The sequence below is a fragment of the Ranitomeya imitator genome, chromosome 10 (assembly GCF_032444005.1).
Source record: "Ranitomeya imitator isolate aRanImi1 chromosome 10, aRanImi1.pri, whole genome shotgun sequence".
Taxonomy (NCBI): Eukaryota; Metazoa; Chordata; class Amphibia; order Anura; family Dendrobatidae; genus Ranitomeya; species Ranitomeya imitator.
In genome coordinates this window covers 17,056,676-17,128,334 of record NC_091291.1, presented here as the reverse complement: position 1 = coordinate 17,128,334, position 71,659 = coordinate 17,056,676, and the positions used below count along the sequence as shown (strand labels likewise).

The 71,659-nt window shown below is 44.9% G+C and overlaps 3 protein-coding genes across 5 annotated transcripts; 1 reads left to right on the top strand and 2 right to left on the bottom strand.

Annotated features, from left to right (window-relative positions):
• Positions 1-8,046: 8,046 nt before the first annotated feature.
• LOC138651872 (guanylate-binding protein 1-like) lies at positions 8,047-30,459 on the top strand. Of its 3 annotated transcripts, none has more exons than XM_069742446.1 (11): positions 8,047-8,281; positions 11,866-12,077; positions 16,178-16,305; positions 17,099-17,208; positions 19,424-19,611; positions 19,914-20,150; positions 21,085-21,365; positions 26,252-26,464; positions 26,799-26,901; positions 28,988-29,181; positions 29,398-30,459. In XM_069742446.1, the coding sequence occupies exons 2-11, from the start codon at positions 11,888-11,890 to the stop codon at positions 29,527-29,529; spliced, it is 1,776 nt and encodes a 591-aa protein (XP_069598547.1). In that variant the 5' UTR covers positions 8,047-8,281; positions 11,866-11,887; the 3' UTR covers positions 29,530-30,459. The 3 variants fall into 3 exon arrangements, with proteins under 3 accessions (XP_069598547.1, XP_069598545.1, XP_069598546.1); XM_069742444.1 differs by lacking the exon at positions 8,047-8,281 and adding an exon at positions 8,484-8,573; XM_069742445.1 differs by lacking the exon at positions 8,047-8,281 and adding an exon at positions 9,737-9,810.
• A 4,173-nt stretch (positions 30,460-34,632) lies between these two features.
• LOC138652157 (fish-egg lectin-like) lies at positions 34,633-37,300 on the bottom strand. Its single transcript, XM_069742928.1, has 4 exons — positions 37,246-37,300; positions 36,475-36,702; positions 34,982-35,315; positions 34,633-34,801 (listed from the first exon to the last, which is right to left on the bottom strand). Exons 1-4 carry the CDS (start codon positions 37,298-37,300, stop codon positions 34,633-34,635), a joined length of 786 nt encoding a protein of 261 aa, XP_069599029.1.
• Positions 37,301-43,002: 5,702 nt separating this feature from the next.
• LOC138650883 (fish-egg lectin-like) lies at positions 43,003-68,396 on the bottom strand. The gene is made up of 4 exons (XM_069740739.1): positions 68,225-68,396; positions 62,045-62,272; positions 49,566-49,899; positions 43,003-43,281 (listed from the first exon to the last, which is right to left on the bottom strand). The coding sequence occupies exons 1-4, from the start codon at positions 68,292-68,294 to the stop codon at positions 43,116-43,118; spliced, it is 798 nt and encodes a 265-aa protein (XP_069596840.1). The 5' UTR covers positions 68,295-68,396; the 3' UTR covers positions 43,003-43,115.
• Positions 68,397-71,659: the final 3,263 nt, after the last annotated feature.

Sequence of the window (71,659 nt, the reverse complement as noted above, 5' to 3'; positions counted from 1 at the left end):
AGAAATAAAGGAGGCTATGATAATCAGCAGGTTGAGTAGACATCCTACTAATCTACACATCCCACTTATCCCATGCTAATCCCCGTCACCCTAAAGAAATTTTAAAATTGTTTTTGCCTCCTTTTTTTCTCATAACAAGTGGCCTAATTTTTGTCATTTTTGTTTTTTTTTTGTCTTTTTTTTTTTGTTGTTATTGGGGAATGAAAAAAATGCCTCGAGTTTAGAAAACCTCCTTTCATTGGCTTCTTAGCTGTTTACACAACAGCTCTGCCCTGGTTTCGGTATCTTATGTTACTTGAATATCCCCCCAATAAAGGACACCCAGAAAAATGCAGAAATGTTTCCAAAATTGGCAGTTTTTCAACGTTTTATTGACTTTCCTAGACCCTTGCTGTGAGCATGTCCTGTCTAGTTGGGCAACAAGGAGGATTATGAAATGGTGCATGGGATTTACCACTGGCGATCTAACTGGACACCTCATAGGAAAGAACTTTCATCTTTTCCAACTTCTAAAATATTGAGAAAAAATGGGAAATGAAAGTGGACATTAAAACCTCAAAAATTCCCTTCCTGCATTCATGGTAACATCTGAAACGGCAAATAAGGATACAGTATATTCTACGATTATAAGTAAAATAAATATTGTTGACTACTTAAAGGGCAATTTGACCTGTCAATCTATATAAAAAAATAAATGTTTCAGTTTTGAGGCACACATTATAGGCTGACGTTCCCTGCTTTCTGTCTTTCAGCTTTACTGTGTAGACAAGGACAGAGTCTGCAGAGTCATCTCATTATCCCGTTATTCACTATACTGACACAGATTAAGTTCCTGGGCGACAAAGAAAAATGTTTTTGTTTATAATATGGTGATCTGAGTATTTTTATCACAATTTTATTATGCTTCTATTGTATTGTATTTTATTTTTGGCTGACGTCACTGGTGAACCCCTATGAAAGTCATCTGTCACGTCCCGTTTATATATTCCTGAGGAAAGAGCTGGATCATTTCCGAAACGCGTGGTTCTATTAATGATGTTTTTTTTTATCCATTTGGAATCTCCGTTAATTGGCAGCGCTCTTTACAGCCAAGGAACTTTGCTTATCTGTGTTATTACTTCCGTCCTGGAACACATCCATTGGAGATCCAGTGGGTGCAGCCGTGGGAGAGATGTGTCCTGTGTTTCTCAGTCTTGTGACTGTTAGCTGCACCCGCAGGTAAGTAATCACATTCACCTTACCAAGTTACCAGCGATCCAGCCCCATTGCTCCACACTAGCAGCGCTTTCTCTTAATAATTAACTATGTGCATATATATAGATAATCATGTTAGCCAAACAAGTAGCTGTTTAACCCCTTAACCCCTTTTTTTTCGGTTTTGCGTTTTCGTTTTTCGCTCCCCTCCTTCCCAGAGCCATAACTTTTTTTATTTTTCCATCAATATGGCCCTGTGAGGGTTTATTTTTTGTGGGATGAGTTGTACTTTTGAACGACATCATTGGTTTTACCATGTCGTGTACTAGAAAAAAGGAAAAAAAAATCCAAGTGCGGTGAAATTGCAAAAAAAGTACAATCCCACACTTCACTTGTTTTTTTTTGTTTGGCTTTTTTACTAGGTTCACTAAGTGCTAAAACTGACCTGCCATTATGATTCTCCAGGTCATTACGAGTTCATAGACACCAAACATGTCTAGGTTCTTTTTTTATCTAAGTGGTGAAAAAAAAATCCAAACTTTGTTAAAAAAAAAATTGTGCCATTTTCTGATACCCTTAGCGTCTCCATTTTTCGTGATCTGGGGTCAGGTGAGGGCTTATTTTTTGCCTGCTGAGCTGACGTTTTTAATGATACCATATTGGTGCAGATACGTTCTTTTCATCGCCTGTCATTGCATTTTAATGTAGTGTCATGGCGACCAAAAAATGTAATTCTGGAGTTTTGATTTTTTTTTTCTCGCTACGCTGTTTAGCGATCAGGTTAATCCTTTTTTTATTGATAGATCGGGCGATTCTGAACGCGGTGATAACAAATATGTGTAGGTTTGATTTTATTTTTTTTTTTTATTTTGAATGGGACGAAAGGGGAGTGATTTGAACTTATATATTTTTTTTAATTTTTTTTATATTTTTAAAAACTTTTTTTTTTAACTTTTGCAATGCTTCAATAGTCTCCATAGGAGACTAGAAGCTGCCATAGCCCGATTGGCTCTGCTACATAGAGGCGATGATCAGATCGCCTCTATGTAGTAGAATTGCTGATTTGCTAGGAGCTCCGACCACTGGGTGGCGCTCACAGTAATCCGGCACTGACAACCATAGAGGTCTCCAGGAGAGCTCGGGTTATCATTCCGACACACCGGTGACCCGCGATCACGTGATGGGGTCACCGATGTGTGTATTTCCAACCCGATTGCCGAAATAGCCATTTAAATGCCGCTGTCAGAGTTTGACAGCGGCATTTGACTAGTTAATAGCCGTGGGTGGATCGCGAGTCCACCCGCGGCTATTGCGGGCACATGTCAGCTGTTCAAAGCTGTTTCATCACCAGGTGTCATTGTAATCAGTATAACGGCGCCGACCTGACACTGTCTGTAGTTACTGGGCACAATCCTGCTGACAGGTTCTTTTTTACAAAGTTACTGGTAGTGACAACTGTATTGAGGAACTCACATTCTTACGAAATCTTTCACTTTCAGTTCTTGGTTGGAAAATACAACCAGTGAGAAATAACAGAAGAAACAGAGGAAATATCATTAGACTGTGCAGTAACTTAAGATGACCAACATTCACATCCAGTCAGAGATGAGCAAATCTTACGTAATTCAAATCAGATTAAATTTGCCACAAATAATTGAATAAATTCATCACAAATGGTCAGTGACCCTGCTTGCCATAAAATCAAGTAATCCACAAAAGATTTAATTATTTATGTCCCTTTCGTTGGATAGGAAATAACTTGCCGATCAGCGGGTCTCTGATAGGACCACACATCCAGCGATCTCAAAATTGGGGCTCTAAAATCCCCAGTAAAGGACTATGTAGCCCTGTCCTGAATGAGGCTGTGCATGCTCCATGCATTGTCTATGGGACACTGGAGCATGCGCATCTCCGCTCAATTTAGGACATGTCTGGTTTGGGTTCTCCTATGCCATTGGCAAGGCTTATTAGAGGGTCAAAATTGACTATTAGGGTTACTGGAGATCTAGTACTCTTCCTCTCTGAAGAGACAATTAAATTCCCAGATGTATGCATTGCCTGTAGGTCTCCTTACACCATCATACATCAATATTGACTATTAGGATTACTAGAGATCTAGTTCTCTTAAGGTACTGTTACACTAAACGACTTACCAACGATCACGACCAGCGATACGACCTGTGATCGTTGGTAAATCGTTGTGTGGTTGCTGGGGAGCTGTCACACAGACAGCTCTCTCCAGCGACCAACGATCAGGGGAACAACTTCGGCATCGTTGAAACTGTCTTCAATGATGCCGAAGTCCCCGGGTAACCAGGGTAAACATCGGGTTACTAAGTGCAGGGCCGCGCTTAGTAACCCGGTATTTACCCTGGTTACCATTGTAAAAGTAAAAAAAAAAACAAAAAAACACTACATACTCACATTCCGATGTCTGTCACGTCCCCGCTGTGCTCTGCTTTACGGCCGGCGCTGACAGTCAGTGCAGGGAAGCTGACAGCGGGGGATGTGACAGACATCGGAATGTGAGTATGTAGTGTTTTTTTTTTTTTACCCTGGTTACAAGTGAACACATGACAGCGGGTGATCAGCGACCAAAAAAAAAGGTACTGATCATACCCCAACGACCAGCGATCTCCCAGCAGGGGCCTGATCGTTGGTAGCTGTCACACATAACGAGATCGTTAGCGGGATCGCTGCTACATCACAAAAAGCGTGACGTTACAATGATGTCGTTAACGAAATCGTTATGTGTGAAGGTACCTTTACTCTCTGAAGAGACAATTAAATTCCCAAAAGCATGCATGGTCTGTAGGTCTCCTTACACCATCATATATCAATATTGACTATTAGGATTACTAGAGATCTACAGTAGTTCTATTAAAGAGGTTGTCCACTACTTGTTAGATCATCAATATCTAATCTTCTGTCGTCCGACACCTGGCACCCCCACCGATCAGCTGTTTTCGGCGCCCGCCAGCAGGAAGTACTCACTTGCCAAGCTGCTTCATCTACTTGTAGTGGCCGGGACTTGGTACTGCACATCCTCCTCCTATTCAAATCAGTAGGAGGCAGATGTTTAGTGCCCTGCGGAAGCCACTACAAGTAGACGGAGCAGCTCGGAAAGGCTACGTTCAGATTTGCGTTCCGCCGGGCTGCGTCGGGCGCAGCCGCGGCGACGCATGCGTCATTATTATTATTATTATACATTTTTATAGCGCCATTTATTCCATGGCGCTTTACATGTGAATACGGGGCAAATATAGACAAATACATTAAACATGAGCAGATAACAAGGCACACCGGTACATAAGGAGGGAGGACCCTGCCCGCGAGGGCTCACAGTCTGCAGGGGGTGGGTGAGGATACACTAGGAGAGGGAAGAGCTGGCTGTGCGGCTGTTCAGTAGGTTGAGGATCACTGCAGGCTGTAGGCTTGTCGGAAGAGATGAGTCTTCAGGTTCTTTTTGAAGGTTTCTATGGTAGGCGCAAGTCTGATGTGTTGGGGTAGAGAGTTCCAGAGTATGGGGGAAGCACGGGAGAAGTCTTGGATGCGGTTATGGGAAGAAGAGATGAGAGGGGAGTAGAGAAGGAGGTCTTGGGAGGACCGGAGGTCGCGTGTAGGTAGGTACCGGGAGACCATGTCACAGATGTATGGAGGAGACAGGTTGTGGATGGCTTTGTATGTCAGTGTGAGGGTTTTGAACTGGAGTCTCTGGGCGATAGGAAGCCAGTGAAGGGCTTGACACAGGGGAGAGGCTGGGGAATAGCGGGGGGACAGGTGGATTAGTCGGGCAGCAGAGTGTAGGATGGATTGGAGTGGTGCCAGAGTGCTAGAGGGGAGTCCAGAGAGTAGGAGGTTGCAGTAGTCGAGGCGGGAGATGATAAGGGCATGCACTAGCGTTTTTGCAGTGTTGCGGTCAAGGAAAGCACGGATCCGGGAAATATTTTTGAGTTTGAGACGACAGGAGGAGGCAAGGGCTTGGATATGTGGCTTGAAAGAGAGGGCAGAGTCGAGGATCACCCCGAGGCACCGGGCGTGTGGGACTGGGGATAGTGAGCAGCCATTGACATTGATGGATAGGTCTGGTGGAGGGGTAGAGTGAGATGGGGGAAAGATGATGAATTCTGTTTTGTCCATGTTCAGTTGTAGAAAGCGAGCAGAAAAGAAGGCTGAAATGGCAGACAGACAGTGCGGGATTTTGGTAAGCAAGGAGGAGAGGTCAGGTCCGGAGAGGTAGATCTGCGTGTCGTCAGCGTAGAGATGGTACTGCATACCGTGGGATTCTATGAGCTGTCCCAGGCCGAAAGTGTAGATGGAGAAGAGTAGGGGTCCTAGAACAGAGCCTTGAGGAACACCGACTGACAAGGGGCGAAGTGAGGAGGTGGTGTGGGGGAGGGAGACACTGAATGTTCGGTCTGTCAGATATGACGAGATCCAGGAAAGGGCCAAGTCTGTGATGCCAAGGGATGAGAGGATTTGTAGCAAAAGGGAGTGGTCTACAGTGTCAAAGGCAGAAGACAAGTCCAGGAGAAGGAGGACAGAGTAGTGTTGCTTGCTCCTGGCAGTTAGTAGGTCATTGGTGACTTTAGTTAGGGCAGTTTCAGTTGAGTGATGGGAACGGAAGCCCATATTTAACATGGGGGCGCATGGACATGCGTTGTGCTGCGTTTTGCGATGCATGCGTTTTTTTTTGCCGCACGCGTCAGGGCGCAATGGACGCAGCAAGATGCATTTTTTTTGCGTCCAAAATTTGGCAAAAAAGGACGCATGCGTCGCAAAACGCAGCGTTTTAGCGTGCGTTTTGGTGCGTTTTTATTTGTGCGTTGTGCACCGCTCGCTTTGGCTGTGAACGTAGCCAAAGCGAGTACTTCCTGCCAGCTGCCGAAGACGACACTAATAACAGTTGATCAGTGGGGGTGCTGAGTGTCGGACCCCGGCCAATCAGATATTGATGACCTATACTAACGACAGGTCATTAATCTAAAAGTAGTAGACAACATCTTTAATCTCTGAAGAGATAATTTGCATATTTGATTTTCCAGAAAAGCAATGCATGGCCCATAAGTCTCCTCACACAAGAAGAGATGTTTCCATTTAGGCCACAGTCAGAGGTCTCTTATCCAGCCCAATCGGACTTCTTTTCTGGTTTGGCTTTGATCCGAAGTTATGTGGTAAGGCTCAGTGAAGGGTCGATATTGATTTTTGGGACTGCTACCCCAATAAGTGGCGCTACAGTTCTTGTCCACTTCCTCTGTGAATTGTTGCATATAGCAAGTGGGAATAAAACAGCTAGGAGAATTTTTTTAATTAAAATACATGGACTGGACTTTAGTGTATGGGTGCAGTGAATGTGATCTACTGGTGGAAGGATTAGACCCTGTATAGTGACAGGAATGCAAAGAACGGTCATTATTTTCGGGTTCTAAGATATTGAGCAAAAATAGATAATGCAAGTAGGCACAAAAACCACAAGGTCGCCCTCCTGTATTCCTAGAAGCAGTGCGTGAGTATAGCAACTTTTGGGGTTTATTTTAACCACCCCAAGCTCATAGATTGAAAAAATGTAATTACAGAAACCCCTATAAAATAATTCACTTTTCACAGAGACCATAGACCGCACTGAAGCAGCTGACATGTTGTGTTTTTTTTGCAGATAATGTCAGATTTATTGTGAATCTCTGGGGCCAGGCCATCAAAGTTGTCTCATTGGTGGGGTGTGGGGATCAGGAGTCTGTTTATAGGGTTGGTATAGGTCTGTATATAGGGGGGTCTGGTTTCAGGTCTGTATATGGGGGATCTGGTCTGAGGTCTGTATACAGGGGGGTCTGCATACAGGGGATCTGGTCTGAGGTCTGTACATAAGGGGTGTCTGGTTTCAGGTATGTGTACAGGAGGTCTGTCTGAGGGCTGTATACAGGGGATCTGGTCTAGGGTCTGTATACAAGGGGGTCTGGTCTGGGGTCTGTATACAGGGGTCTGGTCTGAGGTGTGAATCCAGGGGATCTGGTCTGGGGTCTGTATACTGGAGGTCTGGTCTGGAGTCTGTATACAGGACATCTGGTCTGGGGTCTGTATACAGGAAGGGTCTGGTCTGGGTTTTGTATATAGGATGTCTGGTCCGGGATCTGTATACAGTTGGTCTGGGGTCTGTATACAGGGGGTCTGGTCTGGGGTCTGTATATAGAGGGGTCTGGACTGGGGTCTGTATAGAGAGGGGTCTGGTCTGGGGTCTGTTCGGAGATTTAGTTTTCATCACCTCAGCTGAATGATTTACAGCTACTAGCCAGGCTGAGTACATGTGGGGGTTGCCTGGTTGCTAGGGAATCCGCACATGTAATCAGGCTGGGTAGTGACTGTGAGGCTATGTGCACACGTTGCGTATTTTTTGCGGATTTTCCCGATAAAAACGCTATAAAATCGCTAAAAAAACACAAACAATATGCATCCTATCATTTAGAATGCATTCTGCATGTTTTGTGCACATGTTTGCGTTTTTTTCCGCAAAAAAAAAAAAACGCATTCTGCAAAAAGAAGTAGCATGTTCATTATTTTTGCAGATTTTTTGCGGATTTCCCATTAAATTGGAATATCCAGAAAAAAACGCAAAAAATCCGCACAGAAAAACACGTAAAAAACGCGCAAAAAAACACATGCGGATTTCTGGCAGAAATGTCCGTTTTTTGTCAGGAAATTTCTGCAAGAAATCCTGACGTGTGCACATAGCCTGAGGATCCGCATGAAATCCTGAATGTGTGCACATGGCCTCTATCATTCAGCTGCGCAATGAAAACGTAATCTCCGAACACTAACAAATACTCGGAGGTCACCGGAGCGTGCTGAGGTAAACCCGAGCAACGAGTACACTCGCTCATCACCAGTCTGTAGATCTCCTCAATGACTCGGCGTTCTGCCTCTCCGAGGACGGTCGGCCATTAAACAGTTACTAGTCGGAGGATTGTCTGATCATGGAGTTTCCTCACTTGTGAAATCTTCTTTCGCTTTCAGTCTCCGCTGTTATATCAGCTCAGAAAGTACAAAAGCGACCAGAAGACTTCACCGAGGAGGGAGACGGCGGCCATAACCGGTAATGTACTTCATTATACACTATTAATAGGGGGTCCGGTGCAGATGGCAATGGTCAGGTCTGAAAACAAGGAAGGACGTTTCAGCCGATGCGAATTATTGATTGACATTGACGTCTCTATCCTGTACGGGGTTAATGACGGGACACACAGCTGCTCGGCTCGTTACAGGCACACGGCGGTCACATGACTGGGGCAGGTCTACATGTGTTGTTGTGAACAATGAAGACCATCCCTTTAAGGGTTTTGTACCAAGATCCGACCTCTGTCCATAGTGGCAGCGCAGTGGGGCACGTGAGTTGGGGGTCCGGCACCGGGTCCCACCTCCTGTCATCACAATATCAGGGCACAGACACCATTGAATAGAATAGTGGATCAGGCAGCTGAAAGCTCTGGGACCCACCGTATAGCCTGCACCTGTGAGACTGAGACTCCGCGCACTGCAGGCGCCATGGCATCACTACCCTGTGCCTGTAGTGCCAGGGGGGACAGGGCGAGGGGAGGCGCGTGCCAGGGGAAAGGAGCGAGGGGAGGCGCGCGCCAGGGGGAATGGGGCGAGGGGAGGCGCATGCCGGGGGGGGAACAGAGTGAGGGGAGGTGCGTGCCAGGGGAGCGGGGTGAGGGGAGGCGTGTGCCAGGGGAAAGGGGCGAGGGGAGGAGTGTGCAGGGGGAATGGGGCGAGGGGAGGAGCGTGCAGGGGGAATGGGGCGAGGGGAGGAGTGTGCAGGGGGAATGGGGCGAGGGGAGGAGCGTGCAGGGGGAATGGGGCGAGGGGAGGAGTGTGCAGGGGGAATGGGGCGAGGGGAGGAGCGTGCAGGGGGAATGGGGCGAGGGGAGGAGTGTGCAGGGGGAATGGGGCGAGGGGAGGAGCGTGCAGGGGGAATGGGGCGAGGGGAGGCGCGGAACGGGGGGATGGGAGGCGCGTGTCGGGGGGAACAGGGTAAGAGGAGGCGTGTGCCGGGGGAGCGGGGTGAGGGGAGGCGCGTGCTGGGGGAACGGGGCGAGGGGAGGCGCGTGCCGGGGGTAACAAGGCGAGGGGAGGCGCGTGCAGGGGGAACAGAGCGAGGGGAGGCGCGTGCCGGGGGTAACAAGGCGAGGGGAGGCGCGTGCAGGGGGAACAGGGCGAGGGGAGGCGCACGCCAGGGGGAACAAGGGGAGGCGCACGTGCAGCGCCCCAGAGTCCTGGTCGTTGCAGTAATGTCGCTCTGCCACTAAGGGGAGTGATGTTATATCTGATTGCACTAAAGGAGTTCACCTGACCAGGTATCACCAGCACACATTACACTTCACACTCCGGTCACCAGGGGGAGCAAAAGGCTTTATTTATTGGGCCACTCCTCACACTGGTAAAACTGGGGGTCGGATAGAAAGTTAGCACAGAACGCTGCCTGGGAGAGCTCCAGGGAGGACCTGTCAGGGGTGGGTTCCTGACAGGGGCCTAGCAGAAAGGATAGAGAGTGACGGAACCGCGGCTGCACTACTTCCTTGGGATACCGCCGGAAGGACACGAAGAGAAGGATATTGTGGAAAAGTGAGAAACTAGATCAATTGCACACGTACATTAGCAGCAACGGTCAGACTTCGAGCCTATTTTTTGTATTGAGGCATCTAATGAGCGTGTGCAAAGGTCATTGAGAAGGAGCAGGGTCTGCTGTGACCTCATCTATTGCGATTAGTGGATCCTATTTTATCAGCTGGGCACAGTGGTGATAATTGTCACTGTGATTCTGTCTCTGATGATAATGAGCCTGCTGAAAACAAACAAAAAAACTAAATTACTATTTTTTCTTTTTAAACAAAGCTTGTGATACAGAAAAAAAGAAAAACGTTGCCAATTTATTTTGAAAAATACACCACAATTTGGTAAACGGGTTATTATGACACATTACCTTTAGCCCCTTTACGACATGCGCCGTACTATTACTGTGGAGGTCGGGTCCCCTGCTTTGATGTGGGCTCCAGCGCTGAGCCCACCTCAAACCCGGGACATGTCAGCTGTTTTGAACAGCTGACATGTGCCCGCAATAGCGGCGGGTGAAATCGCGATTCACCCGCCGCTATTAACCAGTTAAATGCCGCTGTCAAACGCTGACCGGCATTTAACCAGCGCTTCCGGCCGTGCGGCCGGAATTGGCCTCATCGGGGGTCGGTGATCCATCAGGATGGTAACCATAGAGGTCCTTGAGACCTCTGGTTACTGATGCCGGCCTGCTGTGAGCGCCCCCCTGTGGTCGGCGCTCATAGCAAGCCTGCAATTCAGCTACATAGCAGCGATCTGATGATCGCTGCTTTATAGCAGAGCCGATCCAGTTGTGCCTGCTTCTAGCCTTCTATGGAGGCTATTGAAGCATGGCAAAAGTTAAAAAAAAATGTTTTAAAAAATATTAAAAAAATGAAAAATAAATTTAAAAGTTTAAATCACCCCCCTTTTTTTAAAACAAAAATCAAACCTACACATATTTGGTATCGCCGCATTCAGAATCGCCCGATCTATCAATAAAAGAAAGGATTAACCTGATCTCTAAACGGCGCAGCGAGAAAAAAATTCGAAACGCCAGAATTACGTTTTTTTGGTCGCCCCGACATTGCATTAAAATGTAATAACAGGTGATCAAAAGAACATATCTGCACCAAAATGGTATCGTTAAAAATGTCATCTCAGCACGAAAAAAATAAGCCCTCACCCGACCCCAGATCACGAAAAATGGAGACACTTCGGGTATTGGAAAATGGCACTTTTTTTTTGTTTTTTAAGCTAAGTTTGGAATTTTTTTTACCACTTAGATAAATTGTAACCTAGACATGTTAGGTGTCTATGAACTCGTAATGACCTGGAGAATCATAATGGCAGCTCAGTTTTAGCATTTAGTGAACCTAGCAAAAAAGCCAAACTAAAAACTGTGTGGGACTGCAGTTTTTTTGCGATTTCACCGCACTTGGAATTTTTTTTCACGTTTTCTAGTACACGACATGCTAAAACCAACGTGTCATTGAAAAGTGCAACTTGTTCCGCAAAAAACAAGCCCTCACATGGCCAAATTGACGGAAAAATAAAAAAGTTATGGCTCTTGGAAGGAGGGGAGCGAAAAACGAGAACGCAAAAATGGGGGTTAAGGTTGATAGTACTAATGGTGGATAGTATAAATGAATAAATAGACTCCTAACGAATCCTATTCAATTTGTCAAAATATTCGGATTTGCTAAAATTTACATTTTTCACAATTCAGTTAGTACAAATCCTTAGCAAAATGTTTGGTTGTGAGGGCCTGGAAGGGGATAGAACAAATCTCATACTTTACTCTCTAAGGACCTCCCCATTCCTCTCCTACCGTCATCAGTTATTTTATCGGGATCCCCAGATTTGCAAAAATTGGGGCAGATTTATCAAAATTGTCTCTCAGTGAAACCTTTATTGATGCCCATGAGAACCAATCTCAGCGCAGCTTTCATTTTTCAACAGCAGTTTTAGAAATGAAAGCAGTTCTGTGATTGGTTGCTATGGGCAATAAAGAAAGTAGAAAATTAGGATAAATCTGACCCCATTGAGTTATTAATAAATCACTTTTTCTTCTTATCTCTTCTTTAGCGCCCCAGAGAAAACTATAAAAATGCCTCCGGCGTGGTCGATGCCGCTACCAGTGTGCCTGATAGAAAATGAAGGAAGCAGTCTGGTGGTCAATAAGGAGGCCGTGGATATCCTCCAACAAATCTCTGACCCTATCATTGTGGTCGCCATTGTAGGAAAATATAGGACGGGAAAATCCTTTTTGATGAACAGGCTGGTTGGACGTAATGGTGGTGAGTAATCCACTGGGTTACGCTGGCAATACCACACACAGCCTACAGGGAAGAGTGGCGCTGCTTCTATCAGAAAGGAGCCATAAAGACTAAGGACATCTATTACATGGAGAAAAGGATTTTACATGTGATAGTAGTTACCTCTAATGTCTGCAATCTTCTTTCCTTCATTCATTTATAGCCCCCTGATATGCAGATTGCAGCCTGATTTAAGTTATAGATTTTTGCCTTGTGGCATTTTCTCTCCCAGTAATATAGGCTGGATGTGACCTGTGTCTCTCCCAGTAATATAGGCTGGATGTGAGCTCTGTGTGTCTCTCCAAGTAATATAGGCTGGATGTGAGCTCTGTGTGTCTCTCCCTGTAATATAGGCTGGATGTTAGCGCTGCGTGTCTCTCCCAGTAATATAGGCTGGATGTGAGATCTGTGTGTCTCTCCCAGTAATATAGGCTGGATGTGAGGTCTGTGTGTCTCTCCCAGTAATATAGGCTAGGTGTGAGGTCTGTGTGTCTCTCCCAGTAATATAGGCTGGATGTGAGCTGTGTGTCTCTCCCAGTAATATAGGCTGGATGTGAGCTGTGTGTCTCTCCCAGTAATATAGGCTGGATGTGATGTCTGTGTGTCTCCCCCAGTAATATAGACTGGATGTAAGGTCTGTGTGTCTCTCCCAGTAATATAGGCTGGATGTGAGCTGTGTGTCTCTCCCAGTAATATAGGCTGGATGTGAGCTGTGTGTCTCTCCCAGTAATATAGGCTGGATGTGAGGTCTGTGTGTCTTTCCCAGTAATATAGACTGGATGTAAGGTCTGTGTGTCTCTCCCAGTAATATAGGCTGGATGTGATGTCTGTGTGTCTCCCCCAGTAATATAGGCTGGATGTGAGCTCTGTGTGTCTCTCCCAGTAATGTAGTCTGGTTGTGAGGTTTGTGTGTCTCCCAGTAATAAAGGCTGGATGTGAGCTCTGTGTATCTCTCCCAGTAATATAGGCTGGATGTGACCTCTGTGTCTCTCCCAGTAATATAGGCTGGATGTGACCTCTTTGTCTCTCCCAGTAATATAGGCTGGATGTGAGTTCTGTGTGTCTCTCCCAGTAATATAGGCTGGATGTGAGGTCTGTGTGTCTCTCCCAGTAATATAGGCTGGATATGAGGTCTGTGTATCTCTCCCAGTAATATAGGCTGGATGTGAGCTGTGTGTCACTCCCAGTAATATAGGCTGGATGTGACCTTTGTGTCTCTCCCAGTAATATAGGCTGGATGTGAGTTCTGTGTGTCTCTCCCAGTAATATAGGCTGGATGTGAGGTCTGTGTGTCTCTCCCAGTAATATAGGCTGGATGTGAGGTCTGTGTGTCTCTCCCAGTAATATAGGCTGGATGTGAGCTCTGTGTGTCTCTCCCAGTAATATAGGCTGGATGTGAGGTCTGTGTGTCTCTCCCAGTAATACAGGCTGGATGTGAGGTCTGTGTGTCTCTCCCAGTAATACAGGCTGGATGTGAGCTCTGTGTGTCTCCCCCAGTAATATAGGCTGGATGTGAACTCTGTGTGTCTCTCACAGTAATATAGGCTGGATGTGAACTCTGTGTGTCTCTCCCAGTAATATAGGCTGGATGTGAGGTACAGTGGGGCAAAAAAGTATTTAGTCAGTCAGCAATAGTGCAAGTTCCACCACTTAAAAAGATGAGAGGCGTCTGTAATTTACATCATAGGTAGACCTCAACTATGGGAGACAAACTGAGAAAAAAAAATCCAGAAAATCACATTGTCTGTTTTTTTATCATTTTTTTTTGCATTTTATGGTGGAAAATAAGTATTTGGTCAGAAACAAACAATCAAGATTTCTGGCTCTCACAGACCTGTAACTTCTTCTTTAAGAGTTTCCTCTTTCCTCCACTCATTACCTGTAGTAATGGCACCTGTTTAAACTTGTTATCAGTATAAAAAGACACCTGTGCACACCCTCAAACAGTCTGACACCAAACTCCACTATGGTGAAGACCAAAGAGCTGTCAAAGGACACCAGAAACAAAATTGTAGCCCTGCACCAGGCTGGGAAGACTGAATCTGCAATAGCCAACCAGCTTGGAGTGAAGAAATCAACAGTGGGAGCAATAATTAGAAAATGGAAGACATACAAGACCACTGATAATATCCCTCGATCTGGGGCTCCACGCAAAATCCCACCCCGTGGGGTCAGAATGATCACAAGAACGGTGAGCAAAAATCCCAGAACCACGCGGGGGGACCTAGTGAATGAACTGCGGAGAGCTGGGACCAATGTAACAAGGCCTACCATAAGTAACACACTATGCCACCATGGACTCAGATCCTGCAGTGCCAGACGTGTCCCACTGCTTAAGCCAGTACATGTCCGGGCCCGTCTGAAGTTTGCTAGAGAGCATTTGGATGATCCAGAGGAGTTTTGGGAGAATGTCCTATGGTCTGATGAAACCAAACTGGAACTGTTTGGTAGAAACACAACTTGTCGTGTTTGGAGGAAAAAGAATACTGAGTTGCATCCATCAAACACCATACCTACTGTAAAGCATGGTGGTGGAAACATCATGCTTTGGGGCTGTTTCTCTGCAAAGGGGCCAGGACGACTGATCCGGGTACATGAAAGAATGAATGGGGCCATGTATCGTGAGATTTTGAGTGCAAACCTCCTTCCATCAGCAAGGGCATTGAAGATGAAACGTGGCTGGGTCTTTCAACATGACAATGATCCAAAGCACACCGCCAGGGCAACGAAGGAGTGGCTTCGTAAGAAGCATTTCAAGGTCCTGGAGTGGCCTAGCCAGTCTCCAGATCTCAACCCTATAGAAAACCTTTGGAGGGAGTTGAAAGTCCGTGTTGCCAAGCGAAAAGCCAAAAACATCACTGCTCTAGAGGAGATCTGCATGGAGGAATGGGCCAACATACCAACAACAGTGTGTGGCAACCTTGTGAAGACTTACAGAAAACGTTTGACCTCTGTCATTGCCAACAAAGGATATATTACAAAGTATTGAGATGAAATTTTGTTTCTGACCAAATACTTATTTTCCACCATAATATGCAAATAAAATGTTAAAAAAACAGACAATGTGATTTTCTGGATTTTTTTTTCTCAGTTTGTCTCCCATAGTTGAGGTCTACCTATGATGTAAATTACAGACGCCTCTCATCTTTTTAAGTGGTGGAACTTGCACTATTGCTGACTGACTAAATACTTTTTTGCCCCACTGTATGTGTGTCTCTCCCAGTAATATAGGCTGGATGTGAGCTCTGTGTGTCTCTCCCAGTAATATAGGCTGGATGTGAGCTGTGTCTCTCCCAGTAATATAGGCTGGATGTGAACTCTGTGTGTCTCTCCCAGTAATATAGGCTGGCTGTGAGCTTTGTCTCTCCCAGTAATATAGGCTGGCTGTGAGCTGTGTCTCTCTCCCAGTAATATAGGCTGGATGTGAGCTCTGTGTCTCTCTCAGTAATATAGGCTGGATGTGAGCTGTGTGTGTCTCTCCCAGTAATATAGGCTGGATGTGAGCTCTGTGTGTCTCTCCCAGTAATATAGGCTGGATGTGAGCTCCTGGTGCCCTCTGCTAATGTATGCTGGATGTGAGCTCTGTGTGTCATCCAGTAATATATTCTGTAACCAAGCTCCTGCTGTCTTTAATTACTTTCATATCTCAGCACAGCTTCTATCCTGCACGTATTTCCTCTAAACATGCTTTCCTCTTTGTCTATAGCTTTTTTTTTCTCTAACTTTCTCTCCTGGCTATGGTAGATTTGTGTACAATCCCCTCTCTTGCAATCTCTAACACTGAGAGGAGGAAGGAGATGGCAGAGATGTCAAGAGCAGTAGCTCTAACAGATCTGCAATATTTCAGACCAAGTGTCTGCAAAGAAATGGAGACATTTATACTTGGATCAAAATTGGATATCAATAGACGTCTACAGAGTTTGCACAATAATATAGGAGGTAGGCTTCTGTATAACAACCATACTCCCATACACCGCTCAGCTGAGGTTGGCTTCTTCTAACCCAACATTCCTATGGGAGAAATTCACTTAGTGCATTCCAATATTTTTGGCATTTCTGCATCTATCACTTAATTCTTTTAGGTTTTCCTCTGGGATCCAGTATCCAATCCAAAACTAAAGGGATCTGGATGTGGTGTGTCCCTCACCCGCGCAATCCTGGGCATGTCCTGGTCTTGCTGGACACGGAGGGACTAGGAGATGTGGAGAAGGTAAGACTTTGCTTACTGCAGGTAGCTATATCTCTGTTACTCTAGTCTAAGATATAGGGAGTTGTTTTCTGTGGACCTCGTACTTTACTAGTGCCTGTGGCGGAGGAGGGAAGAGGTCACTGTTAAAGTTCCTTACATTACAAAATGATCAAAATCTTACATGGTGCTGAGCATACTACTGAGAGATGCGATTGCCCTTTTGTTACTGGGCGTTAAACCTTTGTGTCTCTCCCTTTTCCAGAGCAAATGTTTTGCTGGCAAACAGAGGTTGGGAAACTGGTAAAAATAATGACCAAACCATTTGTTTTGGGTGGCTAAACCGTGCACCACAATGAGGGGGTAATTTTGAACTTTACCTTAAGATACTTACCCCAATATTGACCCATAAAAGCATACTTGCCAATTTTCCCAGAACATACAGGAGTATCCTGAGAGAAGAGACAAACTCCTGGAAGAGATGGAAAATCTATGTAAGGTTTCTTGTGGGGCATGAGCTGAGGCTTGTTGGGGGTGGAAAATGGGCACAATGGAGAGTGGTATCACAAAGTGCCCCAAACCCTCCAATAGTAAAACCTACTAAAACTGGCCAGTAAATGTTATATGGACCTCATGTTGGGAAGGTCCATTACTTGGAACTCTCCGAATAATGAGGAACCATTGACAGCAGCTGATCTTGTTCTGGTGGATTTGGATTACATGGACCTTCATTCTTTACGATGGCCACCATGATGTGATACAACATTCAACTGCGGAAACTGATATGTAAGACTCTCGGTCCTTTTTTGTTCTGCAGGGAGACAGCAAAAATGATGCCTGGATCTTCTCCTTGACTGTTCTCCTAAGCAGCGCTCTGGTCTATAACAGTATGGGGACCATTGATCAACAAGCCATCGAGCAATTGCAGTATCCTTTACTGAGAATAAAAAGTTGCTGACATTCCGGGAGGTGATATAGCAGAAGAGACTTCCAGTGGAGTGCTGTGATCCTAAGATTTCAGGAGTAGGACAGGGCAACTGGCCATCCAGAATGACAGTGTTTTCCTTCTCATATATACAGTTTACTATTACTCCTCCAAGACAGAATTTCAGATACCTCGAAGCTCCTTGAAAACGGTTCTTCACGAGAATTCTTTATAGCTTCCTCCGGCAAGTGACTAGTGATGTGTAAGATGAATATTGGCTAATTTCAGTTTAGTTGGCTCATTCTCTGCCTGCATTAGCCATAGTGGAGAAGGGGCCTGGCTTGGCTAATAACTGAACCAGTCAGCCCCTTCCTACTTAGTAATGTTCCCACATTGAGAGTGAAGTAAAGCCCACCATAGATACAATCGTTCTACCGGCAGTTATCTCTCCCAACTCCTCCATACACAGGACTACTCGGCGGTCATGTGTTTTCTATGCTTTTCTCTCCACTCTTTGTGTCTCTCCACTGTGGCCAGAGCACTCTCCACTGCTCTCTTCTCCCCTCTACATTCCTTGTGTCTCATCACTGGTACCAGGATGCTCTCCTCTCCCCTCTCCTTTGCTTGTGTTATTTTTTTCACTGTGGTTGGGACACTCTCCACTTCACTCCTCTCCATTCCTTTTGTCTCTCCATTGGGACCAGGACATTCTCCACTGCTCTCCTCTCCCCTCTCCATCTCTTCACTGGGACCAGGATACTCTCCACCACTCTCATCTCCCCTCTCTACTCCTTATGTCTTTCCACTGTGGCTGGGACACTCCACTACTCTCCTCTCTACTGGAACCAGGACGCTCTCCACTGCTCTCCTCTCCCCTCTCCTGCACCAGGATACTCTCCTCTCCCCTCTCCACTCCTTGTGTCTTTCCACTGTGGCCGGGACACTCTCCACTGCTTTCCTCTCCACTCTTTTTGTCTCTTTCCACTGTGGTCGGGACACTCTCCACTGCTCTCCACTCCTTGTGTCTCTCCATTGGGACCAGGACAATCTTCACTGCTCTCCTCTCCATCTTTTCACTGGGACCAGGACACTCTCCACTGCTCTCCTATCCACTCCTTGTCTCTTTCCACTGTGGTCGGGACACTCTCCGCTGCTCTCCACTCCTTGTGTCTTTCCATTGGGACCAGGACAATCTCCACTGCTATCCTCTCTCCTCTCCATCTCTTCACTGGGACCAGGACACTCTCCACTGCTCTCCTCTCCACTCTGTCTCTTTCCACTGCGGTCGGGACACTCTCCACTACTCTCCACTCCTTGTGTCTCTCCATTGGGACCAGGACAATCTCCACTGCTCTCCTCTCCCCTCTCCATCTCTTCACTGGGACCAGGATACTCTCCACCACTCTCATCTCCCCTCTCTACTCCTTGTGTCTTTCCACTGTGGCTGGGACACTCCACTGCTCTCCTCTCCACTGGAACCAGGACACTCTCCAATGCTCTCCTCTCTACTGGAACCAGGACACTCTCCACTGCTCACCTCTCCCCTCTCCATCTCTTCACTGGCACCAGGATACTCTCCTCTCCCCTCTCCACTCCTTGTCTCTTTCCACTGTGGCCGGGACACTCCACTGCTCTCCTCTCCACTCTTTGTCTATTTCCACTGTGGCCCGGGACACTCTCCACTACTCTCCACTCTTTGTGTCTCTCCATTGGGACCAGGACAATCTCCACTGCTCTCCTCTCCATCTCTTCACTGGGACCAGGACACGCTCCACTCCTCTCCTCTCCATTCCTTTTGTCTCTCCATTGGGACCAGGACACTCTCCACTGCTTTCCTCTCCCCTCTCCACTCCTTGTCTTTCCACTGTGGCCGGGACACTCTACACTGCACTCCTCTCCTTGTGTCTCTCCATTTGAACTAGGATACTCTCCTTACCGCTCTCCTCTCCCCTTTCTTCTCCTTGTCTTTCCACTGTGGCCAGGACACTCTCCACTGCTCTCCTCTCCACTCCTTGTGTCTCTCCATTGGCCAGACCAATCTCCACTGCTCTCCTCTCCCTTCTCCATTCCTTGTGTCTCTTGACTGTGATGAGAAGCTAACGCTCCTGCAGAAACCATTTCCCTTTATTACCTAGACTTGCCTAATGGAGTGTATGGGTTTTCTAAACTAGACAACCCCTTTAAGAGTGCATTTGTTTCCTTATTGAGATCTCACAGCTATGTAACGCAACTAACAGAAATTGTAAAGACTAAGTCCGGTAATAGCAGAGATGGCAGTGCGGCCGAGAAGGAGTTATTACCATCGTTTACCTGGTGTGTCCGAGACTTTAGCCTAATCCTGGAGAGGGACGGAAAGGAAATAACAGAGGATGAATATCTAATGATGGGTCTAGAACTCAAATCAGGTAATCGCTATCATATTTGTCAACTGCGCAACCCCTTTAAAGGGGAGCAACTTACTAAATATAGTTCCCTGACTTAAAGGTGCCCAGATCTCCAGGAACAAGCTCCCAGGGGCCATATACACTCAGCACAGCAATTCCTGTGTCAAAGTATGACTGCAGCTGTGTGAAGGGGGCTGGCTTACTATGCATTTGATTATCTGGGCCAGCCCCATTTTATGTCTTAAAAAAAATCCTTACTTTCACCAATAACTATATGTAATAAGGTCAATTTTATCTTATTAATTTTCTATTTTACATTATAGGGGAGAATAATGAAAACTACAATCTCCCTCGTGAGTGCATCCGAAAGTTTTTCCACTCTCACAAGTGCTTTGTGTTTGACCGTCCAACCTCTAAGAAAAACCTGAAACGTCTGGATGAGCTGAAGGAGAGTGAACTGGGAGAAGAGTTTGTGGAACAAGCGGCCAAATTCTACAACCACATAATGAAGAGCTGCAGTGTTAAATTACTGACGGGTGGAATCACAGTCACAGGGAAACGTAAGCGCTGTGCAATACGTTTACAATAATTGGGCTCACCTAATATATAGATGTCATGGCTTAAGGGGTCGGAAACAAAGCTCCCTTTAATGATAATAACTCTATTTGTGTAGTACCAACATATTCCACAGAACTTTACAATAGAGAGGCTTTTTTAGCTTGTGAGTGGGGACATTAGAAACAAAGATGATGATTCTAAATTAGGCAAACCAAAATGTCAACTATTGTGTAGCTCCAAATATTTAGCCTTAATTAGCTGAGCTAGTTTATTATTTTATGGCAAAATGCCCCCCTCCCTCCCACTGGCTGCGCGCGTGCCTGCCTTCCTCCCTCCCACTGGCTGTGCGCCTGCCTGCCTTCCTCCCTCCCACTGGCTGCGCTCGTGCCCACTTTCCTCCCTCCCACAGGCTGCGCTCCTGCCTGCCTTCCTCCTTCCCACAGGCTGCACGCGTGCCCGACTTCCTCCCTCCCACAGGCTGCGCTCCTGCCTGCCTTCCTCCCTCCCACAGGCTGCGCTCCTGCCTGCCTTCCTCCCTCCCACAGGCTGCGCGCGTGCCTTCCTCCCTCCCACAGGCTGCGCGCGTGCCTGCCTTTCTTCCTCCCACAGGCTACACGCGTGCCTGCCTTCCTCCCTTCCACAGGCTGCGCTCGTGCCCGCCTTCCTCCCTCCCACAGGCTGCGCGCGTGCCTGCCTTCCTCCCTCCCACAGACTGCGCTCGTGCCTACTTTCCTCCCTCCCACAGGCTGCGCTCGTGCCCTCCTTCCTCCCTCCCACAGGCTGTGCTCACGGGAGTGATAGCAATCACATAAGAACACTTCAGTATTATAAATGGTGCATGGTGGGGACCTTGCTACAGATTTGGCTCAGGGTCATCTCCACATGAAGCTCTACAGCAGGAAATCCCCAATAATGCTCCATTTTTTTCCTCCACAGTGTTGGGTAAACTTGCATCCATGTACGTGGACACTATTCAGAGCGGGTCGGTACCATGCATGGAGAATGCAGTTCTTGCTCTTTCGGAGATTGAGAACAATGGCGCTTTGCAGGACGCACTGTCCACGTATGAAAGTGAGATGGAAAGACATGCCCCAAAGTTCCCAACGTTGAACGAGGGTGAATTCCTGAAAATGCACCAGAAAAGCGAAATGAAGGCCGATCAAGTATTCATGAAACGTTCACTCAATAACAAATGGAAATATCATCTAGAACTGAAGGTCAGATATCCAGCCCTGCAGGGTTACATAGATAGTATGATTGAAAAAAAGACGAATGTCCATATGTGCAACCGTGGGATGGGAAAAATTGAAAGGAAGCAGTGTAGGTACATGTGTAATGCATAAAAGATCTGATCTAAAAGAGCAAGTTTTTCCACTCCTGATCCTGAGCGTAGAGTGACTGGATCAACATTCAAAACAACAATTTTATACATAAGGCTTTACACAATTTTCTCCTATGAGACCATTGAAGTCCTTTTTTTGAAACCATAATTGGTTCCTGGAGTGACCACCTCTTGAGGTAGACTATTCCACAAATGTATAGTGCCCAAGGTAAAGGAGCTCTCGAGATTGAACCACTCTTTCTCCAGATGGAAGGAGTGCCCTTTTGTCTCCTCTGGAGATTAAACTTGTCCTTCTTTAGGCAGAAGGAGTGCCCTTTTGTCTCCTCTGGAGATTGAACTTGTCCTTCTTTATGCAGAAGGAGTGCCCTTTTGTCTCCTCTGGAGATTGAACATGTCCTTCTTTAAGCAGAAGGAGAGCCTTTTTGTCTCCTCTGGAGATTGAACTTGTCCTTCTTTATGCAGAAGGAGTGCCCTTTTGTCTCCTCTGGAGATTGAACTTGTCCTTTATGCAGAATGAAAGCCCTTTTGTCTCCTCTGGAGATTGAACTTGTCCTTCTTTAGGCAGAAGGAGTGCCCTTTTGTCTCCTCTGGAGATTGAACTTGTCCTTTGGGCAGAAGGAGTGCCCTCTTTTCTCCTCTGGAGATTGAACTTGTCCTTCTTTGGGCAGAAGGAGTGCCCGTTTGTCTCCTCTGGAGATTGAACTTGTCTTTCTTTGGGCAGAAGGAGTGCCCTTTTGTCTCCTCTGGAGATTGAACTTGCCCTTCTTTAGGCAGAAGGAGTGCCCTCTTGTCTCCTCTGGAGATTGAACTTGTCCTTCTTTAGGCAGAAGGAGTGCCCTTTTGTCTCCTCTGGAGATTGAACATGTCCTTCTTTAAGCAGAAGGAGAGCCTTTTTGTCTCCTCTGGAGATTGAACTTGTCCTTCTTTATGCAGAAGGAGTGCCCTTTTGTCTCCTCTGGAGATTGAACTTGTCCTTCTTTATGCAGAATGAAAGCCCTTTTGTCTCCTCTGGAGATTGAACTTGTCCTTCTTTAGGCAGAAGGAGTGCCCTTTTGTCTCCTCTGGAGATTGAACTTGTCCTTTGGGCAGAAGGAGTGCCCTCTTGTCTCCTCTGGAGATTGAACTTGTCCTTCTTTGGGCAGAAGGAGTGCCCGTTTGTCTCCTCTGGAGATTGAACTTGTCTTTCTTTGGGCAGAAGGAGTACCCTTTTGTCTCCTCTGGAGATTGAACTTGCCCTTCTTTAGGCAGAAGGAGTGCCCTCTTGTCTCCTCTGGAGATTGAACTTGTCCTTCTTTAGGCAGAAGGAGTGCCCGTTTGTCTCCTCTGGAGATTGAACTTGTCCTTCTTTAGGCAGAAGGAGTGCCCTTTTGTCTCCTCTGGAGTTTGAACTTGTCCTTCTTTAGGCAGAATGAAAGCCCTTTTGTCTCCTCTGGAGATTGAACTTGCCCTTCTTTAGGCAGAAGGAGTGCCCTTTTGTCTCCTCTGGAGATTGAACTTGTCCTTCTTTGGGCAGAAGGAGTGCCCTCTTGTCTCCTCTGGAGATTGAACTTGTCCTTCTTTAGGCAGAAGGAGTGCCCTTTTGTCTCCTCTGGAGATTGAACTTGTCCTTCTTTGGGCAGAAGGAGTGCCCGTTTGTCTCCTCTGGAGTTTGAACTTGTCCTTCTTTAGGCAGAATGAAAGCCCTTTTGTCTCCTCTGGAGATTGAACTTGCCCTTCTTTAGGCAGAAGGAGAGCCCTTTTGTCTCCTCTGGAGATTGAACTTGTCCTTCTTTGGGCAGAAGGAGTGCCCTCTTGTCTCCTCTGGAGATTGAACTTGTCCTTCTTTAGGCAGAAGGAGTGCCCTTTTGTCTCCTCTGGAGATTGAACTTGTCCTTCTTTGGGCAGAAGGAGTGCCCGTTTGTCTCCTCTGGAGTTTGAACTTGTCCTTCTTTAGGCAGAATGAAAGCCCTTTTGTCTCCTCTGGAGATTGAACTTGCCCTTCTTTAGGCAGAAGGAGAGCCCTTTTGTCTCCTCTGGAGATTGAACTTGTCCTTCTTTGGGCAGAAGGAGTGCCCTCTTGTCTCCTCTGGAGATTGAACTTGTCCTTCTTTAGGCAGAAGGAGTGCCCTTTTGTCTCCTCTGGAGATTGAACTTGTCCTTCTTTGGGCAGAAGGAGTGCCCGTTTGTCTCCTCTGGAGTTTGAACTTGTCCTTCTTTAGGCAGAATGAAAGCCCTTTTGTCTCCTCTGGAGATTGAACTTGTCCTTCTTTAGGCAGAAGGAGTGCCCGTTTGTCTCCTCTGGAGATTGAACCTGTCCTTCTTTAGGCAGAAGGAGTGCCCTTTTGTCTCCTCTGGAGTTTGAACCTGTCCTTCTTTAGGCAGAAGGAGTGCCCTTTTGTCTCCTCTGGAGTTTGAACTTGTCCTTCTTTAGGCAGAAGGAGTGCCCTTTTGTCTCCTCTGGAGATTGAACTTGTCCTTCTTTAGGCAGAATGAAAGCCCTTTTGTCTCCTCTGGAGATTGAACCATTCTTTTTCAAGATGGAATTAGTGCCCTCTTGTGGATATTGAACTTTTCTTTCTTCAGACGGAGGAAGCACCCTCTTGTCGTTTTTTAAGGGATTTTAAATGAAACTGCTTCTGACCATATATTTTTGCATGGGTCATTTATGATCTACAGGTTAATCATGTCACCATTTAGACATCTTTTCCCAAAAAATTAATTTAATTATTTTGTTCTTTCAGCATACCTAAGATCTTCTCTGTCCCTTATGAATTTTGTGGCTCCCCTTTGTATCTCCAGGGCATCCTTTTTATGAACTGGTGCCCTGTACTCCATTGCATACTCCAGATGAGGTGATAGGATTATATCTTTGTCCCATGCGTTTCTGCCTCTTCTACTACATGATGATATCCCGCTGGCCTTAGAAACAGCTGATTGACATTGCATGCTATTTAGTCTGATCTACTAGAAGTGCATCCAGATCCTTCTCCACCAGTGGCTCTCCTAGTTTAGTAGTCAATCACCACAACTCTCTCTTTTCAACCCAATTGCAAACTTTTTTTTCTAAGACTATAGACCATTTAGAACAGTGTCAAATGCTTTTCAACATCCATAAAACACCATATCCACAGTTCCAATCATGTGCCCAGGTTTCTGCCCAACTTTTCATGTAAACGTAAGGGAACATTGAAGCCAAAAATAATTTATTGCCTATCCACTGATGACCAGAATGGGAAAACGCAAACCATCCCCCCCCCCATTCTCTCTAAAACGCGGCTAGGAAGAGTTTTAACCCATTCACGACATATGACGTACATTTACGATATTGATAGCGGGCTCGTAAGCCAAGCCCACATTTTTCCTGGCAGATGGCTCATTACGATACTCCTGTTCATAGGAGACTGTGATTTTTTTGCTATACATAGCAGTGTTGATGCACTGCTATGTATATTACAATCGATCAGATGATCACAGTTACAAGTCCCCTAAGGGGACTATTTAAACACAGTAAAAAGTGGAAAAAAAATTAGAATATGAAAAATACAAAAGTTGAAATCACTCCCCTTTCACCCCTCTAAAAAAGAAATCCTTAAAAAAAAAACAAAAAAAAAAACACATATTTGGTATGGCTGCGTTTTGTAAAAGTGCAATTCATGCAAAAAAAAATCAAAACACAAGAATTTTTTCTTTTTTTTTTGCCCTCAACAACATTGTAAAAAAAATCCAGTAGGAGGTGATCAAAACATTGTATGTAACCCAAAATTGGTATTAGTAAAAACGTCAGTTCAGAGAGCAAAAAATAAGCCCTCGCCCAGCCCCAGATCCTGAAAAATGAAAACTAATACAGGCCTTGGAAAATGGTGACACAAACAAAACATGAATTTTCTAAAAAAAAAAAAAAAAAAAAAAATTCACTACTTAAAGTGAACCTGTCACCAGGTTTTGTCTCACATGTGATAAGACCATGACCTTGCAGCCCTGATATACAGCATTCTATAATGCTGTATATCTGCCTGTATATAGCTCTTGCTATACTCACCTGCGGGGCGGTCCGGTCCGATGGACATCCCTGGTCTGGTACCTCCTTTTCTTTCTATGCCGTCCTCCTTCTTGCTTCGTGTGGACGATGCATCCTACGTCAGTGTTGCCCTGCATCATGCTCCTGCGCAGGCGTACCTCTCTGTCCTGAGTAAAGTACTCCAGTGTGCATGTGCAGGGCTCTTTGACCTTTCCTGGCGCATGTGCACTACAGTACTTTGATCTCCCCTTAATAGGGCAGAGAAGTACGCCTGTGGAGGAGCGCGATGCTGGGGAGACTGTGTGGATGACGTAGGACACATCATCCACGAGCAGCAAGAAGGAGGATGGCATCACAAGAAGGAGGATGGCATCACAAGAAGGAGGATGGCATCACAAGGAGGAGGATGGCATCACAAGAAGGAGGATGGCATCACAAGAAGGAGGATGGCATCACAAGAAGGAGGATGGCATCACAAGAAGGAGGATGGCATCACAAGAAGAAGGGAGGTGCCGAACCAAGATGGGACGTCCATCGGACCGGACCGCCCTGCAGGTGAGTATAATAAACGCTCTTTTTCTTGTCCTGCAGGTCGGGTTTGGGGCAGATATTCAGCATTAGAGAATGCTGTATATCAGCCCTGAAATATGGTGGTCATATCAGACGTATTGCCCCCCTGATCCACACATGTAAAAAGCATGATAGTCCCTAAAGGGGCATGTTCCGTACCAGTTGTAATTTCCTTTTTCTAATTTTACCGACAGAATCAGATTAGCGAGAAAAGACACGAATTTATGAAAAGAAACGAAGCTAAATCAATAGAAGTATCTACCAATCTTCTCAAGAACCTCAGCCTGACCATGCAGAACGGGCTCATGCAGGGACGTTACACCCGACAGGGAGGACACAAATGTTTCTTGGTGGATAAAGAGAGATTCCTGGAAAGATATCACAGAATGCCAGGAAAGGGAGTAAAGGTAATTTCTTTATAATGTCAAGATCTCAACAAAAGGGGTCAGATTTTCATTATTTTTATGTTCCAATTACTCGCAACTTGATGTAAATTAAATTTGAGTTGAATTGTAGAAATTTTTTGTTTTTCCGGCAAATTTTGCCATTTGATTCACGTTAATCACCCCCCAAAAATAAAATAGATAAAGTGTTACTCTGCCTACCACTAGGGGGTGATCACCGCATAGGAAGCGTTAAGTTCCCATTTCACTGATCCCGTTGAAGTCTATGGCTCGGGTTGGTAACATCAGGGGTGAGGGTGACTTTATGCAGTGACCTTTTATGATTTTATTTTCCCAGTCTCTTGAGGTGCTGGTAAAATTCATGCATGAAAACAAGAACATTGAGGAGGCCATTCAGCTAGCCGAGGAGAAGATGGGCCAGGCAGAGAAGCGGCTGACAGGTAGATAGAAGTTCTATGCCTAAGAATTAATGATAAAATTGGAGAAGAAGTCTGGCAATAGAACAAAGTCGTCCTTGTTAAGTAGTCTGAGTATTTTCTGTATAACCCTGAGCTATCAGTCTTGGAGAAATTCTGCAGAATAATTCCATCTTCAGTGAAGCCCAGCAACCAGCGCCGATTTCAACCGGATGGGCATTTGTGTCAGCGCATCCAGCTGAATTGTATTGCAGCACAGATACTCGCCAGCTTCCTGCACTGCAATCCATGCCACTAGCCAATCAGAGGTCAGCAGCTGACGTTGGCGTGTCTATCACTGACGGTGCATGGCAATGACATCATGAGTCGTCCGTAGCGGGCATGCCGGAGTTAGCTGCCGGTCTATGAATCAAACAGTGCGCCTGGACAGGGCCCTGGATGGGGAGAAGTATACCTAGACGGGGCCCGGAATGGGAAACACAATAACAGGAAGTGGCCAGGAAGGGAAGCGCAATAACTGGAAGTGGCCAGGATGGGAAGCGCAATAACTGGAAGTGAGCAGGACAGGAAGCGCAATAACAGGAAGTGGGCAGGATGGGAAGTGCAATAACAGGAAGCGGGCAGGATGGGAAGCACAATAACAGGAAGTGGGCTGGATGGGAAGCGCAATAACAGGAAGTGGCCAGGATGGGAAACACAATAACAGGCAGTGGCCAAGATGGGAAGCGCAATAACAGGAAGTGGGCAGGATGGGAATCGCAATAACAGGAAGTGAGCAGGACAGGAAACACAATAACAGGAAGTGGCCAGGATGGGAAACACAATAACAGGAAGTGGCCAAGATGGGAAGCACAATAGCAGGAAGTGGCCAGGATGGGAAGCGCAGTAACAGGAAGTGGGCAGGATGGGAATCGCAATAACAGGAAGTGAGCAGGACAGGGAACACAATAACAGGAAGTGGCCAGGATGGGAAACACAATAACAGGAAGTGGCCAAGATGGTTGCATTGTTACATGGGGTGGCGAACATGTATGCGTTTAAAGAATCTTGTATGATACAAGGGCCCGTACATCTGACCAACATGCAGGTGGGGCCCAGGTCTAAACTTTGCTCTGGGGCCCATCAGACTCTAGTGACGCTACTGGATGATTGATAAGTTGAGCCGATGTCTGTTTCTGAGAACAACCAACAGAATTATGAAGCCGATGTGGATATGAGTGTGGTAACGCTATTGACACCATCGTTCTACTATTAGCATTAAATAACTTATGGGTGACATCTTAGTCTTAACACCCTAGCCAAAAGGGCGTCACTGTCACTGTTGGGCCTGTCACAGTTGTCGCTCTTTAGGCAACTCACAACATCACATTGGCCCTAACAGAGGTCGACAATACTACCCCCTAGGCCACAAGTCCCAGATTGGTGAGTTACTCTGCACTCTGGCCAGCTTCCTTCCCTGAAGTGCGGCTCTAGTCCCCACTTTGTACCAAGTGACAACTCACACAAACATCCCTCCACTGCTGCCTAGTTGTCTCTCTTGGACCTGACTCTGTTCTCTCAGGTCTGGTCTCTCTCGGGCCTGGTTTCTCTCGGGTATTCATTTGGGTATGGTCTCTCTTGGGTCTTCTCTCAGGTATTCACTCAGATCTGGTCTTTCGTAATGACCACTATAAACCAACTGCACTGATCACACACCATCCTGCTACATGTCCAGGTGCCGACTACTCCCCTTCTCAGCCCTCCCAGGCCTTTATAAATATTAACTGGCTCACAGCTATCACCTGACCTGGTGACTCCTCCAATCTCTTCCCCCCTAGGAAACATGTACTTCACTCTTGAGTTCCTGCCAATGTAATTCTTTCTGCTTTTCCTTTCTCTAGCATCTTTGACCATCAGATAGCTGTGTTCACTTGCAGACACTATGGAACTTTAACTGTGCATCTTCTCACTTGTCTATTTCCTTACAAATGAATCACAAAACATAATTCTAAATCTCGCAAAACAGCAGAGCAAAATTACTCAATTTTTTTTTGTGTAAGTTTTAACTGAAAAAAAGTTGATAAATGCACCATGTCCTCCATCATTTTTCTCATTTCATCACGTCCTCCAGAGTCCCATCAGCAGACCAGGTTGGCACAATTGCGGAAGGAATCAGTGGAGCGGAGACACAGAGACCTGCAGAAGTCCGTAGACCAGCAGAGGACTAATCAACAGCAGGTCTTAAACTCCCTGACCGACATGGCGGAGCGGAACAAACGTCAGATGATCCGAGAAAACCAGACACTGATCACTCAGAGGCTCCAGGTACAGGTCTGACCAATCAGGGCCCCGTTATGGGTCACCGTGTACAGGACTTGGTGTCAATAACTCCTAAGTGGTCATTCTTGAGTGTTTTGAGGGTTTTCCCAGGAATATATGGACTGGAATTTTGCTTTCTAAACATTGAGAAGTATCGGATTGATTATTTTATCACAGAGAGTTTTCTAATTTTTGCTTTCACTATTTTTTTTTTTTTTTTAGGCGCAACAATCGACACTGACTTCAACGCATCAGCAGGCCCTGGATGAGCTTCAGAGGACTATTGAGCAGCTAAGACAGAACAACCAGACACAGTCCGGCGGAGGAGGAGGAGGAAGATGTATACTGAGTTAACGCCAATGTTACATATGGATAATTTACTTGGGGAAAAAAACAAATTGGACCTCGCATGTCTCAGAGGGAAAGTGTCCTTGGGGATCATCTCAAGGTCATACACGAAAATCATTTGGCCCAACAGCAAAACCCAGAAATTGTCCCCGTCCTTCACTGAGAGCCACCAGCAAATGCACTACTTTTTCTCTTTATTTAAAGTTAACCCCTTAATAACCAGGTTTTATTGACCAACACTTTTTTTTTCGCCTTTCTGCATATGGACAGCCATAATGTTTTTTTATGTTTTTTTTTTTACTATCTAAAATAACACTTTTCTATATATTTTATACCTGCTATTGCTATTTTATTTTGACAGAAAAACATGTCGAACTATTTTAGTTTGTAATAACGATCACGTGACTATCTAGTCAGGATGGGATTTTTTTTTCTCCTTTTATGAATTAATTGCTAAATATATTTTTTTTATCATATTTTGGCCATTTTTTTTAAATTTTATTTGTACATCTAAAGTTTTTTTTTTGTCCTGGATCTTCACGTAACATAAGGGGTCACTGCTCCTATTCGAGCTGTAAATTCCCTACTTCCTCTAGAAAAACTTTTCTGATTACTCGCAGCCACCACTAGAGGGAGCTCACTACATACAGATTTATATGCCGAGCAGTGAGCTCCACCTAGTGGTGGCTGCAGGAATAATGTAATAATGTATATCAGCTATTTTGTTAGGGGCTCTGGATAAGAGAAGGAGGGTCCTGAGCGTCCAAACATATAAAGTGTTATCGCTTTTGCTGCCTAATTCATAGATAAAATCTGTGACTGACATTTATGGGGGCATTGTAGCTGACCTTTATGGACACTTTTTGTCTGTCCTGTATGAAGGCATTCTAAATGAAACGTATTGGGGGCCTAAAATAAATATAGCATTTTTCAGCAAAATTAGTTTCTGTATTTTTTTTTTTATTTTTATTTTTTTACTTTTATGAACCATTTTTCAGGCTTGATCCAAGCATGATAATATGATCAGAAATCTGATTGACAGCTCATATTACACCCAAGTCTACTGGGCGACAGATCCACTGAGTAGTACAGATAAGGGGATTCTTAATACCCCAACACCTCCCCCCCCCCCCACCCCCCCGAGCTATTGAGAAAAATATATGGAGTTAAATATTTGTCAAATTCTTTCTGCCACCACTAGGAGGCGCCCACTGCATATAAATTCAATAAGATCTATGTAAGTAACTATCGACCCTCCCCTAACCCGTCAATATGGGAATGTAGGTGATAAGAAGCTGAATAAAGTGATACCGTGATATTGTAATGCTGCCGTCATGCAGTATAGCGCAATCGTCACCAGGGGCTGCTGGTGGAGTAGGAAAGGTTGGACTCGCATCTTAGCTCCGCAGTACAGCAGCGTGGATGTCACCAAGTGGCGAGAGTGTGGTCAGACGAGCCGGGTCAGGAAACGCAGTACCAGAGGAAACTGCTATACACGTGGCCAAGTTCAAGCCAGAGTAGTCGGAGCCAAACAGAAGCAGAGATACCGGAAATGTGAGACAGTATAACAAGTCAGAGGGAGGTCAAGCCGGGTCAGACACTAAGAGGTCACAGCACGGGGAACAAAATGCTCAGACAAGCTGGGTAGAAGGAATGGGAAGACAGCGGAACTGAGCCAACGTGCAGAGGACAAATCAGGGAGTAACTGGGTCAGTCGCTCGAGCCTTGGCAAGAACTATAACTGACACTTCCTGCAGACAGCAGCGGGCTGAAATAGCCAAACGGATCCAAAAACGAGGCAAAGAAAATTAACCACGCATGCCCAGACCGGGGAGAGAATAATAAGAAACAAACACCGGCCTGGATCATGACAGATATCTGTGATCCGATGTCTTATTCCAAAGAAATCAATGTTGTTCTTAAAATGTAAATGAACTGTTAAGATCTATGAGCGGGACATAGATCTCCCTGAGACTCTGCCTCCAGATCTTATTGTAAGTGAAAGGAGGGCATTACCTGTGTGAGACATGTAGATCAGAGAACAGACGGTGAGTCATTACCTGTCTCACTCTGGTAATGGTGCCTTTCATTTACAATAAGCTCTGGAGGTGATACGGAATAGCTTCTGTCTCCTAAGGATGACATAACAACTCTCTCTATTAATTAAAGGAGTGTTTAAAAATCCAACCTAAATCACTATTTAGTTTCATAACCTAAACTATTTAATATACTTTAATTAAAAACTCCATGTCCTTCCTTAACTACACTGTGGTTTTTTTAAACCTCTTCCTTTTTTATGACGCTTTGAGAATCCCAGTACATGCTGGGATACTCACACAAAGTATCATTGGGGCAAATGCTGTGTCACTGCCCTCTCCCTTAAACAAAGTGTCATCAGTGATGCACGATTGAAGGGCTAGGCTAGTCTCTGTGCTTTGTGCACAATTACAGTGCACTCGATTGCCAGCTTAGAACGAGCCAGCAAAAGTGCATAATGTCAGAATACCTAGCATGCAGAGACCAGTGGCGTGGCAGGCTGGGTACTTTGACAACGCGCACTGACAGTGCTCTCGTTACTGCTGTTCTGAGCTGGGAGAGAGTGCGCTGTCATTGTGCACATCACACAGTGATAGAGGAGGGACTACCCCAGACCCTGAAACGAGCGTTACTAATGACTCTTCAATTCGGGGGTTAGTGACCGCAGTTTCTGCCTCCTGATGACGCTTTGTTTAAAGAAAGTTTGTGTAGCTAGAAGAGTTCTGACCATTGATGGAGCAGAATTGCCATCGGGTGTTATTACTACAACCATCATTATTAAACATACGGTGACATACAATCACGTTTACATCCGGTTCTGATGACCAGAAGATGCTACGTGTTGATCTATACTTCAAGGTTTTACATGAAGTCACCACGACCCTAAGGCTATGTGCACATGTAGCGGATTCGTGTGCGGATTTTTCCGTACCGTTTTTGCAAAATCCGAAGGCAAAAAGCACTGCGGATTTACCGCTGATTTCCTGCGGTTTTTGTTCGGAGCCCACCTGCGGTTTTACACCTGCAAATTCCTATTATGGATCAGGTGTAAACCGCTGCGGAATCTGCACAAAGAATTGACATGCTGCGGAAAATACAACGCAGCACTTCCGCACGGTTTTTTTTCTTTGCCATGGGCAGTGCGGATTTCGTTTACCAAATGTTTACATGGTACTGTATAACGCATGGAAAACTGCCAATCCGCTGCGGATCCGCAGCAAAATCCGCAACGTGTGCACGTAGCCTAAAGGTCCGGTTGATTCAAGAGAAGCGGCTTCTGTAAATGTTGCACCTTTTGCTTAGTCATTAATTATTATTAACGTTCCTACAATCATACTATGGAATATATGGTTTTATAAGCTGATTGTTCTAAATTTCTTTTTAAGCAATGATGACCTAAAGGAGTACTTAAGATATTAATAACTATATATTAAATCCCTTTATCAGGAAACAGATTCCCAGTAAGATCTTTCTCCCGCCCATAGATCTTAAGAAAAACATAGATTTCTCTGGATTAAGAAATACGATCCCAAAGATCAAGGTATCATTTTATTCAGGGTCTTATGACCTACATCCCAATATAAAAGGCTTAGGAGGGTTGATCCTATTGTCAGATTCACTTAGAGTAGCTTTGTATCGGAAACTAAAAGTTCTAACCCCTTATTAAATATTCTGAAGCGATTTTTAGATTCATTCCCTAAACCTCACTATTAATCCTTTCATCATTTTAAGAAATTATAATTATAATCTGCTTTTACTTCCAGGCTCAGACCTGCAGTTGATCCTTCATCTGCTGTAAGCATAACAAACTCTTCTCTGGTGCTGTCCACGCTATAAACGCTGCTGCAAGTCTTGAACTATCTATACATTTTCAGTTCTAACATATCTGGCTTTGTGTTTTCTGGTGTTTCTTGCTCGGCTTGTCGGACTGCTGTCCTGGTCCACAGACCATCGAGTAAGTTCTGGACTTTTACACAATGTCCTGCATTTTGATTTGAGGTGGGAAATATCGAAGTCTAAGAGATGTGAAGGTGCAGAATATTGTATCAAACCAGCAATACTGTACTCATGGCAACATTGACTGGCTTTGGGTGTGACGAGGGGCATTATTAGCCAGCACAGGCTGTTGGAGGATACCGCAGGTCCCTTATTTTACTCTTTGTTGGATGTAGATACACACACAGCCATGCTATATTATTACACCCCCCCCATGTAAGCATAGCAATGCTACATCAATACCACCCCCATGCACACACACAGCCCTACTACATCAATAAACCCCCATGCACACAGCTCTGCTATCAGACACTCCTTATGCACACAGTCTGCTACTTCAATGCAACCTCATGCACACACAGTTGTACTAGATCAATAACTCCAGTGCACACACAGCCCTGCTATATCAATACACTCTTCATGCACACAGCTCTGCTACATATATACACCCCCATGCACACACAGCCCTGCTATATCAATACACTTTTCATGCACACAGCTCTGCTACATATATACACCCCCATGCACACACAGCCCTGCTATATCAATACACTTTTCATGCACACAGCTCTGCTACATATATACACCCCCATGCACACACAGCCCTGCTATATCAATACACTTTTCATGCACACAGCTCTGCTACATATATACACCCCCATGCACACACAGCCCTGCTATATCAATACACTCTTCATGCACACAGCTCTGCTACATATATACACCCGCATGCACACACAGCCCTGCTATATCAATACACTCTTCATGCACACAGTTCAGCTACATCAATACAGTCCCATGCACACACACTCTGCTACATCAATAACCCCCCATGCACACAGCCCTGCTATATCAATACTCTCTACATGCACACAGCTCTGCTACATCAATACACCCCTCATGCAGAAATATTTGCCCATCTATGGACTAGATCATTGGTGAGCTTCTTTAAAAGAGTTAGCTGTAAAATGGTTTGAAAGCAAAAGTTTATTTAATGCAAAGAACACAATGGAGAATGAAGCGATTTTATTTTTTGTTTCTCCTATGAACCACACACAACATATGTATTTGTAGGGTCTAATAGCAGTTTGGGTCTGAGGAGCTGTTGACTTTGCACTTATAGATGATTCCTTTCTCGGTGATCAGCCACAAGTTTCCCCGATCATAAGATACATGTTTGAAAGTGTCATAAAAATTCAACTGGGTCCAAGAGGTTCCGATGGGTTTCCCAGCAGAGATCCCTTCCCTGAAATAGAGGGGAGAAGTTACTCACAACTATAATAGTGGCATAATGAGCCATATGATAACTATGTGATGCTGTCGGCCGTCATTAGTGCAGCTCACTGCAGATAGATTCTGTAACTTAAAAGTATAAAAATTATAGTTAGAAATTACAAGTGATGTCCAATAACTCTAAAGCTGATACCTTTTATACACTTGTCCCTGGGAGTTCACGCCGTACACAGAACCATCGGTGCCGACCTCCACCACGGCCAATTTGCCGTCTATTTGCTGCCACCGACTCCCTTGACAGGCCGTGGACGTCACATCATAGCGGTAATATATATCATCGTAGGCGTTTACACCCCAACATCCCCAGGGACCGCAGGTGTAATACTTCAGACGCCCTTCTATGTTGTTGTAGGCTACATTTATCGAGTTGGAAATGGTCTGATCTCTGTTCGCGCAGTAAATATCATCCAATCCATTGGCTCCGGACAGGAATTTATTCCCGCCTGCATCTATCTGTTTCAGACGTCCTATAGAAGTAAACGGTAGAGAAAAATTAAAGGGTTTTCTCAAACAAAGAAATATGGTTGAAAACAGATCTGAAAAGGCTAAATTAACGAATGAAGCTATATTCGCCTGAAACCCTGGTGCTTCCCTTCTCGTCAGCCCCATTACGGTCACTGTAGCATTGATGTACATTGTACTGACACAGACATGTAACTGCTGCAGCCAATCACTGTTTGTCTGCAGAGGTTGCACGGCCATATTGGGATGTCATAATTGCAAAAGAACTACAGTGAGCAGTGAGTGATCTGAATCAAACCGGGAGTAGCAAGGGGTCCCGTATGGTGAGTATAATTTATTTTCTAATTTTTAAACCAGCTATAGTTGTAGCTGTGTAGCTGGACCGTGTGTGCATGGAGGATGTGTTGATGTAGCTGGGTCCTGGCATTTAGTGTGGCGGAGTGGCAGCACAGATGAGTTTAGCTATGTCACATTACAAACCATTGTATCCGTTCTCTTTCTTCATAGTACAGTCACCTCTGCTGTACTGAACCTCTCCCCACACTGCCTGTCCATGGATGAGAGCTCACAGGTATCAGTAATCACACTTATACACTTATGCCTGTTCTGAGGAAAATTGTAATCCCTCTGCAGTGAAAGCAGAGCAGGCTGTCATTACATCTCACACAGGAGTAGCCTGCTCTCCTCTCACTGCAGACAGATTACAAGATGCTGTGAGCACAATAACAGTGAGAATACTGACACATTCCAGATAAGATTCCATTAATCAGTGTTGGGGGAGAGACAGTACAGCAGAGGTGACTATGTGAGAAGGACAACTGAGAGAAGGACTAAACACAGACTGCTGGGATATTTTTCTGTGTGCTCTAATCTCCCAGCACTGTCTAATCATGCAGGAGGTTAGACCAGGAGATCAGTGACGTATCCTTACATCTCGCAAACTGAGAAACTTGCTCTAAGATATGAAAAGAGTTACTACCCAGTTACTTTCTATGTTATAGACAGGCTCAGAACAGCTAAATATAGAGATCCCATATTTTCGCTTACTACTTAGACATGGGGGAACATGGAATACTTTTGGATTACTGCAGTTGCCCTTGAATTTCCTGAATGAAAAATGGTGCAGCCTGAGGAAGCCACAAGGCACGTGCGGAGTCTTCTTACCTGATGCCTGCACCCAGTCGTTATCTTGGAATTTGTAGATATTCTGCATTTTGTTGACTCCCCAGACACCGGCGGGACCGACCGTCACGTGCATCAGCTTTCCAGGAATATTTTTCCACCCGTGGCCCAGCCATTGGTAGATGTCATCATCATCATTCACACCGTAAACCTGACCGAAACCGGCATCCACCTGCCTCAACCGCCCATCGATCACGATGCATAGACGGTCTGCGGAGAAAAGTGGCGAGAGAGACCAAGAAAAGCAAGTATCATGACGATGGCTACGATAACGTTACAGGATGGAATTTACTATTTATGCAGTTGTCAGTTTCTCAGCTGATGATCTTCAGATATAAAAACTGTAGGTCAAAGTTTAGCCACATCATTTTTTTTTTCATCTATCAATGAGGGTCCGATCATTGAGGTCCTATGATTTCCATAAAGAAGGAGCCAGGGCACCTTCCTACAATAGATCCGTGCTCCATTTCTTAGTTTCTTTCTGTACATCAATTAAAAAAATCCCTTTTTTTAATTAAAGGGACCCATAACACAGTTTTCTCAAAAAATTCGACATAGGATAGTAAAATATTAGAACAAATATGAAACCTGAAGAAAAATAAATAAAATAAAATATAAGACTATGAGACTAGCTAATGCAAAAAAATATAAAATATTAACCCTTCTATATCAAAACCAAGAAGGAATAACGAGCCATTTGTCCATAGGTGACATCAGATTCAGCAGTTCTCCTAATAATTGCACAGCGGTTACCTGCAGCAGTGGCAGCTCCGATGCTCAGCAGTAATACACCGAGGATCTGGATCATGATGAGTCCTTGTGTGATGTGATCTACTGCTGATTCTGTCCCATTTATAAGCCGCCCGGACTCCTCCCCAGGTCACTTATCACTTTTGGGAATGGGATGATTCCTCACTCCACCTTAAAAAAAAAAAAAAAAATGATTAACTGACATGTGGCATACTGGATACTGCTTCAAATCTGCAAGGAAACATCAAGCAATATGTGCAAGAATTTTCAGAAATCTCATTTACTTTATTGGTACTCTAAAATGCGGCAATTTTTTTTGTGCTTCAAAAATACGCAAAAAAATCATTGGAAAAATGCAAAGTGTGAAAATACTTTTAGGCCACGTTTAAACTGCTGAAAACTAGGACCATTCAAGTCTGCAAATTTCAGACTGTACTGGCTCCATGTGTAACTCCGTATGCCCATCCTCCCTGTCTGTATATCGGACCAGACTGGAGCATGCTGCGATTTTTTTTCACATGGTCCTCTGTATTTATAGCCCATATGGACTGGCATATGAATTAAAAAACTAGATTACCACGAGGACGGTATACATGCCAAAAACACGTTCTACAAGGACGATATAGAAGACAAAAATACGTTCTGCGAGGATGGTACATAAGCCAAGAATACATTCCTCAAGGACGATATACTTGTACAAGCCAAAAAGACATTCCACAAGGACGGTACACAAGCCAATCATACGTTCCGTGAGGATGGTATACCTGCCAAAAGTACGTTCCACAAAGAAGAGGCGTTTTACAGGGACTCTATCATGCCTCAGCCTCTAACGGGTGCCACCTTGACTCCAGGGTGTAGGGTGGGCAGGTAACGTGAAATTAGCTGTCCTGCTGGTCTCTGGAGCAAAGCATAAAGGCTCGTTGCTCCCTCGGTGTTCCGGCTACCGGGATCCTGCGCCTCAGAAGGAGGCAGCCTGTGTAGGGCAGATCGCCTCCTGGAATCCACTCCTTTGCTATGACTTCTTTCACCCTCTCTGCAATACAGTTCTCCTTCAGTGTATCTTTCTGGAAGCTGCAGCTCTCAGGGCATGCACAGCTCAATGTCCTTCTTCCTCGATCTCTGACAGGATCTCACCCCTGCCAGGGACCAACTACCTGAGCGAAGCTCAGCCAGCAACTAACTAACTTTTCCTACAGGCAACCAGTTTTACCAATGTGAGGAGTGACCTAATAAATAGGAGCAGAGCTCCCCCTGGTGGAGTGTGAAATGTGTTGCATGTTTGTGATACCTGGATGCAGTTGTCCTTCTTTGCCTCCAAACGTAATATCACTCTCGCCTAGAGGAAAATGACATTATTGCAAGGACCAAGACCCTAGGGCGCTGATCTAATAGAGGATTTTTTGTCCAATTGGCAAAGATCCACTGATTCTGGAACAATACTTCTTTTTCTTCTGTGCCCCTCTGTTCGAAAGTTATTTCCCCGGTAATAATATTGCAGATTTTCCCTTCAACTATTTGAGCGTGGTGTACCACAGAACTTCTCCATGACCTCAGTGACCTCAGTGACAGAGCTTCATCCCAGTGATAGCCGTCTTAGAGCCCCGGGGTAGAAAGTCACTTCTCCAGACACCATTAAGTGGTTTCTAGGAGAAACAAGTGTTCCAAATCTTCCGAGTGTCCTCCTACAATTTTTTAGGACCTGCAGGGTGTATTGAACCAGAAGGTCATCCATAGCTGCTCCGACTAACCTCTTGCAACTCAACCTTTATCTATATAATTTGCATGTTCCTTTTTGTTGTTTTTTTGTCCCCCTGTATTATTCCAGTTCCTGTTTTTTCTGGTAAACATAAGTCATCCAAAGACCAGGACAACCTAGAGGTTTTACATAACAATGCCAACAAAAAGATGAGCTAAGGAACGTCCCAAACCTGTTTTACAACTCTAGAACTAATGGTAGATTTTTCGCTGGATTTTTTTGTTTTATTAAACTGAGGACTTCGTCCAATTGCCGCTGTTCCTCTTCTTCTGGAACAATTTTTCTTTTTCTTCTGTGCCCCATCGTTCCAAAGTTATACCCCCTAGTAATAATGGTGCAACGTCTCCCTTCAATTAACTGGATTCTTCACCTTTTACACCCAAAAGGTTCCACTTTCAATTATTTGATATTAACAAAGTATGGCCATCATACAGTTCATTTTATTGGGTATAGCTAGAGAGGGACTGGGGTCCCTCCTACTTAAGTCAGACATTGAGTTAGTTATTCACCTCCTTAATGTGAACACCTGTTGGATAGCGCAGCGCTTGGTTTGTTTTACTATGACGAGGGCTATATTTTCTACTATGAACCTAAGGGCAAGTGCCTAGGGCGGCAGAATTTTTGGAGGCGGCACTTAAATGAGAGATTTGTTTTTCAACTTTTTCAAATCTTTGTTTTCAAGTCATGCATCTCCAAAATATGCGAGGGGTAAGTTTAGCTATAGAGGAGATGAACCTGGTAATTCACAAACAGCAATAGATATACTGTTTATTGCAGTGCTCCGAGCTGCTGGGTTTGACGCATTTTTGTGCACAGTGTCCAAGGTGACTGTGTCAACTTCACTGAAGCGAATGGCTCCATCGGGGGGTTTCGTTGGAATCCTTTTTTGAGGATGGATTCTGAAAAGTGTTTGGCGTACCCAGCAGCACAGAAGACCACAGCAACCAGCATACAGGTCATCATTGTGGAGGAGTCCAAGGCTGCCATACTGTTTTATGGTGAGTCCTGTAAATAAGTCAGAAGATAAGACTGACTCCCATGTACAGTATCTTACTCTTGAAACAAAAGGGCTGGGAGGACAGTGAGGATTTTGTATGTTGAAAATGAACTATTTGTTGACAAACTCATTGTTATAGTACAGATAACATTGTATACGATGGATTTCCTGCAGATATAGAAGAAAATCCCATTGCTAGTGTCTCCACCAGATACAGTCTGGTGCTAAATTAGGCTACATTCACACTAGCGTTGTGCGCCGCTGCGTCGGCGACGCAACGCACAACGCACGCAAAAACGCTGCGTTTTGCGACGCATGCGTCGTTTTTTGCCGAAAATCGGACGCAAGAAAAATGCAACTTGTTGCGTTTTCTTGGTCCGACGCTTGCGGCAAAAAAGACGCATGCGTCGCACAACGCAACAAACAAAAACGCATGCGTCCCCCATGTTAAATATAGGGGCGCATGACGCGTGCGTCGCCGCTGCGTCGCCCGACGCTAACCCGACGCACACTAGCATAACGCTAGTGTGAACGTAGCCTTAGACATGAATCCTAGATTGCAAATACAAAAATAAAAATGTTCAACATTGTAATTCTAAGATGGCCAAACATGATCATGCTGATGAAATAAATATGTAATACATTTTTTTGTGAGTGTGGTCATATTTTAAAGATGAGCAGGTCTTTTGAAATTTGAATTCGCCAATTTTCCCTAAAAAATATGAGGGAACTTTGATATTGGAAAGCTTGTAATTGCTTAGAATCTACACATGGGGGAGAGAAGAGAGGAGACAGAGGACCCCTCTCTCCAAACCTAAACATTTAAACCAAAAAGCTCTATTTAGGGTTGAGCGAAACGGATCGTTAATTTTCAAAAGTCGCCGACTTTTGGCAAAGTCGGGTTTCATGAAACCCGACCCGATCCCTGTGTGGGGTCGGCCATGCGGTACGCGACTTTCGCGCCAAAGTCGCGTTTCGTATGACGCGCTTGGCGCCATTTTTTCAGCCAATGAAGGAGCGTGGGCAGAGTGATGACATAGGTCTTAGGGGCGTGGATGCCTATCGTCATCTTGTCGCTTGTGCGCTGTAGCGATTTGAAATGTGTAACAGCAGCTTTTCTGTTCAGGGACGGAGGAGGGAGGGAGGGAAGGAGAGAGAGAGAGAGAAAAAAAAAAAATCCCATTGACTTTGCATTGGGTTTCGTGTTTCGGTCGATCCCCGACTTTTCGCCATAATCGGCCGATTTCACTCGACTCGACTTTAGAGATAGTCGAGTTTCGCGAAACCTGACTCGTCCCTAAAAAAGTAAAAGTCGCTCAACCCTAGCTCTATTTTGGACTGATCCATCAACAAAACATTGTTCTAATAACATTCTGTTTCTCCAGGTGATCATTAGCAACCGCAAATGGGCAGCCATGTTTGTTTTGAAGAGCAGTGGGTTTTTTCTTGCAATCCTGCCATGCACAGTATTATTATTCATTGACATCCTGATGGTGGATTTATGAACATTAACAATATCTGTTGTGGAAGAGGCCTTTAGTTGCTTAGAGGTTATCTTGGTTCCTTTTGAGGTCTTGCAGAATATTACACTAATCGACTTACCAACGATCACGACCAGCGATACGACCTGGCCGTGATCGTTGGTAAGTCGTTGTGTGGTCGCTGGGGAGCTGTCACACAGACAGCTCTCTCCAGCGACCAACGATCAGGGAAAAGACTTCGGCATCGTTGAAACTGTCTTCAACGATGCCGAAGTCCCCTGGTAACCAGGGTAAACATCGGGTTACTAAGTGCAGGACCGCGCTTAGTAACCCGATATTTACCCTGGTTACCATTGTAAAAGTAAAAAAAAAAAAAACACTACATACTTACATTCCGATGTCTGTCACGTCCCCCGCCGTCAGCTTCTCTGCACTGACTGTGTCAGCGCCGGCCGTAAAGCAGAGTGGTGACATCACCGCTGTGCTCTTCTTTACGGCCGGCGCTGACAGTCAGTGCAGAGAAGCTGACGCCGGGGGACGTGATAGACATCGGAATGTAAGTAGTGTTTTTTTTTTTTTAACTTTTACAATGGTAACCAGGGTAAATATCGGGTTACTAAGCGCGGTCCTGAGCTTAGTAACCCGATATTTACCCTGGTTACAAGTGAACACATCGCTGGATCGGCGTCACACACGCCGATCCAGCGATGACAGCGGGTGATCAGCGACCAAAAAAAGGTCCTGATCATTCCACAACGACCAACGATCTCCCAGCAGGGGCCTGATCGTTGGTCGCTGTCACACATAACGAGATCATTAGCGGGATCGTTGCTACGTCACAAAAAGCGTGACGTTGCAACGATATTGTTAACGAAATCGTTATGTGTGAAGGTACCTTTATCTTTGTTGGTTAATCACTTAAATTTCCTCCATTTGTACACGGTCTTTCTGAGTATAAAGGGTGGAGTCCAAACTCTTTAGAAGTGGATTTGCAACTTTTTCAGCTTGATGAACATCAACAACTCTTCTGGGGTCCTCATAAATCTCCTTTGTGCCTGCCATGATACACTTCAATAAACGTGTTGTGAAGATAAGACTTTTATAGATCCTTGTCCTTTAAATAATAACAGGTCACCCACTCACACCAGATTGTCATCCCATTGAATGAAAACCCCAGACTTTAATTTCACCTTCAAGTGACCTATCAATCCTAAAAGGTCTTTTCCCTCTTGCAGACACATGACATTGGATCATTTTCCTCATTTAATGACATTTTTGACTAATTTATCTGATTTGGTTCCCTTTATGTGCTTTTAGGACTTGTGTGAAAATCTGATGTAGTTTTATGTCACATTTAAAAAGAAAGATAAAAGTTCTGAAGGATTCACAAGTTTGCAAACACCACTGTATCTCCTTATAGATTAACTGTCCCAAAATATTTAACGAGTTTGACGGATCCGTCAAGAAAAAGGCAGAAAACCTATTTGAAAGTACGAATTTATTTTGTGTGATTAATATGGATTTTTTTTTTAGAATTTATTTTTTCCTTTTACTGCCCTGTTATTAATTAGTGTAAACCACAAAAATAAAAAGCATACTGTGATGCGCAATTTGCTTCTGTGGAACATTTTCGCGGCAGTTAATAACAACTTGGGTCGGCGCCGTTGACTTTGCACTTATAGATAACTCCTTTTTCAGTGATCAGCCATAGGTTTCCCTGATCGTAAGATACATGTTGGAATGTGTCATAAAAATTCAATTGGGTCCAAGAGGTTCCGATAGGATTCCCTGCAGAGATCCCTTCCCTGAAATAGAGGCGAGAAGTTACTCACATCCACAGGGTCAGTCAACAGGTCAACACCACAAGTATATCATCCATCACATATGCACATATCATGGAGAAAAGTATGTGACCCCTCCACATTACACCTACAGGAGCTCTTCTGACTTCCCATTCTATATACCGTACATAGACATTAATTTGGAGTCAACCCTCTGCAGTTCTCTTATAGAGAACAGAAGAGCGCTCAACCAAAGTGACTGTCTTTCATTTAGAAATAGGAGGGCGTAACGGTGCACCAAAGCGTAGGCCGCACCAAGGGTGCACCGAAATGCCCTAATTTGCAGAATAAATAAAAGTAGATTTTTCTGCAAATGTTAAAGAAGCGTTCTGGTAATTTTTTTTTTCACCTAAACCTGTGTAAATGTTAGCATAGTGTATTGTCTTTGTGATAATATTCTCACCGATCGCTGTCTTCTCATGTACCTGAGTCCATAATGACTTCACATCCACAGCCGTCTCTGCAGGCTTCCATCTTCTCATGTCTTCTGCAGCACAACCTGACATGGTGCCCTTAAAGATAACAGTGTCATAATAATGTTCCTGAATAAAAATAACCACCTATGCTGAGCCTTAAATAAGCCCTATACTGTGCCCCTGAAATAAAATATTACCCCACACTGTCTGTCCCTCTTACAGTACATGGCCTCCACATTATCCTATAAAATATTCCTACCACACCACCATCCCCCTTATGTACTATGACAAGCTGGCTCCGGGATTTTTCCACTACACAGGATAGATCCCAAGCCTTGTCTGGTGCTGTGGTCTCCCGTTAATTCTCAGCCACTGTGATGACTACTCAGCACAGACTCTGGTCCCAGCGCCTTGCCCAGGCTCATGCTGTATCTGTAGTTACTCCTTGCCCTCCAGCTAAGCCTATGGTGACTACTGGTATACACGTGCAGCATTGTGCTCTGGAGCCCAAGTCCAGATATCACCCTACTGAGCATGTCCGTGATGTGGCGCCTTCTCATTGGTGCTTGGACGTCAGCTGCTCTGGTGATGTGTCAGCTTCAGATTGGTCCTCCGGTCAGGTCCTGTCTGAGTGGGCGTGCCCAGGTCACAGCTGAGAGGCAGGAGGAACGGCCTTAATGTAAGGGATGCTGTCGGAGTCCGACGGCAGTCTCTTATGCCCATGGCTGCCGTAAGTGAGGTGTGCAATTGTCGCGCCCAGACACTTACGCCCCCACTAACGAAAATGGCAGCCTCCAGTGGCAAAAATAAAAGGGAATAAATAAAAAACTATGAAAGTAGTTAATTAAATTTTGTATTAAGAGTAATTGATTATATAATCAATTATTCATACAAAAACTAAAATCACGACACCTTCCCTTGAAGGTATAAAAGGTTATCAATGGCGCACGCCGGTGCGCTAGTATCAACCTTTGTCTGTGTGTGAATGAGACATAGCAACAGTGTGGTCTTTGTCAGCATGTGCTCAGGGTCAGCACCTCCGGAGAGGAGTTTGTCTTTATTTGATTCAGGGCTGGCATCTAGCCATTAGAATTCCGGCACCTCCGGAGAGGAGTTGATTGAGTGCTCTTGCTGACTGTGTGACCACTGTTTGCTTCTCACCCCGTGAGCGGGTTTTGATCCTCTGTGAGGTTAACAGGGATCGTATCTAGCATAATTTCTATTCTGTTTTTGTGTGCGATTGACACATCTCTATAGGAGAGCATTCATTTCATTACCGTGTGCGAGTGACACAGCTCTAGTGCAGTTCAGTGAGTGACGTTTAACTCTGAGTGCAAGCAATCACTTGCTGCAGGTTCTGCCATTGTTCACATTAGCTGCAGTTTTACATCTCTACACGGTGGACCCCGGGTTGCAATCACACTTTATCATTATTATTTTATTTAGTGCGATCTGCCAACCTTAACACCAAAACACTGTTCATCCTTGTGTACTATGACCATCATACTGCCCCTTTATAAACTAAAACGCAACACTGTGCAACCTTATAAATTTTACCCTCCCACCACACACCTTCCTCAATTATGAAGTATGATCTCCACACTGTCCCCACATCGTGAGTCTGTCTTCACAATGTCGCACTCATGCTGTCCCCACTCCATACTGAGCCATCCAAGCTGCCCCTCTTTTCATATTGAGTCCCCTATGTTGCCCCTCTCCATACTGGTCCCCCCCTATGCTGCCCTCTCTCAATACTGACCCACCCATACTGTCCCCCCTCAATACTGAATCCTTACACTGTCCCCCATCAATTTTGTCCCTTGCATTATCTCCTCACTCTCTTAGCGTCCCTAACATCCAGTCTTCAATAATATCCCCCTTAAAATCCAGTCTACAATTATAGCCCCCTAAATACCAGTCTATAGTAATAGCCCCCTAACCCCAAGTCGCCAGTAATAGCCCCTCTAAACTCCAGTCTACTGTAATAGCTCCCCTAACCCCAGTCTATAGTAATAGTCCCCCTATCCCCGGTCTACAGTTATAGCCCCCCTAAACCCCCATCTACAGTGATAGCCCCCACTAACCCCAAGTCTACAGAAACAGCCCCCTAAACCCCAGTCTACAGCGATATCCCCCAATAACCCCAAGTCTACAGAAATAGTCCCCCTAACCCACAGTCTACAGTGATAGCCTCCTTAACCCCGAATCTACAGTAAAAGCACCAACTAACCCCAAGTCTACAGTTATAGCGTCCCTAGCCCCCAATCTACAGTCATAGCTCCCCTAAGCACCAGTCTACAGACATAGCCCCCAAAGCTCAATCTACTGTTATAGCCCTTCTAATATCCAGTCTACAGAAATAGCCCCTCTAAAAGCCAGTCTACAAGAAAAGCCCCCTAATCCCCAGCCTACAGTGATAGCCCCTGTAACCCCCAGTCTACAGTAAAAGCACCACCTGTCCCCCAATCTATAGTAATAGCCCCCCTAAGACCCTTTAGCTCTATGTTCACTTACCTGGTCCTGTGTGCCTGTCCTCTCCCTGGCTCCAGTGACTGTCTTCCTCCTGGCTCCTACCCTCCTTTGGGCTCCTGTCCGCCTACGGGCTCTTCTTGTCCTCCTCTGGGCTCCTGTCATTGTATGAGCTCCTGTCCTCCTACGGGCTCCTGGGTTCCTGTCCTTCTACAGGTTACTGGGTTCCTATCCTCCTTCTGGGTTCCTGGGCCCCTGTCCTCCTACAGGTTTCTGTCCTCCACTTAGCTCCTGTTCTCCTACGGGTTCCTGTCCTCATCCTGGCTCCTGTCCTCCTATAGGTTGCTGTCCTCCTCCGGACTACTGTCCTCCTTGGGGTTCCTGGGCTCCTGTCTTCCTATGAGTTGCTGTCCTCCGGGCTCCTGTCTTCCTATGGGTTCCTGTCCTCCTCCTGGCTCCTGTCCTCCTATGGGTTGCTGCCCTCCTCTGGGTTCCTGTCCTCATCCTGGCTCCTGTCCTCCTACAGGTTGCTGTCCTCCTCCGGACTACTGTCCTCCTAGGAGTTCCTGGGCTCCTGTCCTCCTACGAGTTGCTGTCCTCCTCCGGGCTGCTGTCCTCCTATGGGTTGCTGTCCTCCTCCTGGCTCCTGTCCTCCTACGGGTTGCTGCCCTCCTCCGGGTTACTGTCCTCCTTCTGGCTCCTGTCATGCTACAGGTTGCTGCCCTCCTCCGAGTTCCAGTCCTCCTCCTGGGCTCCTGTCCTCCTCCAAGCTCCTTTCCTCCTCTACTGCACCCTGCGTGACATCTGCAGTGGGGTGAGATTACTTCACCACCCTGCAGGTACAACAGCAGCATTTGGACATTGCAGCAACTCTGAGTAGGCAGCTGAATGGCACTTTTTGGACCCCAGAAGTGTCAGCACTAGTAATTTCGGGGTAAATCAGCTCCCTGAGTTCATGGTTCATTTGTAGACTTGTCCTAAAGACACGAATATAAATGAATGGAGTTGCGCGTTTCAACTCATAAAAAAGACAGCAAATTTATCACATTGTCTAATGGAGGAGGGGAGATTTAAAAAAACAAAAACTTTCCCTCTCTCTTTTTGTGCCGCCCCCTGCAATCCGCCGCCATAGGCACCGGACTCCCGGCGCCTAGTGGCAAATGCGGGCCTGCCTGCACATAGCAGTTACTCACATAATAAAATGTTTAAGGAGAGGATGAAGTGATGGGCTAGAAGGAGAAAGTGACAAGGATGTTTCTATTCCTGAGCTGTGTATGCCAGTGTTCCTTCCTCTGGTTGATGGAATGCAGCAATGTTTGATGCTCCACAGCTCCGAGTAGTGACATTCACTACATGGAGACATTAGTGCAGCTGAAGGTGCTCAAATGATATGTGTATTAAGATCTTTTGCAGCAGCTGAGGTGTATTATGAGGTTCCCCAGCAGCTGAGGTGTATTATGATGTTCTGCAGCAGCTGAGGTGTGTGCTATCAGATTCGTCAGCAGCTGAGATGTGTGCTATAAGGTTTTGCTGTCTTCAAAGTAAGGTCTTTATGCTGCTTACAATACATGGGGCATATCCCCCCTTTGGATAGACCCTTATAAAATCCCAGCTCATAACAAGTCACATGCCAATAATCCCCACAAAATGTCAAAATTTTACTGTTCACCACTGTAGTATGAAGACACAAAAGAGCACAGTGAGGTCAAAAATACAGTGTTGTAAAAAAAAATCACAGTAATAAGCAAGTGCTAGTCAAAAGATGGAAAAAAACAGGGTATTTAGTTGATACGGTTTTTTGCAAAAAAATGTATACTAAGCTGCTCCACCAATCATCAAGGTATACCCTTATAGAGCAGTCCTATCTAATGTATATAATCCCTATCTGATGTATTTAAAACCTGATCATCTGTATAGTACCTGTATAAGCAGGGTTCAGAGAAGGAATATCCATGTGGACATGCTGGATGGAACAGCTTTAATGCAAATGACCCACAAAGGAGTGATGGACTCCCCAGTCTTGTAGAAACAAGAGAACAATTATAGAACCAGAAACACATGGGCTACTTGCACATTGAACAAGTCTGTAGAAACCTGTTCACACCACCAAGAAACTTGAAGACACAGAAGAGCACAGTGAGGTCAAAAATACTCTGTTGTAAAAAAAACCACAGTAATAAGCAAGTGGTAGTCAAAAGATGGAAAAAAACAGGGTATATAGATGATACGTTCTTTGCAAAAAAGCAGCTTAGTATACATTTTTTTGCAAAAAAATGTATCGACTAAATACCCTGTTTTTTTCCATCTTTTTACTACCACTTGCTTATTACTGTGGGTTTTTTTTTTACAACAGAGTATTTTTGACCTCACTGTGCTCTTTTGTGTCTTCAAGTTTCTTGGTGGTGTGAACAGGTTTCTACAAACTTGTTCAATGTGCAAGTAGCCCATGTGTTTCTGGTTCTATAATTGTTCTCTTGTTTCTACAAGACTGGGGAATCCACCACTCCTTATGGGTCATTTGCATTGTAGCTGTGCCATCCTGCATGTTCCACATGGATATTCCCTCTCTGAACCCTGTTCATACAGGTACTATACAGATGATCAGGTTTTAAATACATCAGATAGGGATTATATACATTAGATAGGACTGCTCTATAAGGGTATACCTTGATGATTGGTGGAGCAGCTTAGTATACATTTTTTTGCAAAAAAAAGTATCAACTAAATACCCTGTTTTTTTTCCATCTTTTGACTAGCACTTGCTTATTACTGTGATTTTTTTTTACAACAGAGTATTTTTGACCTCACTGTGCTCTTTTGTGTCTTCAAGTTTCTTGGTGGTGTGAACAGGTTTCTACAGACTTGTGCAATGTGCAAGTAGCCCATGTGTTTCTGGTTCTATAATTGTTCTCTTGTTTCTACAAGACTGGGGAATCCACCACTCCTTATGGGTCATTTGCATTGTAGCTGTTCCATCCTGCATGTTCCACATGGATATTCCCTCTCTGAACCCTGTTCATACAGGTACTATACAGATGATCAGGTTTTAAATACATCAGATAGGGATTATATACATTAGATAGGACTGCTCTATAAGGGTATACCTTGATGATTGGTGGAGCAGCTTAGTATACATTTTTTTGCAAAAATAAGTATCAACTAAATACCCTGTTTTTTTTCCATCTTTTGACTAGCACTTGCTTATTACTGTGATTTTTTTTTACAACAGAGTATTTTTGACCTCACTGTGCTCTTTTGTGTCTTCAAGTTTCTTGGTGGTGTGAACAGGTTTCTACAGACTTGTTCAATGTGCAAGTAGCCCATGTGTTTCTGGTTCCACCACTGTAGTATGGTAGCTTTTACCTTTTGTACACTTTTCCCTGGGAGTTCACACTATACACAGAACCGTCTGTGCCGACCTCCACCATTTTCATTTTGCCTCCTATTTGTTGCCAGCTTGTCCCTCGGCAGTCTGTGGGCTGCACGTTAGAGCGGTAATATATATCGTCGTAGGCGTCGACTCCCCAGCAGCCCCAGGGACCACAGGCGTCATACTTCAGACTTCCATCTACACTGACGTAGTTTGGGTTGGGAGAATTGGAAGTGGCACTGTTTTGGTTCAAACAGTAAATAGCATCCATTCCATTGACTCCAGCCACGAATATATTTCCACCTGCATCTATCTGTTTCAGACGACCTGTGGAAAGAAAATGAAAGCAAAGGTTTAAAGAAAATATTGTGCAAAAATGAAAATTATTTCCTGTGCATTTTTAGTCGAGGAGGAGTATGCAACTTGCAGTGACTCCAACAGAATGTCAGGAGCTGGTTATACAGGAAAATAAACTATATCTCCAGTAGAGATGAGCGAACCTTTCAAGGTTTGATTCTGTTTGATTTGCCCGACATGATCAACGAACGTACCCGAAGGCCATTATATTCAATGGGAGGCCAAACCAAACGCATAGACAACACCTTAAGGGTTGACAAAAAGCTTCCCAAGCAGCTAAAATTAGGAGCAGACCCCAGGAAAAGTGGCATCAATAGACCCACAGTAGAAATTTGCAAATGGCACAGCAACGGTCATCCATGGGCCATCAAAGTCTACAAGAGATAGGTGAGTATACAGTAGGTGAGGGTAGAGCTGGTCGTGCAGCGGTTTGGTGGATCGGTGGTTACTGCAGGTTGTAGGCTTGTCGGAAGAGGTGTTTCTTCAGGTTCCTTTTCAAGGTTTCCACGGTAGGTGAGAGTATGATATGTTGAGGGACACAGTTCCAGAGTAGAGGAGATCTACTGGAGAAATCTAGTATGTGATTGTGGGAAGAGGAGATAAGAGGGGAGTAGAAAAGGAGATCTTGTGAGGATCGGAGGTTACGTGTAGGTAAGTACCGGGAGACAAGGTCACAGATGTATGGAGGAGACAGGTTGTGGATGGCTTTGTATGTCATGGTTAGGGTTTTGTACTGGAGTCTCTGGGCAATGAGGAGACAGTGCATGGATTGACAGAGGGGAGAGGCCGGGGAATAGCGGGGGGACAGGTGGATTTGTTGGGCAGCAGAGTTTAGGATAGATTGAATGGATGCAAGAGTGTTAGAAGGGAGGACACAGAGGAAGAGGTTGCAGTAGTCAAGGCAGGAGTTGATGAGGGCATGTACAAGGAATTCGCGGATTCTAGATATATTTTTGAGTTGGAGTTGGCAGAAAGGGGAAAGGGCTTGGATCTTAGATTTGAAGGAGAGATCAGAGTCAAGCCATTGATTTTGATGGATAGGTCAGTTGTGGGGGGTTGAATGAGATGGAGAAAAGATGATAAATTTGGTTTTATCCATGTTAAGTTTTAGAAATCTATCAGTGAAGAAAGATGAAATAGAGGACAGACATTGTGGGAATCTGATAAGTAAGGAGGTGATATCAGGTCCAGAGAGGTAGATCTGTGTGTCATCAGCATAGAGGTGATACTGAAAGCTGTGAGACTCCATCAGCTGTCCCAAGACGTAGGTGTAGATGGAGTAGAGCAGGGGTCCTAAAACTGAACCTTTTGGGGCACTGACAGATAGGGGCCAAATGAGGTGGTGGGGATGTCTGAATGGGAGACACTCAGTGTCCTGTCTTGGCCACTCTTTGAACAGCCAGCTTCTTTAGCAATAACCTTTTGTTGCTTACCCGCCTTGTGGAGTGTGTCAATGACTGCCTTCTGGACATCTGTCAGGTCAGCAGTCTTCCCCATGATTGTGGAGCCTACTGAAACAGACTAAGGGGCCTATCTAAACGCTTAGGAAGCCTTTGCATGTGTTTTTTTGTTAATTATAATATCAGCATAAATCTGTCAGTGTGTCCCACCTGCACTCCTGCACCTTAGTTACGACATGTCTCAAGGTAATATTATCTTATACTGTTTGACTTTTACCTGAACAGACTTTTTGCCCCGAGACATTTATGCTGGTATCCTCCTGATATCCAGTCCTTAGCAGTTACATTTAGATGTAGCACCTATTTCAGATGCGTTCTCCAATAGGAGTTCATTACCAGGCAGTTATGCCTTCAGTTTTCTGCCCTATAATCTATACTGCTACATGATCTAACTGGCTCACTTTACTGTACTTGTATCTCCCCATACCAGCATATCATTATCTTCAGGTTTTTGCCGAGGGACACCTGTGTTTTTCCCCGATGTGATACACATTGGTCCATCCTCCTTCACATCGGTCTTTTAGCTGCTTTTTTACCTCCCCTCATTACTTGTCATTGTCATATACTTATGCTTAATAAAATTTAATATTCTTTTGCTAAACCCTTTATGTTGGATTTTGTTTTATGCTCTACAATTTATAACTTATTGCTTATTAGCTTTGGATCTCATAACCCAGAGATCCTCAATCTTGGTCTGTCTTATGCTATGGCTTAAGGGTATGCTCCACTTATCCGAGAAGATATTTTTGTAGGTTTATATAGTTGTTAATGTAAGGTTGAAGTGGTGAGTTAGTTTCGAGATAAAAACTGTTGTAAGGTTTGGAATGAAGTGTGACAGGATTGGGTTTAGTTGACAGGTGGTGAGATGTGATTTGGAGAGTAAAGAGGAAAGTTGATCTTCCGTGATGGTGAAGTTGTTTTTTGAGTATTTATGAGGAGAGGCTGTGGGGACTTTAGGCAAAAGCTTTGCCTTATGTTGTCAATCTTCTGTTTAAAGAATGAGGCAAAGTCTTCAGCTGAGATGAGTGGAGAGGAAGGGGGACCTGGAGCATGGAGGAGAGAATTGAAAGTTCTGAATAGCTGTTAAGGGTTGTGAGACAGGGATGATATGAGAGATTAGAAGTAGGTTTGTTTTGTTGCAGTGAGAAATTGTGCAGCATTTTGACAGCTTTTGTTACTGGATTGCAGATGAGGGACAGAACGTGCTCCAGTAGATGGCAAGCTCTGCATCAAGTGGCCTCTCCTCCTCTTCCTCCATCTTAACTGTTATGAAAGGCAATTCAGTACCACAATGGACATAGCGGTCAGAGCACATACAGTGATCTGACAATAACCCAAAATAATAGAACGAGCTCTGAGACGTGGGAACTCTGCAGACCGCAATCCCTAATCCTCTCCAAACAACACTAGAGGCAGCCGTGGATTGCGCCTAACTCTGCCTATGCAACTCGGCACAGCCTGAGAAACTAACTAGCCTGAAGATAGAAAATAAGCCTACCTTGCCTCAGAGAAATACCCCAAAGGAAAAGGCAGCCCCCCACATATAATGACTGTGAGTAAGAAGAAAAGACAAACGTAGGGATGAAATAGATTCAGCAAAGTGAGGCCCGACTTACTAAACAGAGCGAGGATAGGAAAGATAACTTTGCGGTCTACACAAAACCCTAAAGAAAACCACACAAAGGGGGCAAAAAGACCCTCCGTACCGAACTAACGGCACGGAGGTACACCCTTTGCGTCCCAGAGCTTCCAGCAAAACAAATAGACAAGCTGGACAGAAAAAATAGCAAACTAATAGCAAAGAAGCACTTGGCTATGCAGAGCAGCAGGCCACAGGAATGATCCAGGGAAAAACAAGTCCAACACTGGAACATTGACAGGAAGCATGGATAAAAGCATTAGGTGGAGTTAAGTAGAGAAGCACCTAACGACCTCACCAGGTCACCTGAGGAAGGAAACTCAGAAGCAGCAGTACCACTTTCCTCCACAAACGGAAGCTCCCAGAGAGGATCAGCCGAAGTACCACTTGTGACCACAGGAGGGAGCTCTGCCACAGAATTCACAACAGTACCCCCCCTTGAGGAGGGGTCACCGAACCCTCACCAGAGCCCCCAGGCCGACCAGGATGAGCCACATGAAAGGCACGAAAAAGATCGGGAGCATGGACATCAGAGGCAAAAAAACAGGAATTATCTTCCTGAGCATAACCCTTCCATTTAACCAGATACTGGAGTCTCCGTCTTGAAACACGAGAATCCAAAATCTTCTCCACAATATACTCCAACTCCCCCTCCACCAAAACCGGGGCAGGAGGGTCAACAGATGGAACCATAGGTGCCACGTATCTCCGCAACAATGACCTATGGAATACGTTATGTATGGAAAAAGAATCTGGAAGGGTCAGACGAAAAGACACAGGATTAAGAACCTCAGAAATCCTATACGGACCAATGAAACGAGGTTTAAACTTAGGAGAGGACACCTTCATAGAAATATGACGAGAAGATAACCAAACCAGATCCCCAACACGAAGTCGGGGACCCACACAGCGTCTGCGATTAGCAAAACGTTGAGCCCTCTCCTGGGACAAGGTCAAATTGTCCACTACATGAGTCCAAATCTGCTGCAACCTGTCCACCACAGTATCCACACCAGGACAGTCCGAAGACTCAACCTGTCCTGAAGAGAAACGAGGATGGAACCCAGAGTTGCAGAAAAATGGCGAAACCAAGGTAGCCGAGCTGGCCCGGTTATTAAGGGCGAACTCAGCCAAAGGCAAAAAGGACACCCAGTCATCCTGATCAGCAGAAACAAAACATCTCAGATATGTTTCCAAGGTCTGATTGGTTCGTTCGGTCTGGCCATTAGTCTGAGGATGGAAAGCCGAGGAAAAAGACAAGTCAATGCCCATCCTACCACAAAAGGCTCGCCAAAACCTCGAAACAAACTGGGAACCTCTGTCAGAAACGATATTCTCTGGAATACCATGTAAACGAACCACATGCTGGAAGAACAATGGCACCAAATCAGAGGAGGAAGGCAATTTAGACAAGGGTACCAGATGGACCATCTTAGAAAAGCGATCACAGACCACCCAAATGACTGACATCTTTTGAGAAACGGGAAGATCTGAAATAAAATCCATAGAGATATGTGTCCAAGGCCTCTTCGGGACCGGCAAGGGCAAAAGCAACCCACCGGCCCGAGAACAGCAGGGCTTAGCCCGAGCACAAATCCCACAGAACTGCACAAAAGTACGCACATCCCGCGACAGAGATGGCCACCAAAAGGATCTAGCCACTAACTCTCTGGTACCAAAGATTCCAGGATGACCAGCCAACACCGAACAATGAACCTCAGAGATAACTTTATTCGTCCACCTATCAGGGACAAACAGTTTCTCCGCTGGACAACGATCAGGTTTATTAGCCTGAAATTTTTGCAGCACCCGCCGCAAATCAGGGGAGATGGCAGACACAATTACTCCCTCCTTGAGGATACCCGCCGGCTCAGACAAACCCGAAGAGTCGGGCACAAAACTCCTAGACAGAGCATCCGCCTTCACATTTTTAGAGCCCGGAAGTACGAAATCACAAAGTTAAAACGGGCAAAAAACAGCGACGAACGAGCCTGTCTAGGATTCAACCGCTTGGCAGACTCGAGATAAGTCAAGTTCTTATGATCAGTCAATACCACCACGCGATGCTTAGCTCCTTCAAGCCAATGACGCCACTCCTCGAATGCCCACTTCATGGCCAGCAACTCTCGGTTGCCCACATCATAATTTCGCTCAGCAGGCGAAAACTTCCTGGAAAAGAAAGCGCATGGTTTCATCACTGAGCAATCAGAACCTCTCTGCGACAAAACAGCCCCCGCTCCAATCTCAGAAGCATCAACCTCGACCTGGAACGGAAGAGAAACATCTGGTTGACACAACACAGGGGCAGAAGAAAAACGACGCTTCAACTCTTGAAAGGCTTCCACAGCAGCGGAAGACCAATTGACCACATCAGCACCCTTCTTGGTCAAATCGGTCAATGGTTTAGCAATACTAGAAAAATTGCAGATGAAGCGACGATAAAAATTAGCAAAGCCCAGGAACTTTTGCAGACTTTTCAGAGATGTCATCTGAGTCCAATCATGGATGGCTTGGACCTTAACAGGATCCATCTCGATAGTAGAAGGGGAAAAGATGAACCCCAAAAATGAAACCTTCTGCACACCAAAGAGACACTTTGATCCCTTCACAAACAAAGAATTAGCACGCAGGACCTGAAAAACCATTCTGACCTGCTTCACATGAGACTCCCAATCATCCGAGAAGATCAAAATGTCATCCAAGTACACAATCAGGAATTTATCCAGGTACTCTCGGAAGATGTCATGCATAAAGGACTGAAACACTGATGGAGCATTGGCAAGTCCGAACGGCATCACTAGATACTCAAAATGACCCTCGAGCGTATTAAATGCAGTTTTCCATTCATCGCCTTGCTTAATTCGCACCAGATTATACGCACCACGAAGATCTATCTTTGTGAACCAACTAGCCCCCTTAATCCGAGCAAACAGATCAGATAACAATGGCAAGGGGTACTGAAATTTAACCGTGATCTTATTAAGAAGGCGGTAATCTATACAAGGTCTCAGCGAACCATCCTTCTTGGCTACAAAAAAGAACCCTGCTCCTAATGGCGACGATGACGGGCGAATATGCCCCTTCTCCAGGGATTCCTTCACATAACTGCGCATAGCGGTGTGCTCAGGCACGGATAAATTAAACAGTCGACCTTTTGGGAATTTACTACCAGGAATCAAATTGATAGCACAATCACAATCCCTATGCGGAGGTAGGGTATCGGACTTGGGCTCATCAAATACATCCCGGTAATCAGACAAGAACTCTGGGACCTCAGAAGGGGTGGATGACGAAATTGACAGAAATGGAACATCACCATGTACCCCCTGACAACCCCAGCTGGACACCGACATGGATTTCCAATCTAATACTGGATTATGGACTTGTAACCATGGCAACCCCAACACGACCACATCATGCAGATTATGCAACACCAGAAAGCGAATATCCTCCTGATGTGCAGGAGCCATGCACATGGTCAGCTGGGTCCAGTATTGAGGCTTATTCTTGGCCAAAGGCGTAGCATCAATTCCTCTCAAGGGAATAGGACACTGCAAGGGCTCCAAGAAAAACCCACAACGCTTAGCATACTCTAAGTCCATCAAATTCAGGGCAGCGCCTGAATAAACAAATGCCATGACAGAATACGATGACAAAGAGCAGATCAAGGTAAAGGACAGAAGGAATTTTGACTGTACTGTACCAATGGTGGCAGACCTAGCGAACCGCTTAGAGCGCTTAGGACAATCAGAGATGGCATGAGTGGAATCACCACAGTAGAAACACAGACCATTCAGACGTCTGTGTTCTTGCCGTTCAACTCTGGACAAAGTCCTATCGCACTGCATAGGCTCAGGTTTAATCTCAGGTAATACCACCAAATGGTGCACAGATTTACGCTCGCGCAAGCGTCGACCGATCTGAATGGCCAAAGACATAGATTCATTCAGACCAGCAGGCATAGGAAATCCCACCATGACATCTTTAAGGGCTTCAGAGAGACCCTTTCTGAATTCCATTGAGTGAGTACAGACCACTTTCTAAATTTCTGACAATATACCTCTATCTCATCCTGACCCTGACACAAAGCCAGCAAATTTTTCTCTGCCTGATCCACTGAATTAGGCTCATCGTACAGCAATCCGAGTGCCAGGAAAAACGCATCAATATTACTTAATGCAGGATCTCCTGGCGCAAGGGAAAATGCCCAGTCTTGAGAGTCGCCACGCAAAAAAGAAATAATAATTCTCACTTGTTGAGCTGGGTCACCAGAGGAGTGAGGTTTCAAGGCCAGAAACAGTTTGCAATTATTTTTGAAATTCACAAACTTGACTCTATCACCATAAAACAAATCAGGAATAGGAATTCTTGGTTCAAACATAGGCTTCTGAACCACCAAATCTTGAATCTTTTGTACATTTATAACGAGATTATCCATTGAAGAGCACAGACCCTGAATCTCCATGTCCACACCTGTGTCCTGAACCACCCAAATGTCTAGGGGAAAAAAAAGGTAAAACACAGTGCAAAGAAAAAAAATGGTCTCAGAACTTCTTTTTTCCCTCTATTGAGAATCATTAGTACTTTTGGCTTCCTGTACTGTTATGAAAGGCAATTCAGTACCACAATGGACATAGCAGTCAGAGCACATACAGTGATCTGACAATAACCCAAAATCATAGAACGAGCTCTGAGACGTGGGAACTCTGCAGACCGCAATCCCTAATCCTCTCCAAACAACACTAGAGGCAGCCGTGGATTGCGCCTAACTCTGCCTATGCAACTCGGCACAGCCTGAGAAACTAACTAGCCTGAAGATAGAAAATAAGCCTACCTTGCCTCAGAGAAATACCCCAAAGGAAAAGGCAGCCCCCCCACATATAATGACTGTGAGTTAAGATGAAAAGACAAACGTAGGGATGAAATAGATTCAGCAAAGTGAGGCCCGACTTACTAAACAGAGCGAGGAAAGGTAACTTTGCGGTCTACACAAAACCCTAAAGAAAACCACGCAAAGGGGGCAAAAAGACCCTCCGTACTGAACTAACGGCACGGAGGTACACCCTTTGCGTCCCAGAGCTTCCAGCAAAACAAATAGACAAGCTGGACAGAAAAAATAGCAAACAAATAGCAAAGAAGCACTTAGCTATGCAGAGCAGCAGGCCACAGGAATGATCCAGGGAAAAACAAGTCCAACACTGGAACATTGACAGGAAGCATGGATAAAAGCATTAGGTGGAGTTAAGTAGAGAAGCACCTAACGACCTCACCAGATCATCTGAGGGAGGAAACTCAGAAGCCGCAGTACCACTTTCCTCCACAAACGGAAGCTCCCAGAGAGAGAATCAGCCGAAGTACCACTTGTGACCACAGGAGGGAGCTCTGCCACAGAATTCACAACACTTAACATCACACACAGTACAGTCCTCATAAGTGATGCAACCACAACAAGCACTGCATCCTAAGTCACAACTTAAGGTACCTTCACACATAACGATATCGTTAACGATATCGTTGCTTTTTGTGACGTAGCAACGATATCGTTAAGGAAATCGTTATGTGTGACAGCGACCAACGATCAGGCCCCTGCTGGGAGATCGTTGGTCTCTGAGGAAAGTCCAGAACTTTATTTCGTCGCTGGACTCCCTGCAGACATTGCTGGATCGGCGTGTGTGACACCGATCCAGCGATGTCTTCACTGGTAACCAGGGTAAACATCAGGTTACTAAGCGCAGGGCCGCGCTTAGTAACCCGGTGTTTACCCTGGTTACCAGCGTAAAAGTAAAAAAAAACAAACAGTACATACTTACCTACCGCTGTCTGTCCCCGGCGCTCTGCTTCTCTGCACTCCTCCTGCACTGGCTGTGACGTCACCGCTCTGCTTTCCGGCCGCTGTGCTCACAGCCAGTGCAGGAGGAGTGCACTTAGTTACCCGATGTTTACCCTGGTTACCCGGGGACCTCGGGATCGTTGGTCGCTGGAGAGCTGTCTGTGTGACAGCTCTCCAGCGACCAAACAGCGACGCTGCAGCGATCAACATCGTTGTCGGTATCGCTGCAGCGTCGCTGAGTGTGAAGGTACCTTTAGGCTGTGGCAAGCAGTGGTCATGGGTCTGAAGTTCACAGGGGAGGCAAAGGTTGGCTAGCCTGGCCCTTTTTTGAGACCACAATGGATGACTCAACTCATGTTATCTGCCAACTTTGCACAAAATGACTGACTAAAGGCAAAAAATCCACTAATTTGTCTATTATATGCATGAACCGGAACATGCGCGATCAACATGCTTCAGTCTGGAAATCTTACTGTCCTCGCCAACCACCGGCCGCCCCATTAACCATATCTGCTGTTTCTCATCCTTCAACGTGGCAAGTGTTCTCGCACAGTTCTCCATCCGCAGAACCTCCACTTATTTACCCGCTACAGTCTTTGGTGAGTGAGATCCCGTCAGCTGTTACGGAAGTGGACATGTCTGCTGTTTTTGACCGATCTCTGACACCGAGCACATCACATCTTTCTCAATCCACCACATCATCTCCGCCTGCACCTCACTCGCAGTCCAGCAGCTACTTCACCCTACTCCACCCTGTGTCAGTACAGCAGTCTTATGGCCACCAGGACTCACTCACTGATATATACAGTGGGGCAAAAAAGTATTTAGTCAGTCAGCAATAGTGCAAGTTCCACCACTTAAAAAGATGAGAGGCGTCTGTAATTTACATCATAGGTAGACCTCAACTATGGGAGACAAACTGAGAAAAAAAATCCAGAAAATCACATTGTCTGTTTTTTTAACAATTTATTTGCATATTATGGTGGAAAATAAGTATTTGGTCAGAAACAAACAATCAAGATTTCTGGCTCTCACAGACCTGTAACTTCTTCTTTAAGAGTCTCCTCTTTCCTCCACTCATTACCTGTAGTAATGTCACCTGTTTAAACTTGTTATCAGTATAAAAAGACACCTGTGCACACCCTCAAACAGTCTGACTCCAAACTCCACTATGGTGAAGACCAAAGAGCTGTCAAAGGACACCAGAAACAAAATTGTAGCCCTGCACCAGGCTGGGAAGACTGAATCTGCAATAGCCAACCAGCTTGGAGTGAAGAAATCAACAGTGGGAGCAATAATTAGAAAATGGAAGACATACAAGACCACTGATAATCTCCCTCGATCTGGGGCTCCACGCAAATTCCCACCCCGTGGGGTCAGAATGATCACAAGAACGGTGAGCAAAAATCCCAGAACCACGTGGGGGGACCTAGTGAATGAACTGCAGAGAGCTGGGACCAATGTAACAAGGCCTACCATAAGTAACACACTACGCCACCATGGACTCAGATCCTGCAGTGCCAGATGTGTCCCACTGCTTAAGCCAGTACATGTCCGGGCCCGTCTGAAGTTTGCTAGAGAGCATTTGGATGATCCAGAGGAGTTTTGGGAGAATGTCCTATGGTCTGATGAAACCAAACTGGAACTGTTTGGTAGAAACACAACTTGTCGTGTTTGGAGGAAAAAGAATACTGAGTTGCATCCATCAATCACCATACCTACTGTAAAGCATGGTGGTGGAAACATCATGCTTTGGGGCTGTTTCTCTGCAAAGAGGCCAGGACGACTGATCCGGGTACATGAAAGAATGAATGGGGCCATGTATCGTGAGATTTTGAGTGCAAACCTCCTTCCATCAGCAAGGGCATTGAAGATGAAACGTGGCTGGGTCTTTCAACATGACAATGATCCAAAGCACACCGCCAGGGCAACGAAGGAGTGGCTTCGTAAGAAGCATTTCAAGGTCCTGGAGTGGCCTAGCCAGTCTCCAGATCTCAACCCTATAGAAAACCTTTGGAGGGAGTTGAAAGTCCGTGTTGCCAAACGAAAAGCCAAAAACATCACTGCTCTAGAGGAGATCTGCATGGAGGAATGGGCCAACATACCAACAACAGTGTGTGGCAACCTTGTGAAGACTTACAGAAAACGTTTGACCTCTGTCATTGCCAACAAAGGATATATTACAAAGTATTGAGATGAAATTTTGTTTCTGACCAAATACTTTTCCACCATAATATGCAAATAAATTGTTAAAAAAACAGACAATGTGATTTTCTGGATTTTTTTTTCTCAGTTTGTCTCCCATAGTTGAGGTCTACCTATGATGTAAATTACAGACGCCTCTCATCTTTTTAAGTGGTGGAACTTGCACTATTGCTGACTGACTAAATACTTTTTTGCCCCACTGTATATATATATATATATATATATATATATATATATATATAAACAAACAGACACAATACTCGTTCCCGTTCTGATTCAGGCTCAACTTCGGCATCAGCGTCTGCCCTGCCGTCTGCCCGACACACAGCGGGTACACGATGAAGTGACATCATCACGCACCCGCAGTGTCAAAGACAGAGGGGAAAGGTGGGGGGACAGGTGTCATCAGATACTCTCTCCCCCATTATTGCTTTCAACTATATCGGCATTGACGAACCACATCTTCTACTTCCCACCCCCCTTACATCTGCAAGGTCAGGTACAAAACAACTAGAACTTCTCTTTAGTGTAAAGGCCAAAGAAACCAGATCCTAGTATCTAAGTCTCCTGTACAGAGCCGGACCGGGGTGCCAAGGATCCACCAGTAACACTGACTCTGGTGGTCCACTCTTCAGCTACATGCAAATGTCACATTACCCTCAATCACAAATTTGCCTATGTTTCTATATGTTAATAAATGGGATAGTTTGTTGATTAAAGGTTGAGATGATGTTATTTTCTGCACATAGTGAAATAAATGTATTGTCCAATCTACTTCTCATAAAGGTGGAGTGGAGAGCCCATTCTTGCTTGGGGGCCCACCGGAGAATTCTCCAGTTTTCCTGTGGGCCAGTCCGAGTATACTCCTGGCATTGAGGCCTATATGTTGGATCACAACTGTTTCCCTTAAATTTACATGGAGTGGGTGAAAAAAATGGTGCAGCCCCAGAAAGCCGCAAGGCACACGTGGTGTCCTCTTACCTGACAAAGGCATCAAGCTGTTATTTACTAACTTATAGACAGATTGAAGCCTGTTGACTCCCCAGACACCGGCTGGACCGACCGTCACATGCATCAAACTCCCGGAAACTTGCACCCAGGTATTGTCCACCCGGCGGTAGATGTTGTCATTTTCATTCACACCGTAAACCAGACCGGCACCGGCATCCACCTGCTTTAGCCACCCATCGATCACAATGCATAGACGATCTGTGGAGAAAAGCAATAAGAGAGACCAAGGGAAGTGAGAAGATCACAGAAAAACTAAAGCAATTATCTGCAGTTAGCATAAATGCAGACACTGTTCACATGTCTGTTTCATGGTCCGTGTACAGACCGCAACCTCCAGAGTGAGACTTCTGACCTGGACTAACAACATAAGCAGATAAGAGACTGCTAGTTCTGGTCAAGGGGCTTGAAGTTGGTCCAGGGTTTTGTGGTCCATGTGCAGACAATGAAGCCTTAGGTTTCTTTCACACGTCCATGTCTCTGGTACGTGTGGTGACTGTTTGAATGGGTCTGTGCACGTCAGTGTGTTTCCACTGACCGTGTGTCCATGGGCAAAACACACTGACATGTCCATTTTTTACCGTCAGCACCCACTGCAAAACATCCCACACACGTGTACATTGATCATCCGTGTGACACGTCCCAGCGCCTGAAAAGCAGCGGTACAGTAGGCGCTGTTCCCCGGCACCAGGTGCTGAGGACGCTTTCATCATTCTCCCCTGCTCTGCCGGTGATCAGTGCAAGCAGGGGAAAAAGATGAGTGGTGGCTCATATTTGTGGGGTTGATGTCACCTTTGTATTGTCTGGTGACATCAAGCCTATGGATTAGTAATGGAGAGGTATCTATAAGACACATATCCATTACTAGTCCAGTAGTTATATTTATAAATAAAGACACCACAAGTATAAAGTCCTTTATTAGAAATAAAAAAACACACTTTTCCTTTTTTATTTAAAAATAACAAACACAGTTAGTCTTACCTAACACCTAATTCCACTGAAGCCCTCATCTCCTGTAATAAAACAAAAATAGAAGAAAAAAAAACAATATATCATACCTGTCCGTGGTTTTTTCCTACACTGTAATCCTTGTATGGAGATAAATAGTTTTCAATCTAGACGGTGCCAAGATGCAATCGTCCAGGCTGAGACCCACTGATGATTGAGCTGCTGGAAGCACAGCGTCAGTGACTAGTGGTGACGTCATCGAGGTTACCTCCGGTCACTAAGGCTGGTTTTACACTTGCCGTGTTTTTTCGGCCTGTTTTCGTGGACCCAATGCATTTCTATGGGGCCGCAAAAACGGGCTGCAAAAATTCATGTGAGCGCCGTATGTCATAAGGCCGTGAGGGCCGTATTTATGGGCATGAAAAAATATCGAGCTTGCTCGATATATTTCATGGTTTACGGACATGGGCCCCATTGAAAATCAACAAGGTTGTTTTTGCGTGCGCCATGACATCCGGTTTTGCGGATCGCCATTTTCTTTGTCCCCAATACTTTTGCTATAGTATTGGGAAATTGAAAAACGTCGATCCGCAATTTTTGGGGGGTCCGATATTGCAGCAGACCTTGTAAATTGCGGCGATACGGCCCGCAAAAAAGGCCCGACATAACAGGCTGCAAAAAAACAGGTAAGTGTAAAAGCAGCCTAAGGCTGCATTCCCAGCCAGGCCCCTGAACTGCAGTGACCTCAGCACTTGGCAAAAACTCAGTGATGAGGTCACCGCAGTTCAAGCTCAGTGACTTGAGAGCAGATCACCGATTCTCACAGTGATCTGCTCTGAAGTCACTGAGATTGAACTGTGTGTGGGGCGGCGGGTGAGGAATACTCTCAGCAGTTGCTCCTGCTGTCACTGTTATTACCAGCAGCAGGTGTAGACTGATGGGAGTAATACTGCCATCAGCTGCCTCCTGCTCTCACTGGTATTAGCGGCAGCAGCTGGGAATAGTAATAGTTCCATCAGTTGCCGCCTGTTGTTGCTGTTTTTACTTGATTATAACTCATCATTCTCCCCTCCTGATAACTGGCAGAGCAGGGGAGAATTACATCTTCAGCACCCGGTGACGGGGAACAGCGCTTACTGTACCGCTTCTTTTCTGGTGCCCATCCTTGTGGTACTGATGCGGTACACGGGTGGCACACGGTTGCTACACGTGTGCCGCCTGTATTATACACACAGACACTGACATCTCCGGTACTTTTTTTTCTGGTACTAGAAATATCTGGACTCGTGACACCGGCCTTAGGGTATGTGCACATGGATCCTGAAACAAGTCTTGTAAGACTCTTCCTTTTAAAATTCTGTTGCAAAACCAATTACTAGTTCAATGTTTGGTCTTTTGAGTTTTTTTCCTCCACTTCAGGTTTTGAAAAAAAAAACATCTGGCTGGAGAAAAGTGCCCGTCACTTCTTTGAAGCGGATCCTGCTGAAATCTGCCCCAAACTAGGTGCAGTCTAATCAACAGGCTGCAAAAAAAAATTCTACAGGGAAAAAACTCTCCTAAAACACTTGAATAACTCTCCAAAAAGTTCCAAAAGAAGAAGCATTTCCTAAAGCGGGTTGACTAGAAAACTCATCAATTTTGACCACAAAAAAAATAACTCTGTGGGTAAATACAATGGTTCACACTGAGTTTGTTGGAGGTTTTGTTGTGCGTTTTTGAAGCGGAAACTCTAAAAACCCTTTTGAAAACTCAAAATTTTGCTGATTAAGTCAGCAAAAAAAAAACCCTCAGTGTGAACACAACCTTAGAGCGTTGCACAATATAAAATATTTGTATCGATACTATACGAAAGTTCAAATTTACATGGATTAATGCTTAAAATTATTGCTCCACACTTAATAGATCATCTGAAATTAAGTGTATGTGCAATATTCAGCTATTAAATATAGTTTGTAGATTTGGACTGACAGACATGCTCAATAGATTAACTGATGTACCGATGAGAGATGGATGGATGGATGAATGAATGCATGGATCGATGGATAAATGATTGGATGGATGGAGGAATAGATGGATTGATTAATGGATGAATGGAAAAATCAATGGATGGTTGGATAGATGGATGGATAAATGGATGGATGAATAGATGGATGGATAAATGGATGGATGGTTGGATAGATGGATGGTTGGATAGATGAATGGATGGATGATAAATGGATGGATGGGATAGCTGAATAGATGGATAGATAAATGGATGAATGGATAAATGGATGGATGAAAAAATGGATGGATGAATAATTTATTGGATGGATGAATGAATAGATGGATGGATACATGGAAGAAAAAATGGTTGGATGGATAAAGGGATGGATGGATGAATCAATGGATGAATGGATGAATGGAAGGATAAATAAATGGATGGAGTAGATGGATGGATGGTAAGATGTATGGATGGCTAAATAGATAGATAACAGATAGATGATAGATAGATGATAGATAGATAGATAATAGATAAGAGATAGATAATAGATAAAATATAGATATATAATAGATAGATACATAATAGATAGATAGATAATAGATAAATAACATATAGATAACAGATAGATAATAGATAGATAGATAGATAGATAATAGATAGATAATAGATAATAGATAAATCATAGATAGATATATAGATAGATGATGATAGATAGATAGATGATAGATAGATTTCATACAGGTGTTACCTGCAGCAGACGCGGCTCCCATGCACAGCAGTAATACACTGAGGATCTGGATCATGATCGCTCCTTGTGTGATGTGATGAGCGACAGGTTCTGCACCATTAATAAGCCTCCCAAACTCCTCCCAATCTGTCATCTCCATAATGTCACCATGACATGTGTATGATGTACACCTCATTGTTAGAGGTGAAAGCCTGTGGGGCAGCGTAAGGAGGGGACCGCGGTCAATATTGGTCTTGACACCCCCCCCCCAACCATTTCCAACCATTAGAATCTTATTGCACTTGAGCCAGGTTTCATAGCTTTTTCCCCACAAATGGCGCAGGACGGAGATACATGTGTGATCTATGGTGTGCAATGATGCAGGAGATTTAAAACTGTGTTAAAAAGTAGCAAATACAAATAATCACACAAACAGCGAATCCTAAGAACTGCATATAGTACTATGCAAAAGTTTTGGGCAGGTCTCAAAAAACACTGCAAAGTCAGAATGTTTTAAAAAAAAGAAGTGGTGCAAAATACAAAGTGAATGACCAAAAAATAAATCTAAATCTCATCAATATTTGGTGACCGCCCTCTGCCTTCGCCACTTCTTCTAGGTACTTGCACATAGTTTATGAAGGATCTTGGCAGGAGGTTGTTCCAAACATCTGGGAGGACTGACCCCAGATCTTCTGTGTATGAGGCTTGTGTTTACTCTTTTATCTTTACATGTGACCGCAGACAAACCGGATGATGTGAGATCAGGGCTCCGTGGGGGCCGGATCATCACTTTCAGGACTTCTTGTTCTTCTTAAGGACATGGTCTGTATATTTGGGGTCTTTGTCTAGATGCAGAAAACATTCAGCAGGATATTCTCTACTTGACAAATATAAGTAGCCGGAGTGCTTCTACATAAGGTAAAATGAGCATCTCGCCTCAGGCGGCAGTCTGAGTTACCTCGCAGGAGGCGGCATTTTGCCATTCCCCAGGGATAGATCTCATCCAGTTCTCCAAACTGAATATTACACTGACAGCCTGCTCGGAGAACAGAGACAATGCTGGTTCCTGCTTTCTTTGTTTAGGCAGAGGAGGAGCAACCACCCACCAGGCGACCCTTACGAGCCGATGTTCACTGGCGTGATGAGTTGCATCACACTGCTGACATCCCAGATGCACCCGAGGCATCGAAGATGATGTTAAGGTAAGCAGTCCTTGGTTGCCGAAGACACAGATGACCGTTTTGTGGCGTGGGTGATTGAGGGGCCTATGTTATGATCAGGCGGCCTTGGAACAACATGAAAAAACCTTCGCTGGAGTAGTGGTAACTATACAGACTGCTAACACTGAACTTATCACAGACACTAGATGTAGCCGTGGGGTGTACCTATCCAGACCTAGACACCTCGACACAGCCGGAGGACTAATTATCCCTAAAGATGGAAAATAAGAAAACTGACTTGCCTCAGAGTAGACCCCCAAAGTATAGGCAGTCCCCCACAAATAATGACGGTGAGTAGGAGAGGAAAAGACACACGCAGGCGGAAAACAGATTTAGCAAAGGAGGCCACTTCTACCTAGATAGGGAAGTATAGTACAGGATACTGAGCGGTCAGCACAAAATCTACAAAATATCCACAGCAGAAAAATACAAAAACTCCACCACCTAACTAAAGGTGTGGAGAGTATATCTGCAACTCCAGCGAATCCAACCAGTCTGAGAAAACAACAGGACAGTCGAAGCTGGAACAAAATAGAAACTAAGAACAGCACGAAAAAATAGACACACAGCCTGTGAGCCTAAGAAAAAGAATAAGACACTTATCTTTAGCTGAAATGGCAGCAGGCAGGAGAGGCCAGGCAGAGAACCATTACTGGCAATAGAACATTGACAACTGGCAAGGAATAAAGAGTCCTGCAAAGCTAAATACCCCAGTCAGCTTTGCAATTAGCAGATACACCTGTCCAATCCTGCAGTCCAGGCCCAACTGCATTACCATCTACAACCACCGGAGGGAGCCCAAAAGCAGAATTCACAACAGGCCTAAGTGTGAAGGGCAGTATGGGGGAACAAGGTTCAAGAGGGGGGAGAAATGTGCAAGAGATCAGCATGGAAGGAACATTGGGCGAGAAACTATGGAGATGTGCAACTTATGTGGTGCACAGTATGGAGATAGGTAGCTTGTAGATAAGGTTGTGTAGAGCGGTTGCGTGTGGAAGATAGTGTACACTGAGGGCAGCCTATGGTCACTCAGTGACTAGGGACTATGGGCCCCTACCCAATTACTTGAATTACTCTAGGCTATTCCTGTCTCCCAGATTACCCCGGACGGTGATTCCAAGGTCCGGTTCTTGGTTATGTTCCTATCTTACCCTTTTCTGTTCCTTCCCTCACCTTACGAAGATGTGAGGCCAAAATGTATAGGCAAAAACTATCCAGACAGACAGGGGTAAACAGACAGGGATAAATGAAAACTACAATCACACAAATATACTCACCAAACAAGAGTGGGAAGCAGGGCAGGAATAGGAAGGAAGAAACCAAATGGGATAGGATAAAGATAAGCATGCAAACCAACTGCACGCAGCAATGAATCCCCTGAAAAACTCTCCAACCTCCAACTCTAAACTCTGAACTATCTCCTTCAACTCCAAACCAGGCAGTGGTAACTATGACTGGTAATGTCAGAAGCAAGGAGGAGGGTTCTTATACCTGCTGGGAGTAACAAACTCAGAACAGCTGATACCACCCTTGACAGAGAACTCCAAGAGTCCAACTGAGCAGTGTAACCCTTGCAGCACCAGAGCAAAAAAAGCCAATAGGACGGATAAGCTGTTCTAACTATCACAGGTGTATGTGTCACCAGACGCTGCAATTGCTTAACCCTACTCTGTTGCGGAAATCCTGTGACACTTATGAAGTATACAGCATAGAGAGGAGGCAGCATGTTGGGGATAGTATGGAGAAGGGCAGCTTGTAAGGTGCACAGTATAAAGAAGGGGCAGCATGTGGGTAACAGTATGGCGAGGGGGCAGTGTGGAGATAGGTACAGTGTGAGGATAAACAGTGGAGAGAGGACAGCGGTAAATAAGGATGGCGTGGAGTCCATAGTTCATAAGTGGGAAGTGCGGAGGTCATAGTTAATAAGGAAAGAAAACCAAAGGTATGAACTAGGGTATAAACTGGTGTGCATGCAGCATGTAAGTGCACTAGCCGCTAAACAGAAAACAACAAAGACAGAAACATCTCTTTCTCCCAGTCTCCTCTCACTGCCTGGGACACCCAAGAATGCAGCACTCCTCACATTGGACTTTAGGTCCTTCGTCTATGCTCTCCAGGCTCTATCAGACTCACTACCAAGATACTATCAATTTCCCTTCAGCCTAGCCACTCCCACTCTGGGCTAGTCCCAACCATTAACTCTTGTCATCCCTACTATCAGTATTTTCATAATATCAGCATCATTAACAAAAGTCACAAATCGCATTATACATCACAACAATATACTTGTTTCTTCAAGGGGGAACATGGGCAATATGTCCATCTCCTTACAGGTGTGTGACCATGCGCCATTGATGTAAATATTACTATTCAGGCCAAGTGATTGGCTGCAGTAGTCATGTGAATGTTGGACATAATATTAATTACTGTAGAACTGCCTGGACCACCAAGACATCAGATCATCGGAATTTCTGGCTCTGCACAGCTGCCACTTTCACGGACTCAATCTGGGTTAATAGCTATAAAAAATTTTTAATAAAAATATACACAATACGTCTACCATGATAGCTAATCCTAATCTACCATACTGGACCTTGCACTATGATGTCCCCCATACAGTATGACGCATGCCTACCTGGCCTGTGTGTCCTGCTCCTCGTCCTGCTGCTTAGTCTTGTGATCTGAAGGTCCTGACAGGCCAATTAGCGAGCGAGGGACCTGATGGTTTCCTGCTCCACCATTATTTCCATGTGTATCGGTTCCAAGGACACAGATACAGCTCCCCAAATTTGAGATATATGCAAGTAGCCCCTTCAGAGATGAAAAGGTCAGGATCTCGAGCACCACCTAATGGAAGTAGCAATCTGAGAAGTCAATATTGATCCTTTTAAGGACCTTGCCGCATGATGTAGGATTTGAAGCATGAAACGCCATTTGCAGACACGTGTTCCGTGGTATTTACTCCTCATTAATGCAAAGCAGGAAAACTGGTTTGGCTGGGAAGGGGTCCTCTGACAGGAGGTTTTTGATCCCGTGTAGGGATCATCACATGGCCTTTAAATCTCCATATGCCAACTATGGCACTGTCCTAAAGGAGAAACTTTACCCCTTTGTAATGTTAAACTGGCTACATCATGATAAAATGGCTAAAGACCTGAATAAACCAGACCCATTTTTCCCCTGTATGATTCTGTTTTCTCATAATTGGGCAACATAATACAATGGAAAAAGTAACCACCTCCAGACAAAAATCCCATCAGTTGGATGGAAAATTTGCATATAAGCCGTCCTAAATGTTAAAAGCCAACGGAGAGGAGAAATAAAAAAAAGCTAAACTTTTTTTCTGCCATTTTATCATCACCCTTAAATATGCCACTGGTGGCAAAAGGTCCTCTTTAAAGGGTCAATGTTGACTTTAAGGATTATTTCTTCCAATAGGTGTCTCCACAATTCGTGTGCTTTTCCTGTCCAAAGCATTGCCATGGCCATCTTGGAGGTCTCCACCATTGGGAACTTTACCATCTAGACTTTCTGCTTTTTCTAGGTCCAGGGCTAGCACGAGACTGTCTTCATTTATCTTCTAGAAATGCTTCCCCCGCAGTTTCCAAAATTCTGGTTCCTCCTCCCGATGCTGTGGACACGGCCTATACACCACTCTCTATCTCATGAGTGCGGCTCCTCTGACTTTTGCAGGGTTTCCAGTCATGTCTATGTCCATTCTTCCAAGCTGAGGTGGCAAATGGTCTCACCGGGTCACCACCTCTTGCTTCACTGCCTACGATACCGGTGGAGTGATGCATTACAACACAGAAAAAAGCAGTAGAATGATAGAATCCTAGAATGTTGGAGTTGGAAGGGACCTCCAGGGTCCTCATGTCCAACCCCCTGCTCAATGCACGATTCACTAAACCATCTCAATCAGAGAAGTCATCATCAGGGAGGTCAGAATCGCGGGAGCTCAGGGATTTTTACGAGATATTAAACTCTCCTTCCACCAACCTCAATTTTTTTAGTAAGTGTGATAATACAAATATCAAAACACAAACATACAATAGAGATCAACTTTACCGGATAGGATTTTTAGCAAGCGCCATTGTTAGAGGGCACCGGGGTATGACGACTACGCTAATGAACACGAGTCCTCTTAATATTAACCCAATCTTCAAACGTTACACGCTAAAAAAGAAGCTCTACCGCAGACAAGTTAGTGATAAGTGCTCCACCACCTCTTTAGACAACAAGTCAAGTTAGATATAATGATTACTTTTTTTTACTTTTTTCTAACCATGGGGGTCTCCTATAGTCCTGAAAATGGGACTTTATTGTGAATCTTGAGCCTCAGTACACAATCAGATCTAGGTTAATGCAATATAACACCATGTTCTCCTAAAATAGTTGTCCAACTTTTGATGACATTTGTTTACTTTTTACTTATCTGTATGTAATTGCGGCTAAAATTCAATTTCGCAGTTGGGATTCATTAAAAATTTTGCATAGTTTGCCTTCTATACCTTAAGCTTTGCTAGTGTCCTATTAAATGTCGGGAACTAATGTTGAGTTTAGTTGTCATAGCAAAAAATTAAAATCCATAATACCATGGATCATGGAGGGGTCATGTTACCCTCACATTGAATTATGGGATTATTTATAACTGGTGAAATGATAAAGAGCTGACACTTCAACCTCCATTAAAGCGCCACTTCACATTGAAC

Bases quoted from the DNA above. Each gene is read 5' to 3' on its own strand.
- LOC138651872 (XM_069742446.1), top strand. From the start codon at position 11,888: ATGCCTCCGGCGTGGTCGATGCCGCTACCAGTGTGCCTGATAGAAAAT. The intron at 19,612-19,913 runs GTAATCGCTATC...TTTACATTATAG, and splicing joins GGGTCTAGAACTCAAATCAG to GGGAGAATAATGAAAACTAC. The intron at 26,465-26,798 runs GTAATTTCTTTA...TTATTTTCCCAG, and splicing joins TGCCAGGAAAGGGAGTAAAG to TCTCTTGAGGTGCTGGTAAA.
- LOC138652157 (XM_069742928.1), bottom strand. From the start codon at position 37,300: ATGATCCAGATCCTCGGTGTATTACTGCTGAGCATCGGAGCTGCCACT. The intron at 35,316-36,474 runs GTAAGAAGACTC...TTACTTCTATAG, and splicing joins CGACTGGGTGCAGGCATCAG to GACGTCTGAAACAGATAGAT. The intron at 34,802-34,981 runs GTATCAGCTTTA...CCTCTATTTCAG, and splicing joins CAGGGACAAGTGTATAAAAG to GGAAGGGATCTCTGCTGGGA.
- LOC138650883 (XM_069740739.1), bottom strand. From the start codon at position 68,294: ATGCTTATCTTTATCCTATCCCATTTGGTTTCTTCCTTCCTATTCCTG. The intron at 62,273-68,224 runs GTGAGTATATTT...TTTTCTCCACAG, and splicing joins CTGCTTCCCACTCTTGTTTG to ATCGTCTATGCATTGTGATC. The intron at 49,900-62,044 runs GTAAGAGGACAC...TTCTTTCCACAG, and splicing joins CAGCTTGATGCCTTTGTCAG to GTCGTCTGAAACAGATAGAT.